The sequence below is a fragment of the Andrographis paniculata genome, unplaced genomic scaffold (genome assembly GCF_009805555.1).
Source record: "Andrographis paniculata isolate CXL003 unplaced genomic scaffold, ASM980555v1 Contig74END, whole genome shotgun sequence".
Lineage (NCBI taxonomy): Eukaryota > Viridiplantae > Streptophyta > Magnoliopsida > Lamiales > Acanthaceae > Andrographis > Andrographis paniculata.
The window spans coordinates 2,747,628-2,819,716 of NW_026137611.1; the positions used below are offsets into that span (position 1 = coordinate 2,747,628).

A 72,089-nucleotide genomic window follows, 5' to 3' on the forward strand; every position below is an offset into this window, starting at 1 on the left:
GACTTATTTTATTCGAAATAAACTAAATTTAGAGCAAAATTAAGATTGTGTTCGTTTACAAAATTTTATCAAACTTCTACCATTCACCAAAATTTTTATCTAAAAAATATCAAATTAAACATTTATTTTTAATTTTTATATTATATTAAAAATTAATATATTCAAAATATCACATCTTACAACTGTTTATATTCAAAAATTTACTATTTAAATCCCAAACCAAAATCCAAATTTTTAAACAAACAAACCCAAATAGAAGTTGCAGTACTTCGATTCATTATAATATGCTACATATGACTTTTCCTTCGAATCTTTGTAGATAAGGTGGATATAATGGACATGATATTCCATAAATCTGAGGATGCTTATCACTTCTATTGTGATTCTGCACACAATATGGACTTTGAGGTGAGGATAAAGATGCAAAGAAAGTGAAACAGGACCCTGAAAAATTTTAATATCTAGAATACTGATGCAATAAGGAAGGATATCGTTTTGGTAACAAACTGTCCATTGAGAATAATTCAAGGTTAACAACAGAATCAAATGTGTGCTATGGTAGCAGTAAGAGCCGTACAAAACATGAAACAAAGATAGGCCGCAAGCTGTCGCGGTTTTTGTCGGCGGTTGGGGCAGCGGCGTCGTGGCAAGATGATGTGGGAAAATAAAGCGAAAGAGGGCCGGCGATGAACGATGAAGGAGGGAGAAGAACACGCGGGCTATGGCTCGGCGACGGCTCGCGGCTAGGGAAGACAGTGCCGTCGCAACATCGATTTAGGTGAAGAGAAGAATGAGTGGCTGGAAATTGGTGGTTGAATGGCAAGGTTTGGAAGCTGATGGTGGTTGACGGCCAGGGTCAGCGAGAGGAGAAAGGGAAGCGGTGAGAGAGGAGTGTCGTGGGCAAGAAGAAGAAGACGAGGAGAGAAAGAAAGAGATGAACAAAGAAATGTGGGTTGGTCTAGTGGATTAAGGATTTAATTAGGGCTAGAAATTAGGGTGTGTTTGGTTGCCATCTCGATCAGAGTTGGCACTACGCTCCCAATTTATTTTTCCAAAATATTACATCATTTGGGTATCACTTAAAATTTATTCAAAATTCTCTATTTCTATGTCTTTCTTCAATAAACAAATATATTTATATACATTTAAAATTCTTCATCTTTTAGTAAAATTAATTTATGTTAACTATAAATAAATATATATTTTTTTGTATTATATAAAATTTTATTCTCTACCTAATAATATCCATATTGTATATATTTTAATAAAACATAGTTATAAAAATAATTAAATACATATTTTTAATTTTTTTAATCTTATATTATATTAAATTATATATCAAATATTAATTAAATAAATAAACTCCAACCAAATTTTCGACTCAACAACTCAACTGGTAACCAAACGCACCTGAATTTGGGTTAATGGAAAGGATGGAAAAACATATCATGACTAAATATGACCTATGGGAATTAGAAATTTGGGGAAGTTTGGGAAAGAAAACCAGTGTGATAAATATCATTTAATCATAATCATTACTAAATGACATATTATGATATAATTATTTATTTATTTATTTATTTTTACCTCTTTTTTAAAAATTATGAACATTGACCCAAAAAATAGTACCATCATCATGCCATCATCAAGAGCCAGTAATTATTTTCTTTCAAACTTGTACAAAATCAAACAAAACAATTGAGAATTATTATTGGCATTAAAACAATAAAATTGAACTAAAAAAACTAAAATTAAAGAAAACAATTAAATGGTATGGGTTGCCTCTAAAAAGAATTTTTTTTTTTTTTTTTTTTATGGTACTTGGCTAACTTATTCTCACATCAGTTATCAATATTGAAATCGACAGTAGATATTGGTTTCATAGGATCAAGTGAGAAAACCTTCATGGTATGATTTGAGATAATGTTTACTGGCCAGAATATTTTTCTTCACTTTCAGACTATGAGTCTCCATATCGCACTATTTTGCTACTTAGAACGGTGATGCTTTGAGGGATCCAACTTAAATTTTTGACAATTTTTTTTTGTTTGCTCGTTGTCATATATCCAATTGATCATTTACCTAAATACTTTGTTAATGTAATCTTTTGTTTATTCTTAACATTGAATTCAAAAGTTTCCTGCATGAAAAGATCGATAACATCAATTTTATATAATGATTCAGAATCAACAAAGCGTTTAATATAATAAAAAATATTAATATGGATTTCTTTGCCATCAAACTCCAAGGTGAGTGTGCTCCTTTTCACATCATTAATCTTCGCTCCTGCAAATGCACATAAAAGGTCTTCCTACCAAAACAGATGGTTGATTAAAACAACGTGCATCATGAATATCCAAAATATAAAAGTCAACAGGAAAAATTAAATTATTCACTTGAATTAGTACATCTTCTATCCTACGGTCAAGATAAACATTAGTTCGATTCACAAGCTGAATAATAATTCATGTTTCTTTTAAAAGCCCTACAGTTAGAGTTGTATATTGATTGTGGCATGACATTAATAACAACACCTAAATCTAGCATCGATTACTTATTTCATTTTTTCTGATCTTGCAAGGAATAGAAAATATATTTGGGGCACCTGTCTTAGGTGGTACATTTATTTTGATAACAACATAAACACTCTCACTCACTATAATGTTTCATCCATTCACAGTTTTCTCTTGTTAGTACACAGTTCTTTCAAAAACTTTGCTTACTTGAATATTTGGTTAATAGCTTACAAGAGTGGGAAATTAAGTTTCACCTTCTTAAATATTTTATTATCTTTTTTCGTCTTTATTTCTTCTACGGCTTCTTCAACCTGTTAGATAAAAAGAGGAGATTTAGTTTCATTAGGAGAATAGGATTAGGATGTGTCTGTTCATGGATCTATCTTTTTTTTTCAATCTTCTTTTCAATTTTCTCTTCGCTTTGCTCATTTGAGATAGTAGACGGACCATTAAGTTGCTTTATATTACAAAGAGTTAACTCACGTTCTTTGGATTAGGTTGAGAAAGACATTCAATCATTGTGTCACTGCATGTAATGATAGCACTGACATTTTCTAAATTTGGCTAAGGTTAAGTGGGCCACTTTCCCCTTTCTCGTAGTTGTGTTACCTCTTCTGACACTTGATTAATCTGACCTAGTAGCTTGTCAACGGTCGATTTCATCTTCACCTGAAAGTGTTTGGTCTCTTGCTTAAACTTTTTGTCTATTGTTAGAACTGCAGGGTATTTGTCCCATAGACTTTATCAAGCTTTCCAAAGATGGACCCGAGCTGCTTGTGTGTGCTTGCATTGGTTGCGTCTCATAGTGACGGAGGTTGTTGCATATATTGTGTAGCTCTGAATGGTTGAGAACCATAATTTTGTTGTGGATTCCCATAGTGTAGGTTTGAATAATCTTTCCAGCTTGGATTGTAAATGTTGGAATAAGGATAGTACAATGGAGATGCATTCACATCATAGTTTGCAGCATTCACATCCACTGCATAGCCTTTTTGGAAGGTTGGACATGCATCTATTGGGTGTTGGCACTTGTGCATATCCCATATGCTTTGACTTAGAAACTCAAGTTGGATTTTTTCATGACTATCTTGCGAACAAAGTCCATCAACTCTGATAGTTGTTGTAAATTGTATGAAATTGCCGTTATTGTTTCCATTTATCGATCTAACATGTCTTGAACCAAACCGTTGTGTATTCTCAGCAATCCGAACAATAAGTTCCCATACTTGTGTTGGCATCTTATTCACTAAAGCTCCACTACTCACAACGTCAATGATGTTCATTTCCATCATAGAAGTACCAAATCAATAATTGTGGAAGAATTTGATGTTTTGGGCATTTTATAATAAGCTTATTAAATCGCTTCCAATTTTCATGGAGTGTTTTACTTGAATTTTTCTTGATGCCACATATCTCATTCTTCATAATCGCAGCTCTGAAAGATGGAAAATACTTCTCCAAGAATTTCTACTTTATGTCATTCCACATATTGATACTTCTTGGTGGGAGTTAGTAGAGCCAATCTTTTGCTGCATTTGAGTGAAATTGGAAGGCTCTGAGTTTGATATGCTAATTTGTAACACTTGGAAATTTTATGTTGGAGAACACTACGTCAAACTTTTGCAAGTGTTTGTGTTGTTCTTCATCTTCAAGTCTATGAAAAGAGGGTTGTATGAATCAAGCCAGCTCTGCAAGTTGAGCAGCTTTTCATTGTTTGTCTTCTTTTTTCAACTTTTGTGCAATATTTTCGGTATCAAGATCAAATATCAGTTCACTTGTATTAGAAAAAGGACATAAACAGGGGGTATGTGAAAATAACACAAAAAGTAAAACCAAGCGCCAATCCCTGGCAACAGCGCCAAAAATTGACCGGTCGTATGGTCAATCAAGCGCCAATCCCCCCATCTAGCAACAAGGGTTACATTTTCTATTTTTAGATATACAGTTATAAGAGTTAAATTTTCTTATTTAGTATCTAAATACCCTAGTCATTACAAATATTCTTTTAATCACACTTTTACACAAATACCATTATATTACACATAAAGTCAATGAGTAAATTTGTCTTTTAACTTAAAAACCCACCAAATATTATTATAATATAATATTTTTTAATCTCCGTGTGAAAAATAAATATAACTTTTGTATCAAGATCGAAAGAATACAATGGGAGATATCGTCTCCACAGGGATTATGTGATTCATTCTTTTATGTTGATGTAGTAAATAACAATAATGATGTTTTTATATATTATCTACTAAAATAAAATACAAAATAATTAAATTAATAGAGCTGATTATCAAGGAGATGTCTAACTTAATGGATGGTGCAGTTGTGGTACTTATAAGTTATTATCAATTCAATAAAGTTAGTTCTTATTAGACTATCAATAAATTAGTTATAGTTATCAACAAGCTCTGAAAACCAATTTTTTTGTTATTGTGTAGATAATTATGGTACACCCCTTAACAACCTCTAATTAAGCTAATAAACCTAGGTACGTCTATAGGAAAAGTTGTGTAACCGCTTTCCAATTTAGAAAAATCTAATTCAAAATAATAACTATCTAAGAAGAGCAAATAGATTTGATTGTCTAACATTCGGGAAGAAACTATTCAACCCGGTTGTCAGCTATTAAGTACAAATACAATTTTAAATATCCTACCTGAATTAACTGTATATTATTAGATTAAATTTAATATTGGTACCAAATTATCTAACCAATCTAACAATCATAAACACTATTTTCATAATTTATCAAATATTGATAATAAAAAAAAAAAAACTTATATAAAATAATCAGGAATCTTCAAAATACAAGTACCAAAATACATCAACCTTTAAACCATAAAAATATTTACTTCATAGCCGTATAATAAAGAAGGCAAAAAAGAGAAAATCATAGTTCGAATTAAAGGAAAATCTTCTCTGTTGATTTGCTCATACATGATCTATGAATCTGCAGTCTCCTGCATTTACACTATTCGGCCCTTAGCCGTCATCTCTATGTAAAATGTGTAGCCTCATTTTTATTTTTATTTTTTTTTGTCCTATTTCTATAACAGTTGAACTTTTGGGCCTTTAATTACATTCCCATGTCAAGAGGGTTGGCCATGACTAACTAGACAATCTAATTCTGAATTTTTCTTCTATTTTCTCCAAAATCATCCATTTGGATATTTTTCACCTACATATCAAAAATAAATAATACGTGCACAGATTAACTAGAATCCGATCAGAATCAACAAAATATATAATAAATATAAACATTAATCACAGGCGATTTTGAGCTATCAACTATGAAAGCAGTAAGAGCTGACAAAACATGAAACAAGGACTTGATGTAATCAAAGGTAAGATTGCGCTTGGATGTTGAGTCTGATGTGTACAAGGTAACATACTTTGACTAGAAACACAATCATGATTTGCAACCTCCAAAGCACATATATATATTGTTTTGAAACTGAAGGATAAAAGAGTCTGACATAGTTATTGCAAAGATGAACCACCATGCAGGAATTCAAATAAAACATTCATACGATCTAATGAAATTAGTTGCATGAGGCAAAGAAAACATAAGGTTTTTTAAAACAGATCTCAGGAATCAAATAAGGAAATAGAGGGATAATAAGCTAAATGATGGAGGACAAGTGCAATGTTGAAATATTTTAGTCAGCGATTCATGGACAATCTATACTTCTTCTACGAGGTTGAGGTTGATGTGGATGATTAGATTTCTAACATATTTTGGTTTGATACTCAGATGAGAACTAACTACACAAATTTTGGTGATTGCGTAGAATTTTATACCACATACCAGACAAACAAAAGTTCCCGACCACTAGGTAAAAATAAATTATATAATATAGATCCATCAATGAGTGTATTCTATATTAGCACATTATACATTAAATCATAATTATAGTATCCTACTCATATTACCTTATTATATTTGTTATAAATATTATATCTAACTTAATGTTATTTCTAAATATAGTCCCTACATTTTCTTGAATATTTAAAGCATTGTACATTAGTGATAAGTGTTTTATTACTTTGTACAAGCCGTATTAGATGCATATATAATAATGTTGTGTTGTAATGCATATGTTAATGTTCTTATTGTTTTGTAGGAGTCTTTGTGGGGTTTAATCATCATAGACAAACTTGTGTTTTTGGAGCTGCGCTATTATATGAGGAGACAAAGAAGTCTTTCGAATGGTTGTTCAAAACTTTTTTAAAGTGCGCGAATGGACAAGCCCCCGTACTATTTTTACATATCAAGATTGGGCTATGGCATCAGCAATAAAAAAAATTGCTATGCCAAGCATATATCACACTTTGTGTACATGACACATCTTACAAAATGCAAAGAAGAATTTGTGCTCTTTGTATGATACAAGTGTGGTAAGATGACAAGTTTTATAATAATTATTATAGGTTATAATTCGTAATTAAATCGCAAGTATTAATTGTATTTTTTTGCTTTGGCAAGGACAAAGAAAGAAAAAAGTGCTTCAAGATTAAGTGTCCTTGCCAAAAGAAATCTAAAAAAAAAATACAAGAAAACAAACTATGCCTGATAAATTGAATGATGATATTCCTCATATGCTACATGTTCCTTAGTTTGAGGTTGTGCCTAAACCACCTGCTATTAATGATATCTTGATTCAAACACTGTAAGCAATGCAACAAGGGATAAATGGGTTAAGGGTTCATGTCCATAGAGTAGAGCAAGTGCAAGTATTGCAGAATCAGACGTTTCAGCAAGGGTCAGCCCCTCCTGTAAATGCCAATGCTAATGCTAATATGCAACTGCTCCCGACTAGAGCTAGAAACCCGCAAGCATCGGGAGAGAATGTACCAATGGATGTGCATTATAAGGCATTGCTTGATGCAATTATGGTTCTCAATGATATGGCCCAAATTCACGGAACTTTAAATTTAAGTCAAATCTAATCTCTTTGGTTTGCCAAGATTCATTTAGTGATTAAAGAATGAGAGCCCCTATGATCATCTTAAAAGCTTCCCTAGAGTTTGTTCAACTTTCAAATTCAATTGAGTATCGGATGATGAAACTAAGCTCACTCTAGTTACATTTTCACACCACGGTGAAGCTCACAAATGTATAAAATCTATGCCAACACCATCAACCGTTGCAGAGCAAATTCAAAATTTTTTATCCCATTTCCGTCCTATAAATAAAACCGTGTAGCAAAGACTGAATATTTCTCAGTTTAAACAAGGAAAACATAAGACTTTCCTCAAGCTTAGTTGCGTTTTAAATCTATGCTCCGCAACTGCCCGTATCATGAACTCTCAGTAAGAACTACTCGCAGGGCAATGAAGTATGAGTCTAGAATTAGATTATCAGCTCAATAATCAACGATCAATTTTGTTTTCCAGAGTACCTATAGATTAAAAAGTTTCAAAATCATGAGATACTTTAGCAAGTAAATATCTTTTTTTTTTTTTTTTTTATCACTTTCACACAACATTCTAATGCACGAGATATATACATATAACGCATTCACTATCATCCACTTGGTGGGAACCTTCTCGCACCATTACTTAGCTATCATAATCATCATTGCATTACACTACCCTCACATTTCATTACTTTACTTCGCATTTAATTATGTAATCGCATTTAAATTCAATAGTATAGAATTACATTCATGTCAACTCAAATCACATACTCGCATTCATTCTCATTCAAATTTTCCCTTACACTTATGCCATGAGTTCGACCCGATAATAACCGATCAACATACAAAAAAATTATTATTTGATAAAAAAATTTGTAGGCTACAATGCGACACTTTAGCACACAAGAAGCACAAAATTTATAAACACAGTCAATTGTGTTAAAGCCTGAGCAATGTGTTACGGGACTCACCACGAACTTGAGCATAAAGAAAAGAGACAATCTGAGGGGTAGAATACGAAGAACTGTGGCCGTCAATAGCTATGAAATATAGAGAAAAGAGAGAGAATAATTAAAAAGCAAAAGAAAACACAAAAATTGTCAGAAAAAATTCAATTTTTTTTCCGGAATAGAACACATTAGACGTAAGTAGGCAACAATAATTATTATGTAAGGGGGCAATTTGATTTTGTTTGGAAAACTATTTCATGTTCTATTTTCATACCAATCTAGACCATATCATTAGGTAAAAAAAAAACAATTGATGAATTCCAAATTATTCATTATATATGTTTTTTTTTTGAAAATAATGTGTGTTAACAAGATATATGTGCCTAGTAAATAAAAGAATATATTTCTAACTTCTTTATTTTTTCTTGTAGATTCTTTCTATACTGGTTGTATGTTATAATAATTTTATCTTTAAAAAAAAAAAATTCATTTGGGCAAGTAATTTTTTTGCTTGATTTTTTGTAATGTATTTTATGGATGCCGTATTTTGTACATGCAATACATTAATAGGGAGTGATTTATTCGAATCATAATGATCTTATTTTATAAAAATAACCTGTGAATTTGAACAAAATGTGTAGGCTTATTAGAAGCGCACACTTTTATATATTAAGTTGTTTCAATTGAAACCTGAATACGTTTTGAATGGTTTGCATGTCAGCATGTACTTTGTTGTAGTAATGAATATGTTTAAAATGACAAATTTAGTGCATTATATATAATTTTGGATGGCTTGAATGATTGCAGGCTAAAGAGGGGGAAAAAATAGTGCTATCCAAAACACTTGAAGTAGATTAAGATCCTTTAAGTGCATACACTTCACCATGATAGTTTGCAAAATAAGGTTTTCGATGTCTAACCTTTTCACAAAGAAAATACCAATCATATGACTCTATCCATAAAGCTATTGCCACCAAACACTGTCCCATCTAAAGCATCCAAAAACTACTAGCAATATTATGTCTAGAAAAAAATCAGCATTTTCAATTTTTTGCCTTCTGTTTGAGCTTAAAAGCGGACTTCACCTTTACCTTCATCACATTTTTTATGCTTCTATTTATGTTTTCTTTCTCCTTTACACGGTGTTCTTCCCCATTTGAGGCAAATTTGTTTGCCTTATCTTTCTCATAGTCAATCAATTGGTTGCTCTTTCGTAGCAAAATTTGTGCACATATATTTATATATATATTTCTCTTAGCATTCGAAAAATTTAAGTCACATATATGGGAGCACACAAGCGCATTCAAGTCACGGGCCATGATTCTATATAAACCATAACAAAAACACGGCAACTATGAGAGTCTGGTTGTTTAATGTGGGAAGGAACATCAAGTGCATACTTCGATAGCCATCTTCTGCCAAGGAATAAAAAAATTTCAGCAACTCTGAAGTTCTGAAAAATTCTATTGATCTTCCAGATTTAAACTATTGCAGTAAAAAGTTTTTGATTCACAACCGTCGCACAAAATGACACTTAATGTCCCGATCGAACATACGGAAAGAAAAATTACATATAAAAATATAAAATTTCAGAAGATATTTCTCAACCAACACAAACCGCAAAAAGACACAATCTTTATCATTTCTAATCATAATATTTTTCTGTAGGGATAATTTAGTATGACTAAATAATAGCACATGTTGTGTCAATGTTCCGTAAGGGATGGCCTGATGAGGTGGGGGTTGGACTTGTGACCGTGATGATATATGCTCAAATCTCCGACGCCTGTCTGTCGGACCTAGTTTGTAGGGTATTAGGTTCGACCGAAGATTTATCTAGTGCACACGAGAAGCACAATCTAAATTGGGGTATCTTGCAACAATAAACATTAATTGTCCATTTGCAAATAGCACATATGTATTATGTCTATGCACATAATTTGTAAAAGCACAAATTATATCTTGTACTATATGTAAAACACTAATTATCCTTATTTTTTTCCTAATATGAACATATTTCATACTAAATATGCACATATCATTTTTCTGACGTACTGTATTGCTTCAATCATGTATTTATATTTTTTTGCAAAATAACACATGTTTTTCTAAAAAGAACTAAAAGCGCCGTCTGTGGGAATCGAACCCACGACCACATGGTTAAAAGCCATGCGCTCTACCGGCTGAGCTAAGACGGCATATATTATTATATTTTATTGTTTAAATATAATATTATAATTTATATAAATAGTTATGTTTTAAACAGAATATTGTTAAATGCAATTGTATTCATCTACTTAATAATATTCTTAAATTGATATATTGGCTAGACGTTCAATATGAACAAATACCAATTTTTTATTAATTTTATCAATGGTAATCATATGCCCAATTACCCACAAACTAATTGGAAGAATTAAATTAAATTAAATTACATACGATATTAGCAAAAATTTTCTCATCGAAAACAAGGTAAAAAAATTTAATTTAAATATTCAATTGATTACAAAGAATCATATGGATCATGTAATAGGAGACACAAAGATCACATTTGTGTTTTTCTCCCGAGTGAGACCAAGATAAAATGTCGGGCCGATGTATTCCTCCTATCAACTATTTTTGCCTTATTCGGTGGTCGTTTCTCTTGCAAGGGTTCCATTACATGAACAATAATAATCTAATTGTAGGATGGACTAACAATAATATTATCAATGTCAAAGTTTCTCACATATTCTTCTAGAACAAAAATATTTTCGACTGTTTTTCCAAATAAATGATATTTGTTAAAATCTAGATATTTTCTTTGGAACTTCTTCTTGTACACTTTCTTAAAATACTCATATTATGTCTTTATTATATATATATACATATAGTGTTAGACATATCTATATATATATATATATATGTAATTTTACTGTATTTTTCAATTTAGTGAAATAAACCTACGTTAACATGGTATCAGAGCAATATTAGGGTCATTGGAGTTGCCGTCGCCACCTCTACCGTGACCGTCGTCAGTGATCACTTCCTGGTTGATACAGTTTGGGTGTGTTTTAGTATGTTCTACCCTGCGTTCTATTTTTCCATGTTACTTTGGCAGGAAAATTTATGTGGATAATATTGAATATGATAATTGGAAAATTATGTGATGTAATGAGATTATGAGAGAGAAAATTATATATTTATTTATCTTTATTTGGATAATACGGTAGGATAAAGTGTAGGCAGAGTCGGCTCTCAACAAAAAGTGAACAACTTGTTCAGGGGCTCAGGGCCTCAGAGGGTTCATATTTTAAAATATTACCCACTATATTATTAAATTTTAAATTTTAACATTAAATTTTAACTTTAGTTTATATTTTTTTTCTTCTTAATTGTCCACTTTAATTTTAAAATTAAATTTTAAACTATAATTATATATTATTTTCTATCTCTTCTTTATAATCATGCCTATTGCCTCACCCCATCTTTTCAAATTCAATTTTTGTCTGTACTTTTCTTTTTCACACCCTGTCGCACTGCACCCACCCATTCACACCAAATCCGTTTCACCTTCTCTCTTTTCTCTTTCATTTTCCCTCAGTCATTTTTACTTTTTGAACCTTTGGACTCTTTCATTTTTTTTTTCTCAAATCGACACTACCCAGACCGTCATGTTCAACCTCTTGTCCAATCAACGTCAATCAATGCTATTACTTTGAAAATATATTTTAATCACGTGTTTATAAAGCCTATAATATATTTTTGCTCAGGATACCAAAAAAGTCCGAGACGGCCCTGAGTATAGGGTAGACATTTAAATATTTTTAATTGTTTCTTATTTTAAAAATGTTGCATGGTGTCTAGAAACGTTCAAAAAAATATTGCAGAATGCTTAGGACGATGGAGTATAATATTGGCCTATTTTGGTGAATTTTTGTGTGTATATAATGGGAGATATGAAATTAGAATTTGGAGAAACAAAAAAGAATGAGTTTTTTTTATATTAAATATGAGAATGACATAATATAAAAAATAAAATTTTATATTTGAATTGTTAATTTTTTATAAATGAATAAAATATATATTGTATACTCCATCCGTCATAAATTATTTGTTTTTTTTATTTCAATTCATTTCATAATTTATTTTTTATTTTTTTAAAATATGATTATACATTTTAATCACATTTATAATTTATAATTTTTTTTTATTTTAATTAAACTATTTAGTTATCAATCGTAATTTGTAATTATTATTATATAATAATTATTTTTATTAATACACTTCTTTAATATTTACTTATTATAATTTACCTAAATTCTTTATTTGAGACAAAGACAATATATTTTATTAAGACATATATATACTCCTTCCGTTCCACTTAATTTGTCTATTATTTTCATTTGCATTTGTCCCACATAATTTGTCATTTCTTTTTTTTTAAATACAATTATACACTTAGTCATTTTAATATTAATCTATAATTATTTCTATTAAATCATAATTATTTTCACTAATACACTTCTTAATTGCTTTTTAATTACACAATACTTAAAACTTTCGTGCCTAAATTAAATGAGACAATTTATGATAAAAAAATGCTAAAAATGATATTCTTTTAGTAAAAAAAATAAAAACAAATTTAGATAACAAATAAAAATATGAACAATCCGAAGACAGACTATTCAAACAGCCGTCTATCTAGAAAAATTATTCACCAGTGGCACAATATATCAACTTTAAAATAAAATAAATTAAAAATTTTAATTTATTATTAAAAAAACATACTAATAATTTACGGCTTTATTCCAACCATTAAAAATTATTATCGATAATAGAAAAAATAATAAGATAATAGTATTAATTTTTATATTTATTTTTTTATATAATATAAATTAATCATTTTAATTGGATTGAATTTAATTTATTTTGATATTGATAGTATTTTAAATTTTAAATTTTAAATAATTTATCTAATTTTATTAGATAATGATGTATTTTAAATTTTCAACGGGACGCTGCAATTTTTTTACTTTTAGTACAATTAATAGATCATAATAAATTTCTTTTATCAGAATAAATTACCGGTGACACTTGCTACCACTTTGCATAATGTAGATCCGTCCCTGTATTCAAATCGGCAGTTTACTGCTAGTAAAAGAGAACCGAAACCGATTCGATGACGGTTCGAAACCTAATTCGGTAAGTAATTTATCTCTGTTCATCCTGTTTTTGAATTCTCATGAAATGATGATGATGATGGTGTTGTTGGTGTGGAGCTATCTATTAGTACAACATATTATTAATTATTATTGATATTTGAATTATCGATCAATATTTCAAGTTTAAAGAGTGGTGTGGCTGTGGTGATTTCAATCTTACTGAAGTGATCCCTCATGAGTTTCATCCTCACCCTATTGATAAGATAGAAAGATAGATAATCTATATATATATATATATGTAATGAACCATATACATAGTTACGTTACAAATACACTGATCATACTTGTTGGTTGATTCCGATTTGTAAATAAAATAATTAAATGATATTATATTAAAATAGCTTAACCTTTTAAATGAAACGATCATTTATATCATCTAATAATAGCCACTCATATATTGTTGCATACTGTGGGAATGAGAATGAGAATAGTAATACATAATTAGTATTAGGGAATTTGAATTCTGCGCTATTTTTTGGCGTTTCACAATGGCGTTGCTTTCTATTTTTTATTTTTTTTTTTAATTTAAAAAATATATATTTTAAATTATAAAAATAAAAAATTATTTAAAATAATATGAAAAATTGAATATTTGAAGAATAATAATAAAAAATGGAGTTATGGTTGAAATAAAATTATTTAGAATTAAAACTGGATAAACGAGTTGATCGGTTGAAAATGACTTTTGTACCACAATTTAATATGCATCTATAGTGGTATTACTATAGCCTATGGGGAGTAGTTTGGAGTACATGGGATGAGCAAAAGAACAAGGAGAATGCTGGACTGAAGGTGACGACAAACAAACAGACATCCAACAAGATTCCCTACATTCATTCATTCAACACATGCATGCATGTGCTCCCTATCCCCATTCCTTTATATATATATATATATATATCTGGAGTGAGTGTTTTAGTTAATTGCTACATAAGATAAGCTATTATTATAGTCTAATTTGTTGTTGCTGTTCAAAAAGTATTGCATCAGTTTCGATGTTTAAAGTATTGTTTTTTTTGGACAAACAAATATACATGCAGATGACCAACATACTCAGCCTTGGAATTACGTTTGATCCTCGACCTCGATTTCTGCCCTGGAAAGCTTACAACCTTTTTCTCCACCTTTTTTAACTATGGCCATTCTATATCCCACTCTGCTCACGTACACAATACTATACTCCCTTCGTCTCGTGTAATATGAGTGTATTACTGTAGACACGGTAATTTAGGTAAAGTATAATTAGCAAGTAATTAAGAAATGTATTAGTAAAAATAATTATAGATTAAGATTAAGATAAATAAATAGTTTAATTAAAATTAAGAAAATTATAAAATTTAAAATTTAAAATACGATTAAAATGCATAATTATATTTCAAAAAATAGAAAAGACAAGTTATGTGGGACGGACGAAAATAGAAAATAGAGACAAATTATGTGAGACGGATGGAGTATTACATAACATAATAAATTAAAGCTGGCTTCTTAGACTCAGTTTATATCTATCTATAGAGATATAGATACATATTTCAAATTGTTCACTTAATTAATTTGTTCTTGGGCTGTCACTCACAACAATACAACTGGAGAATATATATATATATATGATCAAATATGGTACTTTTTTTTTTTTTTTTCCTCCGTTAATGCGTCCTCATGGTTTTATGGCAGATTTTTACTATTTAAATTATTTTTTTTAAAAAAATATCACATCAAACAATTATTTTTTATTTTTTATATTATACTATAAATTTATTTTATATTAAAAAAATCACATGAAACAACTATTCAAATTCAACCTTTTTGTTATTCAAAAATTCAAATAAAAAAACTAAAACCACGAACAAACACACCCGAATAGTTTGTTCCCTTTCGTGCAAGTGGGCGGGATCCTCCGATTCATATTGCAGGCACACTTTTTATCTATGACAAAGTCCATTTAATTGGACAAGGCGTAAGGAAGAGGGAAGGGTCAAGCAATGCGGTGCAATGAGCCAGCCACCTAACAATTAGTGCCCAAAAGAAGCCCAAGACTATAAATAATTCTGACATGTACGCATATAATGTACAGTGCCATTTGGAGAAGATGACAAAAAAAAATAAAAAAGCCCTGGCTGGCTGGCTGGCTGGCTGTCTTCCATTTCTCTTTTCTGTTCAAAATGATCCCGTGAACCCGGTGCGTGCAGACATATATATGTATATAATAATAATAATAATAACAAAACAAGGAATTGATGACTGACAGAAGGGCCTGATGAGCTAGCTAGAGGAAGAAGAACGAGGCTGAGGCATATAATAATGAAAATGATAATAATAATAAAAAGGGGGGAGAATGTAGGGAAGAGGGGGAGGAGGAGGAGTATTTGGCGTCGAACTGCAGGGAATTGACGGCGAGGGGCATGTTCTCCTGGTCAGGGGAGCAGGTGGAGGACTGCCGGGGAGGGTGCGCGCTGTACATGATGGCCCGCAGCACTGCCGACACCGTCGGGATGTACGCCGTCTTGTTCCGAGCCAGCAGCCACGTCAGCCCCATCACCTCGCAGTCCCTCTTCAGCATCTTCTGAACCCGCTCTTTATCATCACCACCACCATCGTCATCATCATCCTTGCTTCTGTTCTTGCCATTGCCATCCACTCTCAGCTGCAAGCACGCATTCACATTCATCAAATATTAGTATTTGCCGACTTAAATCAAACAGACACCAACACAGGTCAAGCCCCCAAGGCATAGATAGTATAGGATCCCTCACAACCCAAGAGAAGAGAATACTTTGAGCGATATAAACGACAATCCACGCCATAACATACGAAAATACAGACAAGATATCCTATCAAAACATTATTATTATTATTATAATACTAATAATAAGATAAGAGCTTAATTGATTAATTGATTGATTAGTGGGGTAGAGGAAGAAGAAGAAGAAAGAGGCATCTTGATTGCTGTGTACACCTAGAAACTTGTGCGTTCCGGGGAAGAAGACACAGAAAAGACTCCATGCACCAAAAAAGGTGAGGTAAAGGTAAAAAGACTTGGCCTTTTCCGCTCTCTAAGTCTATGCTCATGTCCTTGTCGCCAAGGCTCGCTTGGCCTCCTCCTCCTCCTCCTCTCGCGTCAACATAAAATTAGTAGTAATATTTTAGCTAAAAGCACAGGACGACCTTTTAGTCTTTTACAAGACCGAAGAATGAATTTCAAACCCATATCTTATTCTTTTCATGCCAACCAACACTCCTCATCCATTCACATGAAACAAATACTACTACTGCTACTACTATTCTCTCTCTCTCTCTCTCTCTCTCTCTCTCTGCAACTGCAACTTAGGAGGACTCATTCACACATCATGGTTTAGATATGTACTTTTGAATAAATATGCAGCAGACTCACACAAATATCACCTAGCTAACATGTATCCAATCCAAAGGAAAGTAAAGGAAAACCACGAATCGAGATCCTCATTAATAAATAAAAGAGAAGATAAGATAAAAATTAAATGAATAAATAAATAAAAAGAATAACACACACATCCTCCTCCTCCGTAATCAAAAATCAAATGGTGGGGGATGGGGATGGGGATGGATTTTACAAGTAAAAGAAGAAAGAAGAATAAGAAACAGGAAGCATATTCCGCAATTAATAAGAGTATCCATCTTATCTATTTATCATTGAGATCAATGATTGGGAAATAAATGCCTTGTTGCGTGGGAACCGATCGAGAAGTAATAAATGGCACCTCAACCTCAACCTCAACCTCAACCTCGGTATCTATATATATATATATATATATTTATAAAAGATTCGATAGGGTAAATAAATAAACTAACTAACTAGTAATGAAATAGTAGAGTACCTTCTGCAGGGCACCAAGGCACTTGGTACAGCCAGCGTAAGACGAATTCTTGCAGTTGTGCTCCAAATTCTTGACGGCGGCGGAGGGTGTGGCGTTTCTGTAATGCGCCGCCGTCCCCGTCCCCGTGACGGTGACGTTGAAGGCGCCTGGGCAGCGGAGGGAAGTGATCTGGTGCAGGCGAATGCCGCAGAAGCAGAGGACGGCGTCGCACGAGGCGTTGGGCTGGGGAATATGTATGTTACGGCTTGCCAGAGAGCTCTGCAGCGAGTTCACACACTTTTGAGAGTCGTCCGGCATCATGGGCAAGTCGTCCGACTCCGAAGTGGCAGCCGTCGGAACCTGAAGAGCCGATCTGGCGTGCGCAGCGAAGAGCCACGCTGCCAGGACGGGGCAGCAGCGGCTGCGGTCGAGGTTGCGCCCGCAGGCGGCGCTGACGCCGCCGAAGAGCTCGGCGGAGAGGTCGAGTCGGCAGTTCTGAGACTCCGTCTGGACGGGGAAGGCGGGGACGGTGTTGTAATCTCCACCTCCACCTCCACCGCCGGGCTTCAGCGGCTGAGCTGGCTCGGCCAGTAGGCCGGCGAGGGAGGCACGAGAACAAAGGAGGAGGAAGAGACAAAGGTACCGTGGTATTCTCAATCTCATTCTCATTTTGATTGAAGTGTAGTGTTTAGTGGGTCATCAATTCTGGTGACTTCTTTCAGGTCGCCTGACGGGGGAATGGGAAGATTGGGAGCTAGGGAAATGAAATGGGTTTTGTGTATTGTATTGTATTTACCAGAAAAGGGGAGGAATGAGGAGATGGGAAGAGAAAGTTGGCAAAACAATTTGCTGAATTGAATTGGTTTATATGCGAAGGAAAAAGATAGGATAAAACTGAGTGATGGAGATAGAGAGGCAGGACGACTGGAGACTGATGAAAGGTAGCTGCCTGCCTGCCTACCTGACTCTGCCTCTCCGTCTGTATGTAGGAGGGAGAGAGAGAGAGAGAGAGAGAGTTGCCAAGTAGTCTTTCTTTCTCTATAAATATAGGTTTCTACAGGGAATCGGAAATCATTCGAGACAAACATTTTTAATATTATTTTTTTAAAAAAATTAAATAATTATTTTTATATTGTATTCTCTTTGTGATATATAAAAAAATATTCATTTTATTTTTTAAAAAAATTTAAATATATTAGAATTTTATAAAATTCACAAAAATACAACCATCAAATTTAAAATTGAAGATTTTTTTTTCTTTTTAATTATTATTAATTTTAGAAGAGACATCCTTGTGTTCCGCACCAAAACATTGGCCAACGCCAAGAAAAATGCCGAGTAACTGAATGTCAACGTACGCCGAGGAGGGAGTAATGCAGAGGAGCGCCGAGGAGGGAGCAACGCAGAAGAGAATGTCGAGGAGCGCCGAGGAGGGAGTAATGCAGAGGAGCGCCGAGGAGGGAGCAACGCAGAATAGAATGCCGAGAAGGGAGTAATGTAGAGGAGCGCCGAGGAGGGAGTAATGTAGAGGAGCGCCGAGGAGGGAGCAACGCAAAAGAGAATGCCGAGGAGCGCTGAGGAGAGAGTAAAGCAGAGGAGTTCCGAGGAGCGAGTAATGCATAGGAGCGCCAAAGAGGGAGCAATGCAGAGGAGAATGCCGACGAGCGCCGAGGAGGGAGTAACGCAGAGGAGAATGCCGACGAGCGCCGAGGAGGGAGTAGAGCAGAGGAGTTACGAGGAGCGAGTAATGCAGAGGAGCACCGAGGAGGGAGCAATGCAGAGGAGAATGCCGAGGAGGAAGCAACGCAGAGGAGAATGTCGAGGAGCGCTGATGAGGGAACAATGCATAAGAGAATGCCGAGGAGCACCGAGGAGAGAGTAATGTCGAGGAGCAACACCGAGGAGCGCAGAGAGCGCCGAGGAAGGAGCAACACAGAAGAGAATACTGAGTAGGACCGATGAGGGAGTAATGCCGAGGAGCGCCGAGGAAGAAGCAACACAGAAGAGAATACTGAGTAGGGCCGATGAGGGAGTAATGCCGAGGAGCGCCGAGAAGGGAGCAACACAGAGGAGAATGCCAAGGAGCACCGATGAGGGAACAACGCAGAGGAGAATGCCAAGGAGCGCCGAGAAGAGAGTAATGTCGATGAGCGCCGAGGAGGGAGCAACGCAGAGGAGAAAGCCGAGGAGAGAGTAATGCCAACAAACGTCGAGGATGGAGCAACACAGATGAGAATGCCGAGGAGCGCCGAGGAGAGAGTAAAGCCGAGGAGCGCCGATGAGGGAGCAAAGCAGAGGAGAATTCCGAGGAGTGCCGAGGAGAGAGTAATGCCGAGGAGCGCCAAGGAGGGAGCAATGCAGAAGAGAATGTTGAGGAGCGCCGAGAAAAGAGAGATGCCGAGGAGCGCCGAGAAGAGAGTAATGACGAGGAGCTCCGAGGAGGGAGCAACATAGAAGAGAATGCCGAGGAGCGCTGAGGAGAGAGTAATGCCGAGGAGCGCTGAGGAGGGAGCAACGCAGAGGAGAATGCCGAGGAGCGCCGATGAGAGAGCAATGTCGTGGAGCGCCGAGGAGGGAGCAATGCAGAGGAGAATATCGAGCAGCGCCGAGAAAAGAGAGATGCCAATGAGCGTCGATAAGAGAGTAATGCCGAGGAGCGCCAAGGAAGGAACAACGCAGAGAAGCATGCCTAAGAGTGCCGAGGAAAGAGTAGTACGATGAGCGCCGAGAAGAGAGCAACGCATGGGAGAATGTCGAGAAGCGCCGAGGAAAGAGTAATGCCAAGGAGCGCCGAGGAGAGAGTAATGCTGAGGAGCATAAATGAGATAGTAATGCCGAGGAGGTGCTAAGGAGAGAGTAATGTCGACGAGCGCCGAGGAGGGAGCAACGTAGAAGAGAATGTTGAGGGAGTAACGCCGAGGAGCGCAGAGGAGTGAGTAATGCAGAGGAGAATGCCAAGGAGTGCCGAGGAGAGAGTAATGCCGAGGAACACTGAAGAGGGGGAAATGCAGAGAAGAATGTCGAGAAGCGCCGAGTAAAGAGTAATGCCGAAGAGCACCGAGGAGAGAGTAATGCCGTGGAGCGCCGAGGAGAGAGTAATGTCGAGGAGCGCCAAGGAGGGAGCAACACCAAGGAGAATGTCGAGAAGCGCCAATGAGAGAATAATGATGAAAAGCGCAGAGGAGAGAGTAATGCCGAGGAGAGAGTAATGATGGGGAGCGCAGAGAAGAATGCCGAGGAGCGCTGAGGATAGAGTAATGCCGAGGAGAGAGTAATGATGAGGAGCACAGAAGAGAATGCCGAGAAGCGCTGAGGATAGAGTAATGTCGAGGAGCGCCAATGAGGGAGAAACGCAAAGGAGAATGCCAAGGAGCACCAAGGAGAGAGTAATGCTGAGGAGCGCCAAGGAGGGAGCAAAGCAGAGGAGAATGCCAAGGAGCGCCGAGGAGAGAGTAATGCTGATTAGCTCCGAGGAGGGAGCAACGCAGAGGAGAATGCCGAGGAGTGCCGAGGATAGAGTAATGTGAGGAGCACCGAGAAGAGAGCAATGCAGGGGAGAATGTCGAGAAGCGCCAAGGAAAGAGTAATGCCGAGGAGCGCCGATGAGAGAGTAATGCTGAGGAGCGTAAAGGAGAGAGTAATGCCGAGGAGCGTTATGGAGAGAGCAATGTCAACGAGAGCCGAAGATGGAGCAACGCAAAAGAGAATGCTTAGGAGCGCCGGGGAGACTGTAATGCCAAGGAGTGCAGATAAGTGAGCAACGCGGAGGAGAATGCCGAGGAGCACCGAGGAGGGAGCAACGCAGAGGAGAATGCCAAGGAGCGCCGAGCAGAGAGTAATGCCGAGGAGCGCCGAGGAGGGAGCAATGCAGAGGAGAATGCCGAAGAGTGTCGAGGAAAGAGTAATGCTGAGGAGCGCCGAGGAAAGAGTAATGCCGAGGAGCGCCGAGGAGAAAGTAATGATGAGGAGCGCATAGGAGAAAGTAATGCCGAGGAGAGAGTAATGATGAGGAGCACAGAGGAGAGAGTAATGCCGAGGAGAGAGTAATGCCGAGGAGCGCAGAGGAGAATGCCGAGGAGTGCTGAGGATAGAGTAATGTCGAGGAGCGCCGAGGAGTGCCGATGAGAGAGTAATGTCGAGGAGCGCCGATGAAGAAGAAACACGGAGGAGAATGCCAAGGAGCGCCGATGATAGAGTAATGTCGAGGAGCACCGATGAGGGAGCAATGCAGATAACAATGTCGAGAAGTGCCAAGGACGGAGCAACGCAGAGGAGATTGCCGAGGACCGCCGAGGAGAGAGTAATGCCGGGAGCGCCTAGGAAACACATACTCGCATTATGCGGTTCTTGGTGTCAGATGATTGTTTTCATTTATTTTTTACTAAATGGTGCCGTGGGGCACTAGGTTGGAAACGCCCTGTTGTGGATGGCCTTATGCTACATAAATTCTCTCCTCCGTGTTAGAAGAACTTCAATTAATTTATATTTATATCAAGGAACGGTCTAATATCTTTACTTTTTGCACATCATTAAAATTTTTATATATTTATAAAGTAAAATTATACTTTTTTTCATAATTAATTCTTATCTATTTTTTACAAAAATATAAATAAAAATTAATTTTTATATATCACTCACATAATAATTAAAATTTTAAATTTAAATTTAATAATAAAATACCAAATAGACAATATGTTCACTGGGGTGTTTTTGTTTGGGGATTTGAATTTTGAGTTGAGATTTGAATAGTAAAAAGTTTGAATTTGAATAGTTGTATGATGTGATATAAATAGGTGTTGATGTGATGTTTTGAATGTAAAATTGATTTTTAGTATAATATAAAAAATAAAAAATAAGTGTTTGATTTGATGTTTTTTTAAAAAAAAATTGGATGAATAGTGTAAATCCAATCAAATTCCCCAAACAAACACACCATAAATTGTATTTTTGTGTACCACATAAAACTATGTTGATAATATAAACTATAATACTCTGTGTTGAATGTCTCATTTATTATAAGTAGATAATATATATTATATTAATATGTGTGTATATTTATATCATTTTTAATAATATTTATGGAAATTATTTTATAAAGTGAACATAGTGAATATATTTTTAAATTTAATTATTATTTGTATTGTGTGTAATTTAATTAAATAAATATTATAATTAAATCAATAGATATCTAATTAAATATTTTACAAAAATATTTTAAAAAACAATATATCTAAATTTAGAATTACTAAAATTATTATTTTTATAAAAAATATAAATATAATATTTTTTTAATAAAAAAAATCCTAAGCATAAATATAATATAGTATATATGATCAATATAATTTTTATATTAATTAAATATTTAAAAAGAGGCCATGGATCCACCAATTTTTTTTAAAAAAAATATTAAATTAAACATTTATTTTTTAAATTCAAAACATAACTTTACTTATATCGCTTCATATAATGATACTAATTAAAATATTTTACTATTCAACTATCAGATCTAAAGTTAAAATCCACATAAAAACACACCCATAGGTCACAATATGCATACCCAATGGCTCAAAAAACAAACTCCAAAATTATTTCTGACTTGATCGAGTCACAAAAAATATGAGTTGTTTCTTCAAAATTTGTTTCCAAACAAAACCAATGCACCTAGCCAGCTAACCAAGAAACTCATTTTCAAGTGCCGTAAGGGATAACCTAATGGTGTGGGGTTGGACTTGTGACCGTGAGGTCATGGGTTTCAAACCCCTAACGCCTCAGATCACCTGTCACACATAGATCGTTTAGTATGACTTGCTTGTCGGACCTAGTTTGCAGAGTATTAGATTGGGCCGAAGAGTTTACCCTGAATTGGGGACGAAAGAAGAAGATGGTAAAAGGAAAACTTCAAAAGAAAGCAAACTAGAGTGACAAAAAAAAGATAGGAAATAGGGTTCGGATTGATCTAATGCACAAGATATGTTTTTTTAATGGGTCTCTAATTTTCAACCTCCAAATGAAGATTGTTGTGTATTATGTTTTTGGGTATGAACAAAAAAATAAAAAACTTCTACTACTCATGTCAAATAATCTATAAAACTACTAAGTTTTAATATATGATCTTGCAGTCATCGACCGCTTTTCGGGGCTAAATAAGATATATTTTTACTTAATCATATTGATATACTTCAGTGAATATCACTTTCTTAACGATTTTTAAAATAAGATTGATTGTTTCTATCATTTCTTATATATTCGATTCTTTTGCTTACATTGCCTTGTACCTTGTTTTGGTTCATAGATTTGGTAGGATTTTATAAAATTTGAATTTTAAAATTTTAATGAATTCATATTTAATTACAAAATATATAATGAAATTAATATGTTACAAATTTCAAAATCTTGCAAATAATTTTATTTTAATAATATAGCACATTCTATTATTTTAAAATCTCATTAGCATTTCAACTTCTACCTTTATACTCTCCTATCCAACCAAAAAACTCTCATCTTTTTTTTTCTTTTAATAATATTATATATATATATTTATATTTAAATTATATTTTATTGATTCTATAAAAATATACCATTTTACTTAAACATACTACTACAATTATATATATTTATTATATATTTTTGTATGAATATGTATATATTATAGTTTAATATTAATAAAAAATCGTATTATTTTTTTTTCTTAAAACATACCCAGTTTGGTAAAAAATAAATAAATTAATATTCATAAAGAAAATGAAGTACAAATTTAATTTATCATAACAAGTAAAAGTTATAAGATGACAATTATGTCATTTAAAATATAAAAAAAATCAAAATATATAAATACAAATAAAACACATTCATAGTATGACAAAAAAAAAAAAAAAAAAAAAAAAAAAAACACATTTGTCTATTGTGCCTTACAAATATTATCAATAGGTCTACTTTGGACTTGATCAGTTGATCTCGTTTTACTTCATCTAAAAATTTTCCTCCAAAACCAATCAAATCAACCTTCTTTTTAAAGCATATTACCAAAAAAAACTAAGCATGCATTCAATACATCAGACGAAACATTATAGGATGTATTAATTTGTACGATTTTGCTCGAATTTTATTGTTCATCAAAATAATTTTTTTCCAAAAATATCTAATCAAATGCCTATTTTTTATTTTTTTATATTATAATAAAAATTAATTTTAAATTTCAAAACATAATAGGTTTGTATTAGTTTTTGGAGGATTTTGCCTCTGAATTTTACTTTTAATAATAATAAAAAAAATTCTCCGAAAATATCTAATCACAACACATTTTTTAATTCTTTTTATATTATATTAAAAATTAATTTTAAAATTTAAATAATATCAACAGTTATTCATTTAACTATTTCAATTTAAATAATATCAACAACTATTCATTTAACTATTTCAATTTAAAATTAATATATTTAAATCTCAAACTCAAAATCCAAATTTTCAAACAAACACACCCTATATATAACATCAGATGCCATTTTAATTTAACATCAAATACAATTTTAATTTAAATTTCTACTATCATCAAAAGTTTTGGTTAGTGTTAATTGAAAATCTATCTGTATCCTGTTAATTGTCTCAATGAGCACATAAAATAATATATATAGATATAGCATAAGAAAATATACTAATAGATAAAATATACTGTATAAAATATTAGTATGGATTATCATATCCATTTTTCTTATGACATGGAAATCCGCAGCCGCTACCCGAAAGTGCACACTCGAACCTAATATCCTACAAATCAGGTCCGACAGGAAAGTCACACTAGACAAACGAAACCATGTATGGCAGGTGACCTAATATCTATTTTATATGTATACTCTGTTGTCTGATATATACTATGATATGTAGTGATTATATTAAATATAATAAGCTAGCCACCGCCATTATCAAATCCCATATTCAAATCTAAATCTAAACCTAAACTAAAAGCAATACACGGTATTCTTTTTCACCATGTTTTTCTACAATAAACTACTTCTTTCATGACACATCCAAAACCTATCTTCTGTTCAAATTACTAAATTCTGAACTTATTTTTCGATTAAAATCCAAAACGGGTTGCAACTCGGCCGGGAGTTACCAAAACACCATAAACGACGACTACCCGAGCTAAGAGCGAAGCCCATTCTTCTTCGGGAATCGGGTCGTCCTTTTTCATTCCTTTCCTTCGAACTTCGTAGAGAATTTTCTACTTAAATTGTAAGTTGCAACAGATCAAAATGCAAAGGAATTGATAAAAAATCCTAGAAACAGAATTCTACTTATTAATTATTAAGGTCATAGGGTTTTATATAGAATAGCAAAACACCAAATGCTCATCAGAAGAATAACAACAACTCACATTGTTAAAAAAAGAAAAAAAAACCAAAACAAAAAGGAAAAAAGAACAATTAGGAGAGAAATCAAACTCGATGCACAAGCATGAATTATATAATGATTCTACTAGAGCAAGAATAAAATGAAATAAATTGCAACAGAGAACAAGTAAATATAAGAACACAAATAAAGAGAAATTGCAATAATCAAGTAGGCATTTCATTCGTACCATATGCAAGCAAGCAAGCAAATAACATCAGCTTTCTAGAATCTTAGTTTCATGAATTATTTACATAGCAATTTCATCTAATCTAATCATCGACCGAATCTCCGAACCCTCAGCTCTCTTAATTCCTCAACAGAAGGCGTCTCGCTATCACCACCATACTCGCCAAACCCATTCCCGTTACGGTCAGTCCCACACATTTCACACACACTTAAGTAACCCGAGTTATCAAATGTACACGCCCCACATCTCCACACAGCAGCCTCACTGCGTCGTGTGGTACCCCTACCATAAACCCGACTCCTAGAAGGTCTAGCCATGCTGTTTATAAACCGTAAAGGCCAACCTAGGACCCTAGTGAGACCCCTGACTACTTTAACCAACGGGTTAGGACCAGAATACAAGCCTTTAAGATTTAAGTATAAGATGCCTGCGAGAACCCCTCCTAAATGACCGAGGAATGAGACACCGGGGACAAACATTTGGATGAGAATAAGTTCAGCCCACGCAGCGTAACGTGCCGGAATCATAAGACCATGAACATATGTGTAGTTATCAGATTGGGAATAGAGAATGACCTTCATGGCGAAAAGGACGCCGGAGAATCCAACGGCGTACTCGTTGTAGTAGGCGCGTTCGTAGTCGAAGAGGAGAAGGGCTTTTGCTAGTAGCAGTGTGATGCTCTGGGACATCCCAACCAGAACTGTGACCATCGAGGCGAATTCGACACTTCCCATTGCGTTCTCCAATTGTATGCCCTTCCATAGGAGGGACATCATGTTGTAGACGAGATGAGGTTCGCCAATGTGGTAGAATGCAGACAGGATGAAGCGCTTTAGATCCTTGTGCTGTGTTTATAACATGGAAAAAAATTGTGTTGATACACACGGCCAAGAAACTATATATAACCATAAATATTTGAATTCAGTATATGTCAAGTATTTGGCTTTGAGATTATTGAATTGTAAACAGAGTGTACCTGGAATAAACTACCATGAATTTTTCATCATTAAATTTGAAGTCACTGTATTGTTGACATTAAGATATTTCTTTGATGATTTTAATTAAGCTGATAAATTTTTGTTTTTAGTGCAATTAAACAAGCTGAGTGAGTTCGAGTATATGCTGTTCGATCTTGGTTTGAACATGTTATCGGTAAAAGCTTGATTTGGCTTATTAAAGGTTCAAGCTAAAATAGTCACTCGAGTTCAGCTTGTTAGACTAGACTTCAAGCTCAAACTCGGCTAAAATTTGATGCATATTATATTTTTTTAATATAAAAATTAAATGTATCTAAATTTATGGGAATAGTTACTGATTTAGAGAAATTAGCAGCATACGTAAAATAGTCATATAAAACAAATAAAACAAGCAGACAGCACATGTTGTGCGAAATAAAATCACAGGCTTTCTATTTATACTCATAGGTGTATTGTTCATAAGTATATTATGTGTTGGAATCAACGGTAGCATGTGATATGCGATACTATATCATGTGTTATTAGCTATGTAACGTATATGTAATATGTTATTATAAATAATGTATTATATGTATTAATATTGTGTTATTGTGCTGAATTGCACAGTAAAAACAGCCATATTATATAAATATATAAATGATATAAATATATTATTACTAACAAACTCAATTGAGTTGCTCGCAAGCCAAGCTTGAGCAAGGCTTGTTTCTAGAAATAGTCATTTATCTTGGGCTCAACTATCTATCGCTATACACGAGTTGATTCGAGCGGTTAACTTTCGGATCGAGCTTGGTTCGCAAGCTATTCGATTTGTTTAATAGCTCTAGTTATTTTAACACAAATTATATTATGATTATTATTTTAACACAAAAGGCGCATATAAAGTTCAAAATTCATTAAGCATGTGACCCATTATAAGGAAGTAGAATCTAGCATTGAAACAATTGAACAGGTTTATCATCACTAAAAGTTCCCTTGGCAGTGACCCATGTATTGGAAAGATCCGCCCTATTCTAGCCATATATGATTTCATAGAACTAAATCCTAAACATGATTTGTCGTCCATAACTATTGTAAAACAGAAAGTACTCAATAAGGTTAGAATCATAGTAGAAATTAAGAAAGTAATGTCAATACAATTCACCAATGCAATGTGCAACTCTTGAAATAAGAAACGTGCTTAACCGAAACCACAATAGATGCAAGCTGACAAAGTAATAAAAGAGTTGTAAAATTACAAAGGAGAATCAAACAAAAACCAACTGAAGCTTGACATTTAGGGTTAACAATTTGAAAATAAATGATCATCAAGGCAGAACTCAAAGAATATGGAAATCTATTCACTTGGCATCAAAATATCCGAACTCATTGAAACATATCAGAACAAAGAATCACATCTGTTAATAAATTTCTATTCTATCCTAGAAGCCAAGTTGCTCATTTAGACCTCTTCTATGAATCCGCAGAGCAAGATCTCTACCTCTGATGCACGCAGATTACAGAGGCATTGAATTCCACAAAGGTGATTGATATACGAAGATTCTTAGATAGGTAAATAAGACTAAAACAACATACAAACCTACATCAAATTCAGAATACCAGTATACCACATTCTCATTTGAAAGAAGAACTAAAGAAAATGGTTCACATTTAATATGACCTTAAATATCATAAGTAAGAATCATAACTTGAGCTTAGCAATACTTCTGGAAAGAAGGGGTAAGAAAGATGCAAAATTAAGTAACTCCGAAAGAGAAACTCGAATCAGATGCGATACCTTGAGAATAAGATGTGGATTGAACCAGACTTGATTAAGCGTGGGAAGGAACGGAGCGAGGAATTTCGGCCGCAGGTAAATTACTGTGTTGGCGGCGATTAGTCCCGCCGTGACCGGCGGCCGTCTGTCGAGCCGGGAATACTCGCTCAAAGCCTGAACCAAGAGCAGTCCGAGCATTCCTCCTCTGCCTCTTCCTCTATCCATGGCAACCAATAGAAATCGGATTCAAACTTGAACAATCGCCGGAGTGGTCGGATAGGTAGACCTCCGTTCGCTCCGCGAATTTAATGTCGCTATCTTGGGTAGAAAGTCATCGGCAATTCGGCATGGTAGAATCCAGCGCCTTCGAGATGGTTCTCTCTCTCAATTGAACCGTGTCTTGGTCATAATACAAATTTGAATTTATTAGGGTTTGTTTGGGTTTTGCTTCTTTGCCCAAAATATTTGGACTTGTTATACAATGCACGTACGTGACAAACATATATATTGTGTGGATGCAACGTACTATAATTTCATTGGTTTGATAAATGGTTTATTTTTATTCATTAAGAAAGAGAGTGTATTTTACTTCTACAAAAGTAAAATAGACTCATCTTCATTTGTCTTATCTCTTTTTTTCTCGTCACTATAACTCCAACATCAATCATCGTAACAATCTTACATATATACATATATATATATATTACATATTAATATATAATATTACTACACCAACCGCATATATATACACTAAATATATGATAATGATATTAATATCATAGAAAATAGTGATTAATAGTGGGATAATTAATATTCCTATTCGTTATTCCCATATTAATATTTACAATATGTTATCAGCACGATTCGTTTTTCCAACATGGTAGGTATATTTCAATAGTATTATGGTTACTAACATTGCAAAATAGGAATTCGTCCCACTTGTCATTTCTGGCAAAAACTATTTGTCGTGGGCCATGGATGTTGAAATGCATCTGGAATTGATGAGCCTGGGTGAAACGATTGCGAGAGGCAATAATGCTACAAATCAAATCCAAGCAAAGACAATGATATTCCTCCGACATCATATCAATGAATGCTGAAAATGGAATATCTCACAGTCAAGAACCCTCTTGACTTGTGGAATAAACTAAAAGCAAGATACGATCACCTGAAGTTGATCGTACTACCGAAAGCCCGCAGTGAATGGCACAATTTGAGGTTGCAGGACTTCAAATCAGTCACTGAATATAATTCTGCCATGTTCAAGATCACTTCACAGTTGAACCTATGGTGCGGGAATATTAATGACAGTGACATGATGGAAAAAACATTCTTCATATTCCACGCCTCAAACCTGCTTTTACAGCAGCAATATCGAGAGAAAGGCTTCAGAACATATTCAGATCTTATTGTCTGTCTTTTGTTGGCAGAACAAAACAACCAACTGTTGTTGAAAAATCATGCATCTAGGTTAACAGGTTCTAGCCCATTCCCTGAAGCGAATGCGGTACAGTCTGCAAATCTAGGCCGTGGAAACAACAAAGGCGGGAGGTATGGCAGGGGCCAAAAACGCGACCATCCCCAACCTCGTCAAAATAATGACAAGAAACCATACAAGCCCCTGAAGTGGCAAAATGACGAGCAAAAAATAAATTATGAAGATAAGTGTCACAGGTGCGGCACAAAGGGACACTGGTCGCGCGAACGCCTAAGCATTTAGCTGATTTGTACCAGACTTCGCTGAAAGGAAAAAGTACGTCTGCTGACGTAAATCTCTCTGAGCAGAATAATGATGACATGATGATGTTCTGAAGAACACATCCGCTGATGTAAACCTTGCTGAACAGAATAATGATGACACATATGATGATGTCCTAAACAACGACCTTATGGATCTTGATACAACAGACTTCCTTGAGCATCCTGAATGTGCCAAGTGATGTTGCACTTTACTGCTTTATTACTTTTTGTACCCCTTCTACTTTTTGTAATACCCCTATTTTTGTATCATTTTGTATTCCATCGACTATATTAATAAAGTCTTTTTGTTTGTTTTATTCTGAAAATAATATGAATGCCATGTGTCATAATACATATTATAAAGATGACAAAATTTGCCTAATTGATAGTGCGACCACGCACACGATATTAAAATACAAAAAGTATTTCTCCCACCTGAAGTTAAAAAAATCAAAAGTCGGCACAATAAGTGGCAGTGCGACAATTGAAGGCTCCGGAAGGGCCCTTATTTGTTTCCTTGGAGGAATCAGACTTGAAATAAAAAATGCAATGTTCTCGAGTAGAACTCGAAGAAATTTGCTGAGTTTCATTGATATTCGTAGAAACGGATATCATATTGAAACGATGGACGAGGCAAATAATGAATATTTGGTGATTACAAAAATTATCAATGGAAATAAATGTGCATTTGTAAAACTGCCCTCATTGTCCTCTGGCTTGTATTATGCCAAAATAAGTACCGTTGAAACATATGCAATAGACCTGAAGTCTACGCAATCAAATGAATTTTCGATTTGGCACGATCGGCTCGGGCATCCTGGAAATACCATAATGAGAAAAATAATCAAAAACTCCATTGGCCATTCATTGAAAGATCGAAAGATTTTGAATTCAAATGAATTCGCGTGTGTTGCATGCTCACAAGACAAATTGATAATCAGATCGTCACCAACCAAAGTTGGGACTGAATCCCCATCATTTCTGGAAAGAATTCAGGGTGATATATGTGGACTTGTAGATCCACCATGTGGGCCATTTAAATATTTTATGGTGCTCATTGATGCATCAACAAGATGGTCACACGTATTGTTGTCATCTACGCGTAATATTGCTTTTGCAAGGTTACTTGCACAAATAATTAAATTGCGAGCGCAATTTCTTGATTATCCAATAAAGAAAATTTGTCTCGATAATGCTAGTGAATATTCACCACAAGCATTTGACGATTATTGCATGAATTTGGGAATAACTGTTGAACATCTTGTTCCTCATGTTCACAACCAAAATGGTCTGGCAGAATCATTTATCAAAAGACTAATTAATTTCCAGACCATTATTGATGAAATTCAAACTCCCCGTCTCTGTCTGGGGACATGCAATATTACATACAGCAGAACTTGTGCGAATTAGACCGACAAGTTATCAGAAATACTCCCTAACACAATTAGTGTTTGGAAAAGAGCCCAATATTTCTCATATGAGGATTTTTGGATGCGCGGTTTACGTACCGATTGCACCACCTCAACATACAAAAATGGGTCCCCAACATCGATTGAGAATCTATGTCGGGTACAAATCACCGTCGATAATTAAATACCTTGAACCAGTGACGGGTGATCTATTTACTGCGCGATTTGCAGATACTCTTTTTGAGGAAACAAATTTCCTAACATTAGGGGGAGAACAAAATCAACTGAAAAAGAAAATTTCTTGGAAAATACCTATGAATTTCCTGGATCCTCGTTCACAACAGTGTGAGTTAGAAGTACAACGAATTGTACATTTGCAACAAATTGCAAATCAGTTATCGGATGCATTTAATGACTCTAGCAAAGTCACCAAGTCATATATTCCTGCAGCAAATGCTCCGGAAAAATTAAATATCCCAGAATGACAAATGAAAAATGCCAATGAATCCTCTACATGCCTGAAGCGTGGCAGACCTATAGGTTCCAAGGATAAGAATCCCTGAAAGAAAAGAGTATTGATTAATTATTCAATTCCTCAAATAATTTGTAGTGACAAGGAACAAATCTTTGAAGAGGATGCTCCTGAAGAGCCCACTTCAGAAGAAAATAAAGTTATCGAGAATTCAATTAACTTCATCACTACAAATAAAAGTTGGAACCGCAATGAAATAGTCATCGATAATGAATTTGCATATAACTTGGCACTTGATATAATGAAAAATGACGAGGATCCCGAACCAACATCAGTTGATGAATGTCGGAAAAGAAACGATTGGCCAAAATGGAAATATGCGATCCAGTCTGAACTAGACTCACTGGCCAAAAGAAATATCTTTGGACCTATAATTCAAACACCAGAATGTGTTAAGCCAGTTGGGTGCAAATAGGTATTTGTGAGAAAAAAAAATGAAGACAATGAAATTGTCAGATACAAAGTGAGACTTGTAGCCCAAGGGTTCTCATAAAGACTTGGGATTGATTATGATTAAACATATTCTCCAGTTATGGATGGTATTACATTTAGTACCTCGTAAGCCTAGCAGTGCATGAAAAACTTGACATGGGCCTCATGGACGTAGTCACTACTTACTTGTATGGCTCACTGGAAAATGATATTTACATGAAAATCCCTGAAGGATATAACATGTCTGAAGCATGCAAATCAAATCCAAGAGAATGTTATTCTATCAAAGTACAAAAGTCTTTGTATGCACTTAAATAATTTGGACGCATGTGGTATAACCATCTCACTGAGTATTTAACGAAAGAAGGTTGCACTAACGACCCAATATGCCCATGTGTTTTCATAAAGTACATAGTAATGACTAGTTTATTCTCGATATCATTTACGTGTTCGCAATCACTTGTATCATACGCGTCCATATATATAGATTACTATTCTCGACCTGTGAGCTTTTTGAAACATTTAGAAGATCCAAGATGACTCGTAGAAGGCACATGTTCGTAGATATTTCCTCCTAGACGTGTGGGTGTATCAAGTTTGTTTGATATCCAATTGAGTCGTTAACCGTAGGCTCCATGTAACAATTTGGAAGTGCAGGTGTGGTAGAGGCAGCTTCGTAGTTAGAAGCACCTCACAATTGCGTCACCAATGTTGCCTACTCCCCGATCTAACTACAAGCCTAAGCATACACAGAACATGCTGTTTGTGATGTCCCACATGGTTGCATGTACTGAGTTGGCGACGATCCAATAGATAAAGTATTGTACGACTTATTCCCATTACATATGTGTGGATTGGTCGCAACGCAAGACCGTTGTACCGTTCACTCTCCATGTTTCTTGCAAATAATTGTTCCGATCGAGATCATTTTGCACTGTCATTAATGGTTTTCCCGTGTTGCACAGTAGGGGCATCCCTAAGTACGTACATCGGGAAAGAAGCCTTACAATACAACAAAAGCTTATGCTGTGAGGCTAGTGTGGGGTGGTTACTGTCGACGGGAACAATGACAATGATGTACGCTTCCTTCGTAGGGTTATTTGTTCATTACTTCTTAGCGCGTAGGCAGTACAGTGAAACGGTCTCCTTCCTCTCCTTGTTTTCGTTCTCAAATTTTAAATGCGTTATTTTGTGTATCGTGTTCACTTTACACTGAACACACATTAACCTACGCAATTCCATTATTATCTTACCAAAGCGTGCAAATCTGGACGCCCCTGAAATCCCCGACGCTGAAAGCTCCGTAGGGAGTAGTCGAGTGTTGTGTCGTTGTAAGAGAAAACACGAGGTATTAATAAGAAATCCCTTGAGGATGGGTCCCCTGTTACGAATCGTGAGTAGTTGATTTGCCTAGATTTTTGACATGTATCTCATTCCGTCGCTTCACTTCCGACAGATGCCTTGCCGACGGGCAGACCGTGTTGTTCTATGCAAACCTGTTGCAAATTGGACTTAAAAGCTAGAGCTGTACTTCACGTACATCCTTTGATTACATTGGCTAGCTGAGGAACTTTGCAAGGGTAACTTCATGCCGGAGGTTTGGCAACAGAGAGTTACATAATTCCATGAAGAGACGGACTGCAACTACGAGTTGGAACAACTCCAAGGAAAGTTTAAGCGGATGAAAACCTCGTATTGTCTACTACGATACCTTGTTGTTCGACAGACAGGGCTAGGTTGGAACTCAGAGACAGGTCTTATCGATGCAAGCGAGGCGCAAAAGGCCGCGTGGTTAATGGTATGCATCTAATCTAATGATCTTTGAGAGAAGAGCATGATACTCATAATCGCATAATGGCAAGCACACCCCGGGTATAGGCATTTACTGTCGCGTCTGTTCGCCCACTTTGACTATATTCATGATATGTTTGTACCTCAGTCTACCACAGGAGCCGATACTCAATCCAATAATGCGCCGCCACAAGGCATGGACACTACCGAGGGTACTGAGATGCGATCGGCAGGGCCGTCCACAATGAGGGGTGGACATGGGAATGACGAAGGCACCAGTGAAGGCGGCGGCGACGGAACCACCAATGAAGGACTCCCTACCAGTTCTTTGATGCAAACCGGAGGTTGGGTACCTCGTCGGTGCCGATCTAGTACGTCCCCGAATGCTGAGTTGGTAGACCGCATTCAATATGAGCTTCGTAGCGGAGTTCAAGAGTTGCGGGCCGAGCTTACCGATTACCGCGAAGATTGCAGACTGACCCTGTACGAAGCTTAGCGCATTCTGAAAATGTTCATGGACCTTCCACAAGATGCATTTCTTCGGGCAGCTAGTGCGATATGCAAGGAAAACCAGCGACTTCTCTTTCTAACATGGACGAATTATTTGCAGAGGGCATGGGCTTTCTCATTCGTGCGACGCTAGGCACGGACTTGAATTATAACTAGCATGATTTAACTTATTTCGATCCGTTAGTAACCTTATTGATACAATTACTCATCCACGTGATTCCTCCTTGTTTATGTCGTGGTCTTTGGTTTGAGTATCTCACAAACTTTGTTGTGAACAACTTGCTTCAGGGTTCTCTGTTACTGTCTATTTAGAATCATCTATATCGAATTTTCTTTTGTTTATGAAATATCTTGTTTTTAACATACCAGTGTGGAAGGGAAAATGGCAAGTTGTTCAAATGGCCCGAATATGGACAACTACCCAAGCCTACCCGAGCAAACGTCCAGTGATAGCGAGAACGGGGACACCGAGGAGAATGACGTGGCGGATATAGAAAACGAGGATTCCGATAATGAGATGATATTTGAAAAGCACATCGATGCAATGGAGAGACTCGGCACATTGGCAATAAACACCTTCACAAATGCGACTAGGCACGGACGTTGTTACGATATGGCCCTAACTGATGAGGAATTCATGAAAGAACTTATCAACGGTCACCCGGCTAGAATAAAGAATCTGCTACGGGTCTCAAAGAGTACGTTTCTCGACCTATGTGACACCATATCTGCATGGGGTCTCTTAAAGACAAGGGCTCAAACACGCATTGGTGTACACGAGGCGGTCGCTATCGTCCTCCATATTATCGCCCACTCTAACCGGCAGCACAGCAGTGCAGAAGGGTTTCAGCACTCCATGCATACTATATTCCGTCACGTTAAGCGTGTCAGCGAGTCATTGTGCCTTCTTGGGGCGGAGGTTGTATGTCCCAAAAATCAACATAAAACGCATCCCCGCATCGCGACGAATAGACATTTCATGCCATACTTCAAGGTACCGGACCCTAGGTCGTAAAGCTCATCTCATCCACACTCATTAAATATGTGGCCACACATAAAGTCTAATTGTTGGTTAATAAATAGGATTGTGTTGGCGCACTCGACGGAACACTGATACACGCCACCATGCCAGCGGAGGATGCACCACGTTTTCGGAGCTGCACGGGCGATACCGAGCAGTCCGTCCTTGGCGTGGTAGATTTCGACATGCGATTTGTTTACATTTATGCTGGGTTTGAGGGAAGTGGACACGATTCACGTGTTCTTAATCATGCTATCACCGTTGTCGGGGATTTTCCCTTCCCCCTAGTACGTGCCCCTACTCATCGTCCTCGCCTAACAGGCAAACCCCCATCCGAACACTGCTTTTATTTCATCCACTGATGGTGTAGGAAAATACTAGCTCAGGGATTCAGCTTATACAAACTCTGCATTGACGTTGACTCCTTTCCGGTCTCATCATTACCATTCACAACCTTTCTTCGACACCCCGGGTGGCCAGAACGGACCGAAAGAGCTATTTAACTATCGTCACTCGCAGCTTTGGAATATAGTGGAGCGCGCCTTTTGAGTGTTGAAGAGGAGATTTGCAATTCTGAGATGTCTGATGCCGCCATACAAATTCTTCCGATAAGTTAATCTCGTACATGCCTGCACAACTGTCCATAACTTCATGATTTCAAATGGGGATAATGTTGAGAGCCATGACGGGGAAGGAAGCGAACCTATGGCCGATCACGAAGTGTCCTCTGTCAATGATCCTGACATAACTAAGGCCTTCCTTGCATCTTTCGACGACCCCGACAGAAACCGATGGAGAGAATACATGGCGCACGAAATGTGGGCAAATACCCTACCTTAGGGTGGACACCCTTAGACGGCCCGGTCAATGTTTGTCGTTCTTTTCTGACATATTTTGTGAGTCGACATTGTTCCGCTATATACTATGTACGTTGTGTGCCTGTACTTGTAATTTCCAAAATTCGTGTGTGATAACAATGTCACTTTTGGAGCCCAGTGGGTAACCTTGCGATTTCCAGGGGTATCGTGCTTCTTTTTTGTATTGTCTTGTAGCACATCAATATTTGGGTAATCATCCATTTGACCGGGATTATGCAGAAGAACCGTGATGGCAGTTCGTGTGTATCTTTAGGTTAATATGTATAGTGTTTCATGCAGGGTACGTGGATGTAAATTCGAATGCTTAGGATAATTGAGCCATCCCTTATGTGTTCATGGGTAACTATCGACCGTGTAGTAACGAGGAGTCTTAAGCCTAATGTAATTTCACTCGTCGATGTTATTCTAGTCGGTCTCGTACTTCAATATTGAGTACATCCCTACACACTTAGCATTGCCCTCGGAAAAACTCACCGACGAGCACTGTGTTGCACAACTGTGCATTTTTTGCAGTGAAGAAGGAGCAGAGAGATACGCCCCCATGTGCACGGCCGTGCCCATGCGGAGCTTCTTTTCTACCACTTTGTGGCAGAGAAATTAAACCCACCGTGCAAGGCCGTGGCAACACCGAACTGGACTACTATATGACTGCATCAGGGAATTGCTACCTTTTCTGCACAGCCGTGATGCCTCCGACGTGTGGGCTTATCGCGAGTGGCAGAGAATTATGAGGCCGACTATACGACCGTGGCGAGGCCCTTCTAACTCCCTGCCCTCTCTAGCTGGGGACTTGACACAATGGTCTGCATGGCTGTGCAGGCCACCTGTTTCTTCATGGTTCCTCCAATCAATCTGACTTTTTCCGTCGCCCATGCAGCTTGATTCAGTGAAATAAATTGTTATAGGATTAGCGCTTGTCTGGCCTACTCATTCGTTGTTTTCATTGACAGGTATGTTGCTGTCCTATGGAAGTAGTTCGATCGATGACAAATTTTTTTTTTTATCGATTACCATGCTTGATTGCTTCGGATGGCACATGCAAAAAAGTGTAGTCGTACTGTGAAGAAGTGCACGGCGGCAAGCGCTGGAGCTGCGCCCTCCGATGAAGATGGGACTCTGCTCCCCTTCGAAAATACAGACCAAGCTGTGAAGTTCGAACGGCTTAAGGGTGTGTCCTTTGTTGCGGGCCGCTGCATTTATGAGGAAGCTATAACGGCATTGAACGCCGCAGACGAGGTTGAGGGATACCTTAGCGTGGTGCTGGTTCTTTTCAATAACTGACGACAAGCATCAGACTCTAACGTTGGAGCTTCTTGCTACTTTAGAGGTGGATAAGAAGCATTTCATGAGGTCGACTATCCTGGTACACTCCAATTCAGGTTGGGGAATAGGTTCTTCCGCCTCTCTTGCACGGAGTTCTCTACGGCCATGGGTTTGTACGATGAGGATTTTACAAAGACCAACGAGTACCGGTCACTGACGCAAGAGTTGCAAGCGACACAACAAATGTACTGACGATTAGTGACGAACCAACGCATATACCACCCGGGTCAGTCGAAGGCTTCGGTTCTTCGATCCCCGGCATTGCGCTACATACACTACGTACTGACGCACACACTCACGGGCCGCAACTCAAGCATGAGTGTGGTCACTTCTGATGATCTCAAATATATTTGGAGTATGGAGAGGAGGGTCTCTATTCACGTTGGTTATTGCCTTGCGCGATTGTTCGCAAAGCAAGTGTTGAATGTCAGGATTCGTACCATCGCCGTTGGACCTTATGTTACCCAACCTGCTCATGGCTTACACGTTACGACTTTTTTCGGAGAGAGCCCGGCGTCGACGATGAGGCCTGCCGGAGTTGGTGTGCTTATTCAAATGGGCTTGTCCGGAGGAGGATGCGCGGTGACACTTCTTTGGAAATAGAGGCCCCGACGGACGATGCGGCTGACGAGGGCACATCTGCAACAACTCTCGGACGCATCGCCGTGATGAAGGATCGGTTGTTTCGTATGCAGGCGCGGATTGATGCACTACAAAAAAAATTGAAAATTGCAATGGAATATTGTTACGGAATACAATCTATTGAAAAATTGCAATGGAACTTGCTAGCAACAAAGAAATAGTCTCAATTGCTATATGTTGTGAGAGAATATTGCAATAGAATAAATTTGTCACAAATATTTTGAAATTACACAAGGAATATAATATTCCGTTGCAAAATTGCGACGGAAATAGCAACATATTAAATTTGTTGCAAAATTACGATGGAAATAGCAATAGATTAAACCTGTTGCAGATTTTATAAAATTTATGCAACAAATATAATATTCCGTTGCAAAATTGCGACAGAAATAACAACAAATTAAATTTGTTGCAGAGTTCAAATAAAAAAAAATTAACTTTTTAAATTTATAAATAATTTAATAATTATTTTTTAAAATTTTAATTTAATTTTTAAAATTATTATTTTTTAAATTTTTAATAATTAATTTTATTTATTTATTAAATATTTTTAATTTTTAATTTTTTTATATATTTTTATTAATTTTTATTTTTTTACCAAATCTGCCATAATTCTCACTCGCGATACTCACTCGACGCTACTCACTCGCAAACAAGCTTAGACTTGCCCAAACGGTTCAAACCGTCGATTACGATTACAAACCGCCGGTTACAGTTTGTCAAAATATCAAACCGAAACCCAACCTTCTGAATGACGGTTTCGATTACGATTTGACAGTTTCGATTACGGTTTATAAACCGCTGATTTAGGTTTAAAAGTCGCCGATTACGATTTGAACCATCGGTTTATATATACTCATTTTTAATAATTTTCTTTTTTATTTTCTATTTTTCTAAAAATTTGAATTTTATTTAAAAATAATTAAATTTCATTTTAATTTTATTTAGATATTTTATTATTTATTTATTATATAAAAATCATATATATAAATAATTAATTAAATTGTTACAATATAAAAATAATTAAAATAATAAATAATTAAATTGTAAAAATATTGTAATAAATAATAAAATAATTTAAATTATATAATAAAAAATTATAAAATATAAAATATAAATAAAAAATACTAATAGTATTATTATTTTTTAATATTATTAATAATTATTTATATTTATTAATATTATTATTTTTATATTTTAAATTTTAATTATAAATATAATAATATTATTATAACGTATATACAATTTAACCCGAATGTCTAATCAATAGTTAGTCATCCACGTCTCCACTCCACAGACACTACAACCGCCCTCTCACACACAGATTCTCCCTCTTCCTTCCTTCTTCCTCCCATTTCTTTCATTTCTCCTCCTTTCCTTCTTTCTTCTTCTTCTTCTGTTGCGCGCCTGCCTGTGCCCCTGCCATGGTGAGAGATTAAAAAAAATAAAAATTTCTTCCTTCCATCTTCTTCCCCAACCTTCTTCGTCTTTCCAAACCTCCTCAACCACAGAAGACACACTCGTTCTTCCTTTCATCTTCTTCCCCAACCTTTTTCCTCTTTCCAAACCTTCTCAACCACAGACGCTCCTTATCCACGCAAACAAACGCAGATACTTCTCATTTTCCAAGTTCCAGATATGAAATTAAAGGAATTGAAGGAGAAATAGCAACAATTAGACACAGACATTTTAATTTCTCAGAATCGAACTCTGCTCGCCGCCGCCGATCATCTGCTCTGATGTTGCCCTATCATCTGCTCCGACGTTGCCCTTCCAGGTAGCACAAAAATCGACTTAAGGCTAGAAATCCTTTTCTGCGTGGTTCAAAGAGGCATACCTGACGTTTGTTTGGTAGGTATGGATGACTCTGTATTTATTTATTTGGATGATGTGGTTTGTTTTACATTCAAAATATCTTTGTTTATTTTGCAGAAATATGTAAGGATTGTTAAAGGAACTCGCAGTTAAACTGATTTGCCAAGCATTGCAGTTAAGTAGATTTGCCTTTCTTGCAATTTAATCTCAATCGAGGAACTCTATGAAACATCATAGTTCTTAGAAAACATCATAGTTCTTAGAGTATTTGATTGTGGGAACCCTAACTTAGATAGCCAATAATTCGAAAATAATATTAGCTAGTTATATAGCTGATTGATTCTATTTTTTAAACTAACGGTTTTCTTTGAGTAAATAAATATTGTTCAAATAACCAGGTAATTTTCATACAGCTGTGTTGTAACCTAAGAGAAATTGATTACACTAGATTGATATCTTTCCATTATGTTTAGTTGAGAAAAGGGAAATGCTTAAAGGTTCTTTATATTATTCAAGGTTGTTGAGACCTTTTTCCAAAGTCTATATCATGTTTCAGATTCTACACACACAAATTTAGCTCCACTAAAGTAGAGCTCAAATTTGTATTAATTCTTCAGTAACAGATATGCAATTGCTGGGAATTACTATATTATTCTGCATGTGCAGGTCCTTCAAATTCTTCCATTCTGCAAATTAAATTAAAGAGAAGCTAGTTGGTTAGCTAGTTGCTGCACATATTGTATATTCTTCCATTCCATATGTCAAGCTAGCCAAATGGCTTCGATGAACCCTAGAGCCATTCCCTCTAGTTTACTACACCAACATTATTTATTAAGCAATTAAAATACATATCTCTCGGTTATTAAGCATTATTTATGTGAATGATCTGAGTTATTTGAAGTTGAAGTGATAAGTCATGTTTTTCTGAGATCGCGTATGGTGTTGGTAACTGCAGTGATTAGTTGTTTTTTTGAAGAAGTTTTCGGTGGCAACTGTTTTCTGGATTGAACATATTGAAACAGAGACCGATTTTTTGAAACATTTGCGTGTGATTCTAGGTGAAGACGCTGCTTCATTTCAGCTGTAGTTGATAGGAAGTGAATTGTTTCTAGTTGATAGGAAGTGAATTGTTTCTGTAGTTAGTAGAGTATTTAAATATTTAGCTTTTTTAGTGGTTAGATTTGGATTTCTGAGGAATGTTAATGATGAATTTTGTTGGTGTGTTTGTTGCCATCTTATGCTGTACTTTGTTGTTGTATCTGTAGGTCTTTGAATTTGAATTTTTTGGATGGAAAATATGTTTCCAATTAGATACTTGAGTGGAAAATGTGTTGATTGTGATGTTTTGAAAGGAAAATGGGTGTTGGATGCGATGAATATTGCTTAATGTAAAAAGAAGATCGAAACAGAAACAAACAAACCCTCTATGAATATTTGTTGCCTCATATATATTTACATGTTGAGTTTTGTTGATTTTTCATTTATCCATTTATGAACTTTGTTATTTCTTAACGCTGTTGTCCTGTCTTTGAAAATAGGTTCTGCACATGGATCGCAATGACTATTATGGTGGTGAATCGACTTCACTCAATCTCATTCAGGTACGTGTTTGGTTGAATTAGATTGAAATAGCCTTTGGCTCTTGAATGCCCGAAAATATTGCTGTTAAAGAACTTATAACTGCAGTCTTCCGCATGTCATTTATTATTTTTTTATGGATATCTGCTATACCCTCAGCTGTGGAAGAGATTCAGAGGGAGTGATAAACCTCCGGCGCATTTGGGTTCCAGTAGAGATTACAATGTCGACATGATCCCTAAGGTGTGTATTATGCGTGTTCTCATGTTACCCTTTAAATGATATCTTTTCTTCTAACTATATGCATTCAAAATGCATTGTTTATCGATTTCAGTTTATTATGGCAAATGGCACCTTTGTTCGAGTCCTCATTCATACAGATGTTACCAAATACTTATATTTTAAAGCTGTTGATGGAAGCTTTGTCTTCAACAAAGGGAAGGTATTTCATTGTTTTTGGCATTTGGCCTAGTTCTTTGTGCCATTTTTTTATATGTCTGTTGATGATTTTGTTCACACGAATCATTGATTTGGTCCATGTTTGATGGTAAATTCAATCTTATAGATTCACAAAGTACCTGCAACTGACATGGAGGCTCTAAAATCACCTCTCATGGGAATCTTTGAAAAGAGACGTGCCCGCAAATTTTTCATTTACGTCCAAGACTACAATGAAAATGAACCTAAAACACATGAAGGAATGGATTTGACTAGAGTTACTACAAGGGAACTCATTGCGTACGCACTCTTTACTTCTCACTTCATTTTTCCTTCACTGTAAATATTCTTGTGAAATTCTGTTTTCTTGCTTAATATATTTCAGATGCTTTATCTATTTTTCTAACACACGTATACATTTGAAAGGCTGTATTCTAGTTGTCAAGCAGTTTTACTTGTTTCGCAAGACATACGTTTCAAATGTACAATTTTAGTATCAATTAAGCTTGTATTATGTGAAATTAAGAGGAACGCCAATTGCCACATGATAATTAAATTGATTGCTAGAGGCTACTTTCGTTATGAGAACATTGGATTAGAACAATGTTATTTGGCTCTTCGATCAAACTTTTGTGTTTGCATTTGAATGGTTGTCATATCCTAGTGCATTACCACAACATTTTTTTTTATTTGAAATTTACTTTTTAAAAATTTACAATCTTTCTAAGTAGAATGCATACCTTACCTTTAGAAAAATAAAAATTAAATTTGCAATTGGTCTTAGTTTCTGGTATTAGTTAAATTGGACATATATTTTACGTTAACTTTTCTTTGATGTTGTAAATTAAGTTGGACCAAAAGTAACTGTTTATTGATCTTAATATACTTCAAGAGCAGGAATTTTGTTTTGTATTGATTGATTGAGCTCATGATTAAAGGATTAACATAAGGCACTAAAAATTATAGATCTATTGAAATATTGACTTTAATTGGATTTGGTTGCTTCATTCCGGGCATTTATTGAGGCATGTAAATTTTAGTGTTGAAGTTATATGCATTGCCACTATATTGTTGTTGTTGTTAGTTGTTAGTTGTTGTTGTTATTATTATTATTATTATTATTATTATTATTATTATTATTATTATTATTATTATTCATTTGTATCAAATATATTTATGATTTTGTTTGGAAATCTAACATTGTATTCATCTAAGTGGATGCCGTTGAAGCACACCTAACTCAACAAGGAAATACGTCATATGATCCGGATAATGTGTTCCTCACCGTAGTACCCCGTGACAAGAAAAATTGCATTTATGGGTTGGGGTCATTAGGTGCGACTGTTCCTCCTCGACCATCATCCTTCTGTAGCGATGGTCGTACTCCGGGCATATTTATTCTTGAGGAACGATTGACAAAGATGGAATGTGAGTTGGGTGAGTTGAGGACAGATCTTGCCGTGGGACGTAGTCAATGGGAAGTGATGCAACAACGTGTCACAAATATGGAGAACCAACAACGAGCGATATACGATTTGAACTTGACCATTATGGAGCAATTACGACGTATGGGAGCACCATCCATTCATAGGTCCGAACCTGATTCAGATGGTGGTAGTTCTTCGATATCATGATATTTTATCATTACAAGTGTTTTAGTTACGACCTTAGTTGTTTTGGTATGATATTATGATAATTTGAATTAGATTTATACATTTTTCTGATATGTGCTACTTACTCATACTAAATACATTGTGTTTTTGGTATATTGATAGTGTTTAAATTTGAAAATTTTATATGATTTCAACTAGTTCTTGTATTTTTGAGAAGATATATTAATCGAATCATTAAATTTATTAAATTTGAAAAAACAAAATTGACAAGAAATGAGCAAAAGAAATTGTAAAAATTGCGACGGAATTAACAATAGTTATATTATCTCGCAATTTTCTATTCTATTTGCAACGGATCTTGCAACATATATATTCTTTTTTAAAATGCGTTGCAAAAACTTGCAACAGAATTAGCAATAGTTATATTCTCTCGCAATTTGCTATTCTATTAAAAACTTGCGACGGAATTAGCAATAGTTATATTCTCTCGCAATTTGCTTTGCAAAAACTTGCAACAGAATTAGCAATAGTTATATTCTTTCGCAATTTGCATTGCAAAAACTTGCAACAGATTAGCCACTGCAGTAAAATTCCGTAACAAAAAATTGCGATAGAAATGACTGTCACTAATTATATTGCAATTCTCTGCAACGGAAAATTTTAATTGTTACATTGGGTTACTACAATAATATTTACTACAACTTCCACTTGGTCGCAAATTCCGTTGTAATTAAAAGTTGCGACAGAAATTTTGTCAGTTGTGACGGAATTTTTCCGTAGTAATTTGTAATTTTTTTTGTAGTGATGAGAGGCTGCGCGTCATTGAGAGGAGAGTGGAGTGGAGGCCCTTTGCACTCACTTTGGTGTGCCGGCTCATGGCACACCGCCATCCCACTGACGGAGCCGTTTACCTACCTCCCACTTCCACTTGTACCGGTCGAAGCATTTTACCGTTGGCAGGTTTGTCCACCACAGCTCCCTTTATTCTTGGAAGAAACTTTGCATTTGAGCGTACGATCCAATAATTAGTCCTACCCCCGAAGGACTATTCGATCTTAGATTACAACTGCACTTTCCATTACCTCGTTATGTGTCTATCAACTTTTGCATTTATGCATACTGGTATTTCCAACCCGTTTGTGGAATCTTTCTTCACATATTAGTACATATGCGTAATAGTTGTAATATTTATCTACGACCCTACAAACGTTCTTTTTTCAAGCTTTAACTACCATTTATTCTACCTTTTACTATGGATTCCTCGTAAATGGACTAGCTTCGTTATTTTTTTTTAATCTTTTTTTTAAAAATCCCAACCATCTTAAACCAGTCTACCAGCGAAATTAACCATCACCGCATTTAATTTTCAAAATGACTGCGCGTGCAACCCCTAATCGCATTCCACGGAATTCACTCCCCATCTACCCTCCTAACCTCCCTATGTCTGTAGGCAGTCCCGACATTATGAAAAGAAGTGACACAAATAATTAATACGATTAGGGGCGGAACTAGCATTACATAAGAGGGGGGGCTAAAATTTTAAAAATAATATATTTTATATATACATCATATATGTAAGAAGACTTACAGTTTATTTGTTGTCGGACAACTGCATTCTTCGAGTTGCCATATTTTGAAAACATTGCAAAATAGCTTCAATTTCAACCTTTTCAAATATTTCTTTTTCAATATAACATACCATAGAATCTATCAAAAAATCATCTCCCATCTTACTCCGCAAATCAGTTTTGATAATCTTCATCGCAGAAAAAGATCTTTCAGCGGTAGCTGTTGCAATAGAAAGAACTAGGACCAACTTGATTAGTCGATACACTAACTTCAAAGTAGTATGTCATCTTCTTTCAATCACCCTTTTAGAAACATCTTCAATACTCTCAAGATCAGAAAAAAATACAAACTCAACTTTTTAACAATAGAGATATATTGTTTCAGTTCTGCAGCTAGCATAACCTCATCGTCAAAATCATCAAAATCATATGGATATAACTTAGCAAGACGAAGTAGTTTATCATCATCAAAATTTGCAAATGAATCTCTAGGATCAAGACATGGAATGCCTAAGAGAAGTTCTGAACTTGTCTCCGTAAAATGATTATCCATTTCTTGTGTGATATGATCAACAACCTAATATAATAATAAAATAAACAAATGATTTGTAAATGAAATAAAATAATCAATATTTCTACTATGAAATTAAAGTAGACAAGTACCTCAAGAAAAATATCCCAACGAAAATAATGGAAATCAGTCTTTAGTTGGCCATCAACTTTTCTTTGAGATCTAACTCGACCAGGCCTAGGATCTTCCATATTCGGAAAATAAATATCTTTTTTAGAACAAAATTTGAAGACAATTCCCATGAATTTCTTTCAACTATCCTCATCCCGAAATTTCTTCAAATCTTCCTTCAATACTATAATCAAAGATACGACATTACCAATATTAAGAGATTTTCGTTGCAGAGAAGCTGATAATGCATTTGTTTTCGCCAATAATGTGAACATCAAATGAGCAATGAAAACAAATTCGAAAGTCAATACTTTTTCAACCAAACCTGCAGCAGAACCTCTATTTTTTTTTATCAATCCCATCCTCAATTATAACTTCAAGAAAATCTATAATTGCATCCCGCATATCTAAAATTTAACTGATTGTCTTATAATGAGAACCCCAACGAGTATCACCTGGCCGCGCTAAGCCTGTTTCTTATTTTTCCTTTTCCAGTATCAATTGCACCAGAGTCTATGCGTTGTACAAGATCATCATGATACTTTTTGACGAAGAGCATCTCTTGTTTTACATAAAGTTCCAACAAGATTCCCAATCATAATTAAATGATCGAAAAAGTTACTCACCAATGTATGATCCTTTGAAGTTGTCACAATTACTAACTAAAGTCGATGAGCAAAATAATGACTATAAGGTGCTTGACAATTTTCATTTAAAATAAGTTCTTTCAAAGCATTAAACTCACCATGCATGTTAGAAGCTCCGTAGTAACCTTGACCTCTAATTTTTGAAAATGATAGGCCATGCTTTGCAAAGAAATCATCAATGGATTCTTTTAAAGATTTTGAAGAGGTATCCTTAACATGCACAACTCTAATAAATCGCTCAATCACTTCTCCCTTGTTGTTCACAAATGTCAAAACTATGGACATTTTTTATTTTACCGAGTTGTCTCGAGCTTCATCAATCAAAAGAGAAAAGTACTTGTCTCCAATCTCATTTAAAATAATTTTTATCATCTCTATTGCACAAGCATTGATGATTTCTTTTTGAATTCCAAGATATGTCAATTGATTATTTCTCGGAGCATTTGAATTCATTACTTTATTTACTTCTTCATTCCGATCACAATACAATTTCAAAAGTGAAAGAAAGTTACCTCTCTGCATTGACTTCTCAGACTCCTCATGCCCACAGAAAGCCAAACCTTGTTGTAAAAGAAATATGACTGCATCCACAACTGTTGTTAACCGAATACGGTAATCAACTTTTACCTCATTGCTTCTTTGTGCCAACATATAATCAATATTATGTCGCTGATCTTGAAATGACGAACATTGAATCTTAGCATAATGATGTGCACTTGTTGAAGGACCTTCATGTTCCTTGAATTTTTCTAAGGCTTTTTTCCAATTTTTAAAACCAATTTCTGTAAAAGTGGTATCTCCACCATGTTTGTGGCCTTTATTGAATAAGCAGCATACAAAAGAAAAGGCAACATCTTTTTGTGCACTATATTCAAGCCATTCAAATTGATCAAACCATGTTGACTGAAATTTTCTCATAATCTTACCAAACGAAGTCTTCGGAAAATCATGATCATGCGGTTGACAAGGCCCTTTAGCCAAATATCGCATTCTTACTTCATCTCTAACATCAATATGATAGCTATCAATCGGTTAACGTAATCCTGGATCACCAACAATGTCGTTCTCCGATAATTCTATTTGTACTCGATTTCTTTTAACACTTTCTCTATCATCAATACCAATTTGACTAGCAACCATATTACTTGGTGGGTGCAAAGATGAACTTGAAGCAGACATTTTTTATTTGATAATAAATTTATCCATAACTACACACCTAAAAAATAATTAAACAAATAAATCAAATATTAATTATCTAACATAAAATTTTTAAATAAAAATAACATATATTCTATTTTCACATCGAGAATCAAAATTTAACACAAAATATTATGATTTTTATTATGATACAATTTCTCATATTTCACATAAAAAATAAATTAAATTAAATTAATAATCAAGCACACTGTAAATATAAAAACAAAACAAAAAAAATAATACCGATTCTTGCTAGTTGGTTCCACCATATCAGATTTGAGTCCAACACCAAAACAAGGATGAAAAAGAAAAAATATTTTGAAGAACAACAAAAATAGATGAGAGAAAATAAAAGAAAAATAAAATAATAAAGAAATAAAGAATATTTGAAATTTGGACGCAACGGAGGCAGAGAATAATTTTGAAATTTAAGTTAAATTTGATTTGATTTGATTTTTAATTACAATAATATATATAATAGTATTATTAATAAAATACTATATATATATTATATATATTCAAAATTAAAGAAAACAACAAAACCAATTATTAGAATGAAATTTAGGTTAAATTATTATGATTAATATATATTAATAAAATATAAATATAAATATATTATATATATTTTTGGGCAAGGGGTGCTCTATGTTACGTCCGCTTCTGAATACGATTGTATTTGCGAATCTTATCATTTTTAAGGCTTGCTCCCTGCACGTACCATCAAGCATTCATTCTTATGATTAATGTGGAGTATTAATACTCCATACTACCTCATTCGTGCTTCCAAAGCTTTCATTCTTACAGTTATTGAAAGTAGAGGGATGCATCCTTTTCGAGGACCGACTCCTAGGGTGTCACGTACTCCACCGCTGCGGTGAACTTATCAACTTGAACAATATTTCATACACATTGTATGGGTACAATGGCTTGCTGGAGGCTTTGATGGGCCCTACATCCGCGTCCAACTTTGGGATGAGATACATGAGCAATTCAATCACAAACCCAGTTGTGCATTTGAGCTGGGGCAGCTGAAAGAGAAGTTGAAGCGGATTCGGTCATCATATTTTTACGTGACCTAGTTGTTCGGGAAACAGGCCTTCGTTGGGACGCAGCAACGGGACTCATCAATGCAACCGCCAAGGAGAAAGCCGCATGGCTAGTGGTAAGTGCTGAGTTCAATAATCAATATATTCTCATGTTTTCAAATATGACAGAGACGAACTTTTGGCTGTCCGCATTAGGCATATCCTAGACACAACCATCTACTTTCACGGCCGTTCCCCCTCTATGACTCATGCCACAATAGTGGGGATGTGCTAGTGGATCTCGCTGAAGAATAAACGTTTAAATGTTTTCGGGGACGGCGTTCACTCCGTGCGTCCGTTCGTTGGTCTTTCACCACCCACGTGCCATTCTGCTTCTTTTGCAGTACTACGTTCAAGTCCCGAGTTATGTACGGGTCTCTTGTTTTCACCTTCCGTTGTTATCCTTTCTCGTTTTCATGTAGCAGGATATAAGCATTTCGAAATAATTTGCCTTGTTTTCTGTCGAACCGGTGCTCGGGTGCAGTTTTGGGTGGTTTCACTTTAGAGTTAAGTGGAACGACGACGGCTATCGTTCCGGCCTTCGCAATTATGATACCTTCACAGGCTCGCATGTTCTTACGATGCTTATGCGAGAGTAATTTTTTTTTTCCATGTTTTTTATGCCCTTTAATCACCCGTGTAACAAATGATTCCCCTCCCTGGTGAATGACTGTAACCGGTCTTCGTAAAATTGTAGCTTTAAACACCGTGTTAAAAAATTTTTAAAAAAAATGGATGTGATGAAAAAGAGATCAGAATTTGGAATTAATAACCGAAAGTATCCCAAAATTATTTTTCTTTATTATTATTTTAAAAAATTTTAAAAAAATCCAAAAACACTTTTTCATCATAATAAAAATAAAAAATAAAAAATTTAAAAACACGTTTTATCCTACACAATCATTTTACCTATCAAATCAATCCATATCATTTCCTCCAAATCCAAACCAAACTACATATCCAAAGAAACAACTAAAATCAAATCCACTTAAAAATTTAAATATAAGTCAAACCCAAACCCAACTTCTCCAAACCGCGCCTAAAGAAACACACCCTAAATACAAAGAAACTACTAAAATAAAAGTAAAAGTTTTTATGTTAAAATTTATGATAATTTTTTATATAAATTCAAAAATATTCATTCAAATCGAAAGAATAAAAATTTGGAAATAATCTACCGAATTAAAATGAGAATATAATATGCATAATTAAATCAATTTAAAAAAATTACATGCAAAATAAGAAGAAAAAATTGATTAGTTGAAAAAAAAAATAATAATTCAAAAGAGACATATACACAGTAAAATAAAAATATTAAAATAAAAATAAACTTTCTCTATATTAAGTTTTATTATATAGATTCTACAGATATTCATTTAAATTAAAATAATCAAAATTTAGACATAATGCAAAATTTAAAAAAGAATATAATATAAAATTTGAAATTAATTCAACTAGAAAAAAAGGGATAGAAAAAGAATGATAAAGAATTGATTAATAGTAAAAAAAATCATAATTAGATATTTAAAAAAAATACATAAAAAATAAGTATGAGAATACTAAAATAAATTATTTTTTTATATATTAAAAATTACTATAATTTTTTGTATTAATTTCTTAGATATTTCTTTAAATGCAAAATTTAAAATTTGTACATAAACTACAAAATTAATATATATATATCTTAGAATATAATATTCGAAACCAAATCAATTAAAAAAATACATTACAAAATAGGAATAAAAAAAATTGATTAATAAGAAAATAAAAAGAACAAAATAGATACTTTATTAAAAACAGAATAAAAATGAAAATAGTTAAATAAAAATAAAATTTTATATGTTGAAATTTACTATAATTTTTTATATGAATTTTCTGAACATTTTCAAATTAAACGACACAAAGTTTAGATATAATATATAAAATTAAAAAATATATTAGAATGTAATTTTTGGAACCAAATCAATCAAAAAAAAATACTTGTATAATAAGAAATAATATATATTAGTAGAAATAAAATAATAAAATAGATAATTTAAAAAATACATACATAATAAAAATAAAAACATTTTTATATATTAAAACATAGCATAATTTTCTATATGAATTCCTCGAATATTTCTTCAAATTAAAAATTCAAAAATATAATCTAAAAAATAAAAATATTATAATATAATAATTTAAATCAAATCAATTAAAAAAAATACACTCTTATATAATAAGAATGTATATATATATAAAGTATTATAATATAATGCTTTGGCAAAATTAGTAATATTTTCTTTATAATTTACAAATAAAAGAGCACTTGAAATTACTATATATTAATTAAAAAATACATATGTTGTATTTTTTTTTTTTTTTACTTTTTTTTCAATCTTTCCTCTTATTTTTTTTTTATGTCACGATATAAATAAGAGAATCGATTAATAAAGATCAAAGAAAACAATATGGATTATGTTATGATGCAAAAATCTTTGAAAATTGGGGATACATATCGAACTCGATTAACTGTAATTGTAAAAGTGATTTAATATATTTTAAGGCAAAATTTAATTTTTTTTTACCATGAATCAACGTAAGTCAGCACAATCCATACACGATAGTAATTCTCTTGAGCTTTACAAATGATATAGTAATAACAATGGAAAAGTGAAAAAAAGGTAATTGATGTTGAGATATTTTAAATATTCAGTTTTAGATTTAGTAGATTTATATTTAGATTTGGTCTTACCCATATATTAGATTACTTCTATCGAGTCTGTTTTGTATTGTCTATATATAGATCTCTTATTTGATGATCAATAAGACAATCTCATTATTTTCTCTGAAAATTTCTAACATGATATCAGAGTTTATTATTCTCATCTCGTAGATATAGTCTACCAACTTGGATTGTACCCAGAGGTCTTGTGATTTTAAGATCATGTTATTTGTCAAATGTCCGTTTCCTGCGTGCGATCTGAAATCTATCTACATGTCTGTTGTCTGCGTGCAATCTGAAACCTGTTTGCGATCGGTCATTTGTCCGTTGTTTGTCTGTTGCATGCGTGCGATCTGAAACCTATCTGCGATCCGCCATCTGTCCACTGCTTGTCCGTTGCCTGCGTGCGATCTGAAATTTGTCTATGATTTGCTATATGTCAGTTGCTTATCTGTTGCTTGCGTGCGATCTGTTTGGTATTTGGGATTCATCTCGTTTTCGGCAACAATGGAGAGTCATCTAGTTTTCGGCTCTGGTAGAGTCATCTCGTTTTCGGCTCTAGTGGAGAGTCATCTCGTTTTCGGTTTCGGTGGAGAGTCATCTCGTTTACGACTCCGGTGGAGAGTCATCTCGTTTTTTGCTCCGGTGGAGTCATGTCATTTTTTACTCCGATGGAGAGTCAACTATTTTCGGCTCCGGTGGAGTCATGTTGTTTTCGGCTCCGGTGGAGTCATGTCGTTTTTGGCTCCAGTGGAGTCATCTCGTTTTCGGTTCCGGTGGAGTCATGTCATTATCGTCTCTGGTGGAGTTATATTGTTTTCAGCTCCGGTGGAGAGTCATGTAGTTTTCAACTCCGGTGGAGTCATGTCGTTTTCGGCTCTGGTGGAGAGTCATCTCGTTTTTTACTCCGGTGGAGAGTCATCTTATTTTCGGTTCCGGTGGAGAGTCATCTCGTTTTTTGCTTCGGGGTGGAAAGTCATCTCGTTTTCGGCTTCGGTAAATAGTCAATTGTTATTTTTCTTTGCGTCTTTTGCGTTTGTATTCAACTTTCTTATCAAACTCAAGTTATTTTTTGTTATACTACTTGAGTTTGAGGGGAGATGCTGAGATATTTTAGATATTCAGTTTTAGATTTAGTAGATTTATATTTTAATTTGGTCATATCCATATATTAGATGACTCATATCGAGTCTGTTTTGTATTACCTATATATAGACCACTTATTTTTATGATCAATAAGACAATCTTATTATTTTCCCCCAAAATTTCTAAAAATTAATTTAAATTCTCCCGAGAATAATCAGTTGACTTCTCTATCTGTTCAAAAATAAATATTATCAATACTTGTAGTTCAAAAGTGAGAATTTTATTCAAAGTAAAAATTAGGGATAGATGATTTTCACTTTTGATTGATGAGACTCAAGACCGTTCTATAAAGAAAAAAAATATATTTAAATTTATATTTGTAAATAATATTAGAGAAGTCAAAAGAACGTTTTTTTGATATAGTGCATGTTATTATATTTCCACATACTTTTTGAAAAAATGTATTGATGAGATTTTATTTTATTTTTTTTAATTTTTGTAAGAAATTGATTATCACTATAAATGGTTAGAGGTTAGGGCTATGATGACGCTTCTAGTATGTGTGAAGAGTTTAATAGGTTTAAAGCACTCATTTTGAAAGAAAATGAACATGTACATCATATTCATTGTTTTGCACATCAACTTCAATTAGTTATTGTTTCTAATGTTGGTCAAAATGAGCTTGTGAACAATTTTTTTAAAATATTTTTTTATAATTGTAAATATTATCGAAACTTCATGTAAAAGAAAAGATGAATTGAGGTGACGCCAATTTGATCATTTTGTAAGACATAGAATTGGAAGATGTTACTACAAGAAATGGAAATAATAAAAAAATGATAGGTCGAGCCAATGATACTTGTTAGGACTCTCATTTAAAGATAATCACTCGATTTGCTAATTTATGAAATCCAATGACGAAAGTGATTGAAATTATAGTTACGGATGATAATGTTATGAAAAGATGCAGATTTACTATGGGCTCTGTTGAAAAAAATGAAAAGTTTAGAATTTATTTTTGTAGATCATTTGATGAAACATCTCTTTGGAAAGACAAATGCACTGTGTTCAACAAAATAAAATCAAACATAGGTCATGTTGTGCAATTAATTACAATTTTGAAATATGAATTGCAAGAATTTAGAATAAGTTGTTGGAGGGACATTTTTGAAAAAATAACTAAGTTTTGTTCACATCATGATATTATTATCCCAAATACGAATGATTTTATCCCTGAATGATTGAGAATATTTGTTGATACCCAAAGAATTCAAGTAGATATTTTCATATAGGTACTGTATTCTTCTTAATTTATTATGAAAATTAGTGTAATATTACTTTACATTATAAAATATTAATTATTCATTTTACAATATCAGGTGATTTATATCATTTCTCAAAAAATAAATGATTAGTTTACTAAAGCAAACTTGGACCTTTTGATAGAAATAACATATTTTAATCCGATCATTTCTTTGCTACTTTTGATCAATAATAGATTATTCACTTTGTTAAATTATATTTGAAAAAATTTTCTACGCTTGATTTGTCATAGTTAAGGTTGTAGCTTGAAACGTTCATTTGTTATATGATATTAAAATCAGCTTTTATTGGACTTTGTGATATTAAATTATTTGCGCAAAAAATAATTCAAATAAATTGTAAGAGTACTTTATATTCTATTTATCCACTAATCGAGTTAACATTAATTTTGTTTGTCACGAAAACTACGAATGAAAAATCTTTCTCAACAATGAAGATTGTCAAAAATAATTTGCATAAGGGAATGATAAGTTAATATCTTACCAACTTTGTTATATTGAGAAAATAATTTTTAAACTATTAAAAATTGAAACATTTTTGCAATGCTTTTTAAAAAAATAACTACTTAAAAAAGAAAACTATGGCAGAATCACTATAAAATACAAACATATTTTATAATTATCTTTTTGTTAGATTGACTAAATATTCTATTTTGGATTAAGGCCCGTAGCTGAATTTTATTTTGGATCAATTTCATTATTTGTCTTGTGATTCAGAATGGGAGCAAATCATTTTGTAGGTAGTTTATTTTTATTAGCACCCTAAAATCCTTTCTTGTTTTTTATTTGTACAAGAAGAAATTGGATTGCGGTTTCTTACATAGTAATTTTTTTTTTTTTTTTCTAATATATACTCAGTTTTTTTTTAAAAAAAAATATTAATTATTTTAAAATTTGATATTATCGTTCGGCCCTTCACGGACGTAGGAGTAGACAAAAATATCGAATCGAACTGTCGAATCAAACCAAACCGAATTTTAAGTTAAACGAACAAATTCGATTCAAATACAAATACTGCATATTTGATATTTGTTCGGTTCAATTTTGGTTTTTGATATTTTTTCAATTCGGTTAACCGAATATATTTATATATTTATATTATTATATTTTAAAATTTATATTAATAATTATATTCAATTTGGTTATGGTTCGATTTCGATTCAGATATTTGAAATATTTACAAATATTTTAATTTAATTAGAATTTTAATTATTTTTTAATTTCGGTTCGATTCGAATTATTTGCAAATATTGCAAATATTTTCGGTTAACCGGTTCAGATACTGTTCGCGATTTCGAGTATTTGTTCAATTCGCTTCAGATATCGAATACATGTATATTTGCATATTTGCAAATACCCGAACCGTACCCACCCAGCCGTCACTCATGGTAACCTAAATTAAAACTGCCTGAATGAAGAGATTAACAGCATTGAAGAATTGTTTCATTTTCTGATAAAAACATTCATATTGTTACTTATATGCACAAATCCAAACAGCAGGCCAAATCCAATGACCTAAAAATATGTACCAAAGAAAAGAAAAGTGTGTATAAGCCAAACCAGCAGCAGCAACAAACCAAAAAAAACTTACAGCACAAAAGTAAAGGTGACCTAATTAAAATTAAAAACTGCGTGAAGAAAGGGGATTAACAATAACAGGTAGCTAGCGTGCAAAAACGTAGAGCCACAGAACAGAACCAAAGTGTTGTTTCTCAATCTCAACCACACAAGCAGGCAAGCATATATTAACACGCGCACGCAACGCACCGTACAGCTGAGATTCACATCAGAATCGCGTACCGTAGGCTGTCTCGCACCATGAGATGAGTTACCTCGGAGGTGTGCGGCAGCTCCGCCGACACCCAAACTCCGTCGGCGGCGCTGCTCATGTACGGATGCGAGAGGCACGACAGCATCGAGAGCGGCGCTAGAAGTATGTCGCACAGGAATGAAACTTTGTGCTTCCATGTCGACTCCGATCTTCCGCCGGTTGATCCGAGATTCTCGTCTGCCACTCGAGAATTGCTCTTCGGCGCTCGCCGCCTCGTCGCCACCGCCGCCGCCGGCGCGATCAGCATCGCGATTGGATAGATTATGGTTTGGGAGAGAATCTGTGGTGTGGTGTGGGTGAGATTGAGGATAGTGGAATGGCGATTGAGATGATTCCCTCCCGTCCCGTTGCTTTTGTGTGTGTGCTTAATCACCAAGTAAGGTCTTCGTCTTTAATTTCATTTTCATCCCCGATATTATGGTTTACTTCAATTTTGCCCTTTTCGCAATATGGAAATATCACTTTGCCTCCTTACCTAACGCACGAATTTATACTTTTCAATGATTTTATCATTTTTTCAATTTTTTTTTTAAAAAATATTATATCAAATATTTATTTTTAGTTTTTATATTATATTAAAAATTAATTTTACATTAAAAATATTATATCTAACGCCTATTTTTATATCGTATTATAAAATAATTTAAATTCAAAATTTTTTTTTATTTAAATCTCAAAATTTATATGGCATTACTATGTTTGTTATTAAGATAATTTTTTCTTAATTATTAAATTTCATTCAATTTATTTATAACAAAATTTACTAACTTTATTATTGTATCACTTCATTCCTTTTAATTATTAACTAAAAGTTTTAAAATATCTTGAACTTTTTTTCATTTTTTAATAAATATTTATTTTTTAAATTTTGTTGGGCCAAAAAAGCTATTTTTAACCGAGGGGAAGAGTACTAATAAATTAGTAAAAAACAAATAGTTTGTTCATTTATTTATAGGTGGCATAATTATTTTTAAACATTACAAAAAAACACAATATATACTCTGTATTAATATAATACTCCCATTGGATCATAAAATTTGAAGGTTTCAAAATAGTTCGTTGATTTATCGGTGTGGATTTCGGAAGTACTCCAAAAAGCTTGTCCGTCATCGGATTTTGGGCGGCGCCTTCGGTGGAGCCTGCACGGCTTCGAACCTAAACGACCGATTTCGATGGATTTAAACTAACATCTACTAAAACTCGGATAAATCTACTGGAAAGCGGATGAAAATATGCTAGAAACATAAAAACATGTAATTCGAATTAAAATGCATAAACAGGAACTAAAACATGAAAAACAGATAAATATACGAATTCATCTTCTTGTGCGTGTGTGATGTGTTTTTTCCTAGTTTTAATCCTAAGATAGAATAACTGTCTCTTTCCACTAAAATGGGCAGTTCCAATTATTCATCCACCACTCTCAACTGCCTGGTAACCTCACACTACTACCTCCAACCTTCCACTACCTCCAACTGCCTGGTAACCTCCTTCCATCAGTTCCCTGGTAACCTCCTTTCATCAGCTCCTAATCACCTGGTAACCTCCTTCCATCAGCTCTCAACCGCTTTTATTGCCTCTGGACCGGATTCCACTTGCTCTGAACTTCTTCCATTGCCTATGGACCAGATCTGCCGCTTCCTCCGACTTGTTTCCATTGTACTCTTAGCCGGTCCACGGGGATGTGTCCCCAACAGTCTCGAGTTAAATGAAATCTTCGATTTTCCTCTTGTTGGCTTGTTCCATTGAGCTTTTTGAATAAAGTATCAAAGTACATAGGCCCTCCACTAATGTTCAGTATAAAATTATTAACCCAGGGACAACGGAGGTAGTTATCCCATTATCTGTGGAAGCTGTTGCTTTACATCTTGTGGAGGCAACATTCCTTTACTTTGTAGACGCACCGCAGTCCAATGAAGGTAGTTGTTTTCAACCCAATGGAGATAGCAATTTATGACCTTATGGAAACATTGTTCCGGAATGGAAGCGCTATAATCCAAAGAGTTGTTGCCCTAAGGTCCACGGAGGCTGCTGCTTTCGGCCATGTGGAAGCACCACAATCCAATGGAAGTTGTTGCCTTCGGCTCTGTGGAGGCAGCAGTCTTTGGCTCCGACGCTTGAAGCTCCATTTCTGTTGAGCGGCTCCGTGATTAATAAGCTCTGGCTCCACTTTTATCTTTGAGTCTCCTTCACGTTCAGGTGTTTTTGAACCCATGCCCAACACCTCCATATAATATATATTATATTCAATCACAAAAAATTAATAATTTAATATAAAATATCATTTTTTATATTATCGATATAATATTTCATACCTAACATAAAAGATATATTTTCCATAAAAAAATAGTTTGGTGGTTTAAAATGCAAGCCATTAAGTGAGCATATCCAAGATAACTTGACAATAGAAGTACTTTGATCTCTTCCTCTCAGACTGAGCGTTCATTAAATAAAAAATTGGTACTTCTTTAATTAATTTTATCAAAATTAAAATTAAATATATTTACAAAAATATTACTTCTTTCTTATTGTATAAAATATCTATTTTTTCTATTTCGATCTGTCTTAAATAATTTGTTTTTTCTTTTTTAATTTCATAATATATATGTTTTAATCTTAATTAAATTATTTAATTATTTTAATTTTAATATATAATTATTTTTATTATACAATAATTATTTTATCTAAATTCTCATATTTATATTAATACAAAATGTCGGGATAGAACATAAAGGTTATCGATGTTGGGATTCTGTGTTGAATCATCTACGTATCTCTCGGGATGTTACTTTTTGGGAGCATAAGTTCTTTTCCTCTAAATCTAAATTTTTCATTCCTTTTGAGTCAGAGTCCCCGTTATTTGTTATGAATTCCTCTCCTCCTCCTGCAGGTCCCAAACCCCCGTCCGTTCCTGCTGGTCTGTTTGATGTTGATCTTTCCCCACTAGCTGACCCTCATGCGCCTCCTAAGCCTGTGCCCGATCATGCGGAAATTCCAGTTCTTGCCGCCACTGATCGGCGACCCACCCGTGTAAGTCGTTCTCCCTCTCATCTACTTGATTATCATTGTTTTTCTGTCATTTTATCTCACCATGAATCCAGGACCTTTCGTGAGGCGAACTGTGATCCCTTGTGGCGCGACGCTATGTCTGAGGAATTGATGGTTCTTGAGAAGACCGGCACATGGAATATCGTCGATCTCCCTCATGGCAAGAAACCTATTAGCTGCAAGTGGATGTACAAAATCAAAACTCACTCTGATGGTTCTGTTGAGCGATACAAGGCTTGCCTTGTAGCCAACGGTTTTTCGCATGAGTATGATATTGATTATGAGGAGACATTTGCTCCAGCTGCTCGTTTGACATCTGTCCGTTGTCTCCTTGTTGTTGCCGTTGTTCAACGTTCGTAATTACTACAGTTGGATGTGAAGAATGCGTTTCTTCATGGATATTTGTCCGAGGAAGTCTACATGACCCCTCGACCTGGCTCAAATTTTTCAGGGAAGGTATGTCAGCTGTGTTGTACCCTTTATGGACTGAAGCAGACGCCCTGAGTTTGGTTCGCCAAGTTTAGTGTTGCGCTCCTTCAGTATCGCTTTTCTGCATCTCCCTATGACTCTACTCTCTTTATTCGTCGTTCTCCTGCCGAGATCATCATTCTCTTGTTGCATGTGGAGGACATGGTTATTATCGGCGATGACATTTCTGATATATCCGATCTACAGACATACCTTCATCGACACTTTGACATGAAGACTCTTGGTCAGCTCCGCTACTTTCTCGAACTTGAGATTTATGATGCTCCAGATGGCATATATCTATCTCAGGAGAAATATGCATCTGATCTCATATCTCGTTCAGGTCTGACCGATAGCCAGTTGCATCCACCCCTCTCGAGGGGAACTGCTGACTTGCTCCTTTCAACGCACTCCACTAGATGATCCCTTCCACTATCGGCAGTTAGTGGGATCCCTGATATACTTGAAGGTCACTCACCTTGACATAGCTCATGTGGTTTATGTTGTTGCTCAGGTCATGACGAATCCCCGGACAGTTCACTATGTTGCTGTATTGCGTATCATTCGTTATGTCAAGGGAACACTCCTACATGGTTTTTATTTTCTGTTGACTCTCCATTGGTTCTTGCAGGTTTCTCTGATGCTGATTGGGTAGGTGATCCGACTGATCGTCGTTCTATCACAGGTTATTGTTTTTTTCTTGGGAGTGCCCTTGTTTCTTGGTGCAGCAAGAAACAAACTCTCGTTTCTCGCTCCAGTGCAGAGTTTGAGTATCGTGCTCTTGCGGATTTGACTTCAGAGCTCCTTTGGCTTCGTCGGCTTCTTTATGATCTCGGGGTTCCTCAGCCTTCTTCCACTTCCCTCCATTGTGACAGCATGAGCGCAATTCAAATCTCCCATAATTACGTCTTTCACGAGCACACCAAGCATATTGAGATTGATTGTCATTTTTTTCGTCAGCATGTTCGTGCAGGCACTGTTCATCTATCTTCTGTCTCTTCCGAAGATCAGACTGCGGATATCTTTACCAAGTCCCTTTTTCCAAGCGGTTCTTCACATTGTTGAGCAAATTCAAGTTGATTTCTACTTTACCATCTTGAATTTGAGGAGGGGGGGTGTTAGCATATTTTTTATAAATTGTCATTTGGGGCCTATATATATATGTCTATATATATACACATTGAAACTCTCTTTTTTAGTTAATATTAAATTTCGATTTTCCGTAAAAAAAAAGGATAAATGATTAATGATTGCATTTTCCTAACAACTCGAGCTTTTAGGTGAGACGGTCATTCAACATCCGATAGAGTATTAGAGTCTACTTGAGGGGCTGTGTTGGGGACTCCCGTTTGTAGATAAATGATTAATGACTGCGTTTTTTTAACGATTCGAGCTTTTAGTGTGTAAAACAATACTTTAAATTAAGACGAAGGGAATAATATTTTTTATTTGAAAAAAAATCATTAAATAAACTTAATTAAAATATATTTTTTTGTCAAATATATATATTTCTATTTGAAAAAAAATCATTAGATAAACTTAATTAAAATAATTTTTTTGTCAAAAATATATATATATTTCTCCCAAAAAAAAAAGTTAATATATTATACAAACCCATTATTTTTATATTACTTATATAATTTTCTATATCCCAAATAATAATTTGAACAAACTATATTTAAAAAAACAAACAAACACAAAATTATTGGACTATATTTATTGTAAATATTTGTATTTTTATTTAACTTGTAGTTTATTTTCAAAATTGCTTTATTTTCAGGATATTAAAATATGTTATATAATAAATAATATAATATTATATAATATTGATAAGTATATAAATATATATAGGTATACGGTTATATATATATATTATATCTGTGTGTGTGCAGTAATGTTAATATATGTATGCATATATATATATATATAAGTATAGAGAATGCAGAGAGCAAGGCGTTTTGAGAGAATAAACTGAATGAATGCTTATTCATACATATATAGGCAATAGGAGGAATGAATGTCGGGCTAGGAAAGTAGCCAATAAAGTATCCACATCACTACTTCGTACAAAGAATGTATCTATTTAAAACTTTGCAAGAAAAAGCTTTACTAGAAAAATGAATTTGTTAGCACATTAATTTCACAATTCTATTGAAGATCATGAATGAAAAAAATATTTCAGAGATATGCGTTTTTTCCGATCGCCTTTAATATATCTCTCATTAGTTACGCTATACAAGCTGCATTATCTTCGAATAATATTATAAGAGCTAATACAATATCAGAAATCAAACCACACTTTTTCTGAATATAGTGAGTCATCGACCTCAACCAAATGTATTCACAACTGACTTCGTGAATTGTTAAAACCTCATCATGGATTGTTTGGAGGATTGGATTTTCAATCCACTATTCATCCTATTTTTTCCCTCAAAAAATATAAAATCAAACACCTATTTTTCATTTTTTATATTATACTAAAAATCAATTTTACATTCAAAACATCACATCAAACACCTATTTATATCACATCATACAACTATTCAAATTCAAAATTTTTACTATTCAAATCCCAACTCAAAATCCAAACTCCCAAACAAACACACCCTTAGATTTCCAAGAGATTGCGGTTCCACCACAAGTAAATAAATAGACAGTTTGAGACTTTACTTTATGCGGATCAGACATATAACCAGCATCAGCATACAATTAATTCATTTCGAGATTCACTCGAATAAAAATAGACCGAGGTCATGAGTCCCCTGAAGGTAACGAAAAATGTGTTTGATATCGTTCTAATGGAGCTTTGTGGGGGATGCACTAAACCTGACTAGTAAATTTACTGAGAAAAATATATCTGGCCTGGTGCAATTTGCAAGGTACATTAATGCGCTAATAGCGCTGAGATATGGTACCTCGGGGCCAAGTATTTCTTCTTTTTCTTCTTTTGGCCTAAATAGATCTTTATTGAGATCAAGAGATCTGGCCACAATTGGTGTACTCAAAGAGTGAGATTTATACATATAAAATTGTTTTAATACATTTTGGGTATATGTGGATTAATGAATAAATATTCTATTATTAAAATGATTCACTTGTAATCCCAGACAATATTTTGTCTTTCCAAAATCTTTGATCTTAAATTCTTTATTTAGATATTCAACTACAATTTGGATCTATTCATGAGTTTCAATTAAATTGAGATCATCAACATATATTGCAATAATGACAAAATTTTATCAATTTTTCTTTATAAAAACGCATGGACATATTGAATCATTAGTATAATCTTCTTTTATTAAACATTCACTAAGACGATTATACCACATTCGCCATGATTGTTTAAGTCTATATAATGATTTTTTCAATTTGATGGAATATGATTCCTTTGGACTTAATTTGTATGTTTCAGGCATATTGAATCTCTTAGGAATTTTCATATAAATATCAGTATCCAAGGAGCCATAAAAATATGCAGTAACTGTGTCTAGAAGACGCATGTCGAACTTTTCTCACACTACTAGGCTCACAAGGTATCTAAATGTTATTCCATTAACAAGTGAATAGTATGTTTCATCAAAATTTACTTCAGGTGTTTGTGTGAATTCCTGAGCTATAAGACGGACTTTAAATCTCATAATTTAATTATGCTCATTTTTTTTTTCATACAAACACTAAAATTTGTATTCAACTGGTTTTATACCATCTGGTGTTTGAAAAATTGGTCCGAAGACCTCATTTTTTTTTATGAGTCAAGCTCTGATTGAATCTCAATTTTCATTTTGGCCAGTCATTTCTTTGTCGATATTCATGAACCGATTTTGGCTCTGGATCCTCATTTTCTTCCATTACATCAAGTGCTAAAATGTATGCGAAGACATTATCAATAATTGTCTCTTTACAGTTCCAATATTTTCTTGAAGTAACATAATTAATTGACATTTTAATAATTTCATCATATTCTTTTACATCGTGCTCTTCCTGAGAAATTATTTCAGGGTTGATTTCCTCATCAGATTGATGTTTATCAGTGTCATTCTTGATATTGTCATAATTATCATCACTCATTTCTCTTTTCTTTTGAGGATGTTTGTCTTTGCAACCGAGTGGTCTACCATGCTTTAAGTGTATCACTGATTCATTAACACTTGCAATTTGTCCATCAAGGACAATTATTTTGGCCGGAGCATTAGCAGTTTAGATATATGATCGAGTGACTTTGCTAGAGTCAGTGAAAGCATTCGTTAACTTATTTGCAATATTTTGAAAATATATAATGCGTTGAACTTCTATTTCACAATGATTTGTATGAAAAAACACTAAAATTCAATGGAATTTTCCAACTAATATCCATTTTCGGTTTATTTCTGTCTCTTCCTATTGTCAGAAAATTTGATTCGTCGAAATGACAATATGCAAATATTGTAGTGAATAAATCACCCGTCATAGGTTCAGGATATTTATAATTGATGACGATTCATACCCGATATATATACCCAATCTATGTTGAGGATCCATTTTTGTACGTTTGATGAGTGAAATAAGAAAATAAACAGCACATACAAAAATACGTAGATGAGATATATTTGATTCGTGACCAAATACTAATTGCATTGGGGAATAACTATGATAGCTTATCGGCCTCATTCTTATAAGTGTTCCTGCATGTAAGATTGCATGTCCCCAAGTTGTAACGGGCAACATAAACCTCATTAATAATGGTCTAGAAATCAACTGCAATGTTCTAATAAGTGATTCTGCCATACCATTTTGTGTATGAATATGGGCAACTGAGTGCTCTATATTTATTCCAATCGACATGCAATAATCATTAAATGCATTCAATGAATATTCATCAGCATTATCCAGACGTATAGTCTTAATTGGATTATCGAGAAATTGTGCCTGTAATTTAATTATTTGGACAAACAATCTCGCAAATGTCATATTGCGATTAGATAATAAACAAATATGAGACCATCTAGTAGATGCATTAATAAACACCATAAAATATTGAAATGACCCACATGGTGAGTCTATTGGTCCATATATATCCCCGTGTATTCTTTTAAAAAATATAGGTGATTCAATACTTAGTTTAGCTAGCGATGGTCTGATTATTAATTTTTCCTGAGTCCAGGCAATACAAATTAACTCATTCGAATTTAACACTTTTTGACCTTTCAGTGAATAACCATGCGAATTTTCAATTATTCGTCTCATCATTATACTGCTAGGATGCCCAAGGTGATCATGTCATATTTGAAAATCGGTAGTCTTTTGATCTAACGTGAGGTGTGTTTCAACGACACCTAATCTGGCATAATATAATCCAATATAGAGTGAGGTTAATCTCTCAATGATGCATTTTTAATTTTTTTTTAATCAATGATATTGGTGATCAGTAAAAATTTACCATCGCTATCACTCATAGTTTCAATGTGATAACTATTTTTTTGAATGTTATGAAAGCTAAGTAAATTTCTTCAAGTTTTAATGGCTAACAATGCATACTGTATCACAATTTTCGTTCCCGCGGGGAGAAATATAATGTCTTTTCCAAAGCCTTCAATTAATTTCGCACTGTCACTTATTGCATTGGCATTCATCATTTTTTTTTCAAATGAGAGAAATATTTTCCGTGTTTTTATATAATATGTATCGTTGCACTGTCAATGAGTGTTGAATTAAAGCCCATTCTGATCGCTTAAAAATTAATTACTCTAATTTACCTAATTAATTAAAATTATTAATATAAGTATAAATCATCAATTTTAAGTAATAAGCATGAATGTTGTATTACACCCTATCTTCTCCCATATATATCAAATCACCAAAAATTACAAAAATAGAGATTCGGTTAACCTATTTATTATTGGGAAGTATATGGATTGAACTATTTTGAAAAATGAAAAAACTATTTTGAATTTTGATTAAATATAACTTTGATTTGATATTTTGAATTATTCTTTTAATTTTTTAAAATTATAAATTTAACTTTTAATTTTTAAAAAATATCAAACTTTTATTTGCATTAGTCTATTCCTATTTATTATAGTTATTTATTTAATTTGCATTCAATTCGTAGATTTATTCAAATATATTTGCATTATTTTTTATTTTTATTCAGATTTGATAAACCATAATTTAAATTAAATTTAATGTTTAATTATTTGTTTATAAATTAAATTAATATTTATTTTAAGATATAAATATAACTGGTTTAAATTTATTTAAGGATAAATTATACTCCTCCGTACAACCTATAAAATAAACATATGTTTTCATCATTGTATTTAACTTTAATATTCTTATATTTGTATAATTTATCTTACAAATATCATTGTATTTATATTATAAGAAACTAATAAAATTATTTTTTGTCATTTTATCTTAATTTGTATTATATTTTGATATAATAATTAATATTTAAAAATCGACACGAAAAAAAAAACTTTATATTTTCTGGTTGGACGAATGAAGTATAACATTCCTTTATATTTTCTGGTTGGACGAATGAAGTATAACATTCCTTTATAATTTTAGTATAAATGAATAAAATATTTTTTATTTTATTTATTACCTAAAATTTCTTGTACTAAATTAAAGAAAATACAATAACTTTTTTAAACATTTTTTTAAATCAAATAAATAAATAACTTATCAACTATTCATTTTAATAGGTTTTTAGAGACAAATTATTATCTAATTTTTATAAATAAAATAAAATAAATGATAATCAATCAATTATTTATTTATTTATTTATTCAAATAAGTTTATTTAATATATTTTATCTTTTCTTTTTTTTTCTATAAAATTTACATAACCAGGTACATTTTTACAATTAAATATTAATTTTGAACGAATATAGTATTTTGTATATATTTTTAATTTAAGATAAAAGAGTTTCACATAATAAGTAAAATATTAAATATTTTTTGTATTTATACAATACACAAAGAGGTGATATATAATTAATTTTTTTTGTTTAATAATGTTTAATTTTAAATATTAATAAATTAATACCTAGTACAATTTTTTAAAAAATATTATTAAACTGTAATTGTTTTGTAAATAGTTTAAATTGATATTTTTTTATATATAAAACATAGAGAATTATATAAGTAACACAAAAATAATAAATATATGTGATATATATATTTGTTTTATGAGATATGTTGATATTTTTATTATTTTTTTTTTTTTGACAAAAAGAACACCCTCTAATTATATATAAAATAATAAAATAACACTATTCAATTATCTAAATAACTAAAAAAAAATTGATCTTCTATTTAAAAAAAAAATATAAGCAAATTATTTCCTCTGTCCCATAACAAAGTATCAATTTTTCTATTTTAGTCCGTCCCATAACAAAATATTAATTTCCTTTTTTAATAGCTGTACTATCTATCTAACATTACAAATACCTTTACAACTTACAATATATTACACAAATGTCATTACCTTTATATCACACATACTAATAAGGTTATTTTAGTTATTTTTAATTTATTCCTACTATATTCCAATATAATATTAATATTTCTAAAATTACGTATAAAAAACAAATGAATACTTACTTCTCGGACGAAGGGAATATTTAAAACGAAACGAAATAGAAAGAATGTATTTTATATGGAATGAATGAAGTATTTATTTACAAATTTGTCAATGTTATTTACATATTTAATTTACCATTTTTTTTTTTAATCTCATTTCATTAACTCACTCACTTATTTTTCATAATATCTTCGTGTTACGTTTTTTCTTTATTGTTATAAGTGTTAGTTAAATTTGGTGTACATATGAATAATAGAGGGAGTAAAAAATAAATATATAAATAAAAAAGTAAAGTTTGTTAAATGGAAAGGAGAAATGCAAGAAATAGAAAGTTGAAGGGTGGGAAAGTAAATTACTACCTTTTTGACTTTTATAGGCCAAATTGGTTTGATGGGGCCTATTTAAGTAATTAAATACTACTATGAGTAATATTTATATGTGGGATGGAATTAATTTGAAAACAATAGAACACAACCATCATTACAACTATTTATTTATTTATTTATACCACGTGTGAATCCGCACCCGCTGCTCGACGATATAAGATAAATTTTCGATTGAATTTAATAGGTATGACAAACAAATCAAAGAATATAATTGACCTACTTTTTTCTCTTTTCGGAGTTAATTCACCACAGTCATCCAATATTTTTACATTCATTATTTTCTCTCTCTTAATTTTATTTATCACATAATATAATTTTTCCGTCCATAATTCAAATGTTTAATTAGTTAATAATGAATAATGATATTATTTTATTATTTTTTATATAATTAATAATATTGATAATTTTAAAATATATTTAATACTATATGATTAAAAAAATTAATATATATCTTTAAATTTTTTAAAATTTATATAGCAATAAAAAATATATGCAACATTTTATAGAGAATAAAATTATCTATAATACAAGTAAATAAAATTTATAATTAATATAAATTAATTTTATAAAAGAAGTGAAGTTTTAAATATAGATTAAAATATTTATTTATTTTTAAGAAGAGAGATAGAAATAAAGGAGGTTTGAGTGAATTCTGCTTAATATTAAGATGTTATATATTATTTACTTAATTAAGTTTTAATTTAGTAGATTATACCGAAAATAAAAATGCGTTAATTACTATGGACATACGAAAATAAAAATAGTGTCAATTTTGATAGGACGGATGAATGGAGTAATATATTAAAGATTATTATATATTTATAAAAAGATATACTACTAATATTAATGAATAATTATTTATAATACATCAAAATATAATAGTATCAAAATTGACACCATATATTAAAAATTATCATATATTTATAAAGAGATGTACTACTAATATTAATGAATAATTATTTATAATACATCAAAATATAATAGTATTATTTTTGTATATTTATATTTGAACTTTTGAAATTTTTTTATTTTATAATTATATTTAATTTAAATTACATTATTATTTAATATATCAATATTTTTAATTTTAATTTAACTATTTATTAAATTTAATTAAAAGAGTTTACATTATTATTTTTCTCTTTCTATTCAATTTAAATTATTTTTTATTAAATTATAAATTCACATAAACCAATCGTATATACCAAATCATTATCTATCAAAATTCTTTAAATTCAAATAAAACCGACTAAATCAACGGGACCAGTTTCCCAAAATTACAAAAAAATTCAAATCCAATCCAAAACCAAACCAAATCTTCTCAAAACCAACCCAAAGAAACACATTAGATTTTATTTACTCCCTTCATCCCATATCTATTTATCCGTTTGTTTTTTGCACGGGGTTTTAAAAATATTAGTATTATATTGAGATGTAGTAGAAATAAAGGTAAAAAAAAATAGATTACCCTTATTAGTATTGTATGACATAAAAGTAACGACATTTGTGTAATATATTGTAAATTGAAATTGTATTTTTAATATAAAATAGATAGTACAGATGCTTAAAAAAAAAAGAAAATTGATATTTTGTTACGAGATATACTAAAATAAAAAAATAAATAGATTGTTAAGGGACGGATGAAGTATTATTTTGCATTTTGAGATATTTTTGGTGGTTTGGTTTATTTTTCGTGCCTTAACTATCTATCCAATTTTCTATTTAGTCCGTCCCAAAACAATATATCATTTTCTTTTTTAGTAACTCTAACTTCTACCTACCATTAAAATTACCTTTAAACTTACACTATATTACAAAATTGCCACTACATTAATTACAACCAAATTACAAAATTAAAAATACTACAATTTTTATTTAATAAATCAAACTAAACTTAATTTACAACACCTATTACCAACCACCCCTATTGTTCTCCACCAGATCGATCTAGGGTTTTTTAAGTCCTCTCATTCCTCACGCAGTGGCCTTCTTCGCTCCCTCATCGGCATTCTTTATTTTTTCTCCTAAGTTCTACCGACGATGTCGTTTGCCCCTCGGTCTCTGGCGCCGACCAAAGGGCGTTCTCCTTTATAGAGGGTTGGACGTCCCTCGAACCGTGATCTGAGTTCTCTAGTTTTCGAATCCGATGGCTTCTTTGATTCACTGCTCGATTATGACAAAATCGTCGAAGAGGTGGCCAGATCTAAATCGTTAGCCGTCGTTTCGGTTGTTCCCCTTGGTTTCGTTCCCGATTCGGAATCGGAGCAGGAACCGGAGAACGAGCTCCATTTTACGGCTACCCGTCAACCTCGAACGTTGTCCGGCGTTCCTCCTGCGTGACCCGTCGTCGAATGGAAGTGGCTTCCTCGAGCTGCTCTTCGACTCGCGAGATTGTGCTAAGTACGCTTAGTATTCTTTTAGTCATTTAACTTGAGGGCATTTTAGTTATTTTATTTTTATTTATATTATATCACAATATAATACTATTATTTTTAAAATTTCGTGCATAAACTAAATGAATAGATGGATTGAGGACGGAGGAAGTATATTATATCCATTCAAAATCAATAATTTGATAAAAGAATATTATTCATAGATCTTAAACACAACAAACACATTATTTTATTCTATAATACAATGGATGTGTTTGTTACGTATTTTTAATTTAAAATATTTTTTATATTAAATACGAAAAAATATATTAATAATACAGAAAATAATATTATGTATTAAATTATTAAATTTTTGAATAGAGATAGTATATATTATATAATTTCTGTAAATATATATTATAAAATCGTTTAAAAATCTTTAGAGGAAGAACTAATTATATTTGTTAAGCACAAAAAATAATAATAATAATTAATAATGACAGTAGGATTCTGGATGGGTTTGAATATAAGCCAAATGGCCCAGAGGTCGTTTGAAAGAGGAAGTCGGGCGAAGAAGGAGATCAGATGGTACGCAGTCGGATAAGAAGGTCGGTTGGTTTGCAGTCTGATCAAAGGAAATTGGTCGGTTGGTCTGCAGTCCGACCAAAGTAAGTTGGTTGGTTGGCCCACGGACGGGCCAAGGTAAGACGGTATGGTAGCAGAGTCAAAAGGAAGTCGGTTGGACCAGCCGTCCATCTAAGGAGATAAGGTGACCAGAGGATGTTGTTTCGCAGTCGGTTGATCCACGGTTGGTTGGTTCTCAGTCGGCTGATCCGCGGTCGGTTGGTTCTCAGTCGGCTGATCCGCGGTCGGTTGGTTCTCAGTCGGTTAAATAGGTCGGATGGTCCAAAGTCGGTTGCGCAGGTCGGGCGGTCCGCAGTCGGTTGAGTCGGACGACACGGAGGTTGGCTGATATAGAGGTCGGTTGATGCAGAGTTTGGACCAAGTGAGGTCGGGCGAAGAAGAATGAGACGGACGATACGTGGTCGGACAAGAGACCAGATGGTGGTCGCTTGATGGGGCGGCCAATGAATCGTTTGGTCTAGCGACCAGTTAGTCTCTGGATTGGTCGAGTGGCACATAGGTCGGGCGAAACGAAGTCAGGCAAGAAGGGACATGGCAGTGGATATGCAGGTCGGACGAAAGGTATTTCTGGGATGGTTCAAGTCGTGAGAGGCAGTTCTGGGGCGGTTGAAGGAAGTTGCAACCGGCGAACGGTTGAAGGAAGTTGCAACACGTGTCAACAGAGGAGAACTTGGTGGACGGTTGACAGCAGTTGCTGTAACCGACCAAATGGTGGTTCAAACCGCTTATTTAAGGAGTTATTTAAGGATCCGGTGCTGTTCGAAAAAAAAGCATCTTCAATCGACATCAAATTCAAGAGAATTGCTTTTGGGGATCACCACTTTATTTTTCAGTCTTTTATTTTATTTTTTCTATTTCATTTTATGTATTCTATAGTGTTTAGAAATCCCTAATCTCAGGCACTCATCTATCAAATTCGAAGATATTTCTCTATTTTCGGATTTTACTTTTTATTGTTGAAAAAATACATCTAACAATATTAAATTACTATTTAAAATAAATTTATTACTCATGCAAAAAAAA

The 72,089-nt window shown here is 33.8% G+C and overlaps 5 protein-coding genes and 1 non-coding gene across 6 annotated transcripts; 1 reads left to right on the forward strand and 5 right to left on the reverse strand.

The window, feature by feature from the left end:
- Nucleotides 1-10,519: 10,519 nt before the first annotated feature.
- TRNAK-UUU (transfer RNA lysine (anticodon UUU)) lies at nucleotides 10,520-10,592 on the reverse strand. The gene has a single exon. It is a non-coding gene; the product is annotated as a tRNA-Lys (tRNA).
- A 4,793-nt stretch (nucleotides 10,593-15,385) lies between these two features.
- Nucleotides 15,386-18,427, reverse strand: LOC127266158 (uncharacterized GPI-anchored protein At4g28100). Its single transcript, XM_051296314.1, has 2 exons — nucleotides 17,450-18,427; nucleotides 15,386-16,239 (listed from the first exon to the last, which is right to left on the reverse strand). Exons 1-2 carry the CDS (start codon nucleotides 18,095-18,097, stop codon nucleotides 15,862-15,864), a joined length of 1,026 nt encoding a protein of 341 aa, XP_051152271.1. The 5' UTR covers nucleotides 18,098-18,427; the 3' UTR covers nucleotides 15,386-15,861.
- Nucleotides 18,428-25,980: 7,553 nt separating this feature from the next.
- Nucleotides 25,981-29,180, reverse strand: LOC127265809 (rhomboid-like protein 14, mitochondrial). The gene is made up of 2 exons (XM_051295814.1): nucleotides 28,761-29,180; nucleotides 25,981-26,851 (listed from the first exon to the last, which is right to left on the reverse strand). Exons 1-2 carry the CDS (start codon nucleotides 28,962-28,964, stop codon nucleotides 26,093-26,095), a joined length of 963 nt encoding a protein of 320 aa, XP_051151771.1. The 5' UTR covers nucleotides 28,965-29,180; the 3' UTR covers nucleotides 25,981-26,092.
- A 661-nt stretch (nucleotides 29,181-29,841) lies between these two features.
- LOC127265882 (uncharacterized) lies at nucleotides 29,842-30,459 on the forward strand. Its single transcript, XM_051295898.1, has one exon. It carries the CDS (start codon nucleotides 29,842-29,844, stop codon nucleotides 30,457-30,459), a length of 618 nt encoding a protein of 205 aa, XP_051151855.1.
- A 15,868-nt stretch (nucleotides 30,460-46,327) lies between these two features.
- LOC127265883 (uncharacterized) lies at nucleotides 46,328-46,791 on the reverse strand. Its single transcript, XM_051295899.1, has 2 exons — nucleotides 46,693-46,791; nucleotides 46,328-46,606 (listed from the first exon to the last, which is right to left on the reverse strand). Exons 1-2 carry the CDS (start codon nucleotides 46,789-46,791, stop codon nucleotides 46,328-46,330), a joined length of 378 nt encoding a protein of 125 aa, XP_051151856.1.
- Nucleotides 46,792-56,165: 9,374 nt separating this feature from the next.
- LOC127265818 (uncharacterized) lies at nucleotides 56,166-56,950 on the reverse strand. The gene has a single exon (XM_051295827.1). The coding sequence runs from the start codon at nucleotides 56,828-56,830 to the stop codon at nucleotides 56,534-56,536; it is 297 nt and encodes a 98-aa protein (XP_051151784.1). The 5' UTR covers nucleotides 56,831-56,950; the 3' UTR covers nucleotides 56,166-56,533.
- Between the last annotated feature and the right edge of the window lie 15,139 nt (nucleotides 56,951-72,089).

Excerpts from the sequence above, each read along its gene's own strand:
- LOC127266158 (XM_051296314.1), bottom strand. The coding sequence starts at position 18,097 with ATGAGAATGAGATTGAGAATACCACGGTACCTTTGTCTCTTCCTCCTC. Across the intron at positions 16,240-17,449 it reads GCCTTGGTGCCCTGCAGAAG|CTGAGAGTGGATGGCAATGG; the intron begins GTACTCTACTAT and ends GCGTGCTTGCAG.
- LOC127265809 (XM_051295814.1), bottom strand. The coding sequence starts at position 28,964 with ATGGATAGAGGAAGAGGCAGAGGAGGAATGCTCGGACTGCTCTTGGTT. Across the intron at positions 26,852-28,760 it reads ATCCACATCTTATTCTCAAG|CACAAGGATCTAAAGCGCTT; the intron begins GTATCGCATCTG and ends TTATAAACACAG.
- LOC127265882 (XM_051295898.1), top strand. The coding sequence starts at position 29,842 with ATGGAATATCTCACAGTCAAGAACCCTCTTGACTTGTGGAATAAACTA.
- LOC127265883 (XM_051295899.1), bottom strand. The coding sequence starts at position 46,791 with ATGGAAGATCCTAGGCCTGGTCGAGTTAGATCTCAAAGAAAAGTTGAT. Across the intron at positions 46,607-46,692 it reads GTTGGGATATTTTTCTTGAG|GTTGTTGATCATATCACACA; the intron begins GTACTTGTCTAC and ends TTATTATATTAG.
- LOC127265818 (XM_051295827.1), bottom strand. The coding sequence starts at position 56,830 with ATGCTGATCGCGCCGGCGGCGGCGGTGGCGACGAGGCGGCGAGCGCCG.